This window comes from Simochromis diagramma, unplaced genomic scaffold (assembly GCF_900408965.1).
Source record: "Simochromis diagramma unplaced genomic scaffold, fSimDia1.1 OVJJ01000361.1, whole genome shotgun sequence".
NCBI lineage: Eukaryota > Metazoa > Chordata > Actinopteri > Cichliformes > Cichlidae > Simochromis > Simochromis diagramma.
Window position 1 is genome coordinate 8,201,433 of NW_024386860.1, and position 51,135 is coordinate 8,252,567.

At 39.9% G+C, this 51,135-nt stretch overlaps 1 long non-coding RNA gene across 1 annotated transcript; it reads left to right on the forward strand.

Annotated features, from left to right (window-relative positions):
- The first annotated feature begins 24,138 nt into the window (after positions 1-24,138).
- LOC120732594 lies at positions 24,139-41,192 on the forward strand. Its single transcript, XR_005695612.1, has 4 exons — positions 24,139-24,257; positions 34,255-34,261; positions 34,679-34,686; positions 41,183-41,192. It is a non-coding gene; the product is annotated as an uncharacterized LOC120732594 (long non-coding RNA).
- The last annotated feature ends 9,943 nt before the right edge of the window (positions 41,193-51,135 follow it).

Consider the following 51,135-nt stretch of genomic DNA (forward strand, 5'->3'; position numbering starts at 1 on the left):
AAATATTTGATTGTACATACTCAAAGCACATGCAAACGTTTATTAAAAAAATTGCACCACTTTATTTGCAGATACAAATGCCTTTGATAGCTGTAATCAGAAGAAATTTCAGAGGTAATCTTCCCTTATTTTGTTCCACAATAAATACAACAAATCTGTACATGAACAATTTCAAAACAACCCATTGTGTCTATTAGAATCTAAATTATCATATTAGTCTTTGCTCTTTTCTTTTTGAAGCCGTGTCAGTTTTTGGTCTGTTCAGAATGTCTTACTTTTGCTCTTTTCATTTTATCGCACTAATTGAATTTGGCTCTCAAATTTGGCAACGAGTCTTTAGATTTCCAAACATGTTGCCTGTAGGTGTACACTAGCCAATGGCATGGCTCCACCACCGTGGTCTGTTTCTGCACATACAGACAGTACAGCAAGGATCTTTTCCCACTGTGCCTCCTTGTCACTTTCGGCACTGGCACGCTCCAACAAAGTCGCCCCTCTCACACACAGACACACACAAACATACGCGCGCGCACACCGAGACACGTACGCATAGCGAGAGTCACATTGCGTGTGTTCCTTCCCATCCGTGCCTCAGAGGACTCTGCACTTTTTCCACAGACGAGGACATGCATGCGCACACACTCACAGAGTCCTGATACACATTTCCCAACTCTGCTGGCATCCTGGGAGGGAAATGCAAGAGAGAGAGAGAGCGAGCAAGAGCATATGTTGGATAGACGTTTGTTGAGGGGGGATATTTCTCTTTGGATGTTGTCTTACAAGCTCTGACGGCATGGCGCAGAAAGAAGGCATTTTTTCGTCCAATTTATTAATCCTTTTAGGCAATGTTCTCTGTTCAGAAATGCAAATTGAATCAATCTGAGGCTGACTTTAAGACTTTTCAAGTGGGATTTAATTAGAAGCCAGGGCCTGCAGTTTTTAATGAGAGAGGGGGTGGAGAGATGGAGAAAGAGAGAGAGAGACAGAAAGAGAAAGAGAGAGGCATGGGGAGGGAGAGTGGGTTGCGGTTTTGATCTGGGGGTCCTGCTGGAGAAAGGATGCACAAACACTCATAACATACAGGCACAAACACTAATAAACACACATGCAGAAATACGCACACACGCACCCTGTAGAGCTAAGTATGAGGCGGATGCCCGCTGTTTGGTTTTTCTCACTTCCCTCGCTGAGAGTTCAACCAGAGATGTTGTTACTTTAGTATACATCTAAAACACTCACACAAACCTAGCCTATATGAGCTCTAACGGAGATAAGCCTCATTTTCAGGGCTCACCGTAAAACACCTAAGCTAATACCAGACAGTTTCCAGGTGTTAGAGCATGGATGCAGCACAAATGTGAAGTTGGTTAGTGTAGAGGAAAAGCACGCCTACCTCCTGGAATGAGCAAAGCTGGAAAAACAAGTAGGAAAAGAAGATGTAACATCTTACCAAATAAAACGGAGACTGATCCTTATTTTGGGATCTGCTACGATAACATATTTTGTTCCTTCTTGCCCATTTAGCTGTAGGTGGATATACGTGTTTGCATTAATATGTACGCATTTGCATGAGCACAAAGCTGTGCCCACAAGTCCAAGTTAATTTCACTTGTGATAATTTGCAGATCTTGCAGTCACTCCCTCGTAAATGATTATAGCAGACAGAACTTCCCTCTAGAGTAAAACTTCCCTTGATTTATCAGAGATTTCACTGCCATTTGGCTTTCACATGCTGTCCCGTGCTGATACATTTTGGGGAAATATAGTGCTGTTAAAAAGGGTGAAGTCGGCCTGTGGTGTCGGGATGTGGTTTTGAAAGCTCACGCTCTCCGTCGTCGTTCCCTCTCTCCTCACCGTTTCCTGTCACCCATTTAAATTGGTGTTTTTCAGGGACAGTGACTAGTCTTCCACTAGGTCTGATTTTTCTCTTTCCGTATTTTCACTTTTGTGTTAGCGTTCGTCGAGAGGGGGAGGGTATGTTTTGTTAGCCGAACTTGACCATTTTCACTTTCAGAGTTTTCTCTGTGCTGCTGTCTGTCATAAAAGCAGTGTTTTGTCTGTGGACTGGAGAGGCAGCAAACAATAAATGTCAAGAAGATTATGTCTAGCTGGTGAATCTTAATATAGGTAGAAATAAACATGAAATGATATGCACAAAAACAACAATTTCAGATGCCAGTGGAGTTGATGTACAGTATTGAAAAGGCTTTGGAAGGAGGGAAAAAATGTGAAGAGATGACTTTTAGGCTGCCACAGTGAGACATGAATTTACCCATTAAGGCCACAGCTCTTGTGTGTGTCTCGCAAAATGCTTGACAACTAGTTGATACTGTCAATGTTTAAATAATACTAATTAATCTCCATTATTGAAACATGTAATTAATCTCTTTCTCACCCTCTCTGGCTGTCTCTCTGTCTCCTACTTGCTCACATTTAATGGAACATGAAAGGGAAACCCAAAGAGCGAGTGCTGTGTTGTGGTCCTTGCGGGAAGCTCATTGAGGGACTCACATCAGAAGAGATAACAGGCAAAGAGACAGACGGGTGGACATGTTTTGACAAACAGACAGTTGGTCCAAAACTCCTCCCTGTCTTTCTGCTCTGCGCCCGCTCTCACTCTCTCTTGTGCGCTCTCTCACTGTGTGTGTCTTTGAACTTGGGCCTTCATTAACAATCTGCTGATTAACAGGCTTGGGAACACGGGGGGTAGATGGATCAGAAGTAGAGAGAGAGAGCAGCGAAATGAGAGAGCGGGAAAGAAAAAGGGAAGATCCGAGTTAGAATATGGCCACAGTAAGACTATGTTCAAACCGAAATAGAAATGTGTAAAAAATCGGCAGCTCCTCATTTCATTGAGATAAATGTGCTATCACAGTGGGTGCAGAGGGCAAAAGCTGTAATCCACGGCTCTGTGCACTTCAAAGCAGTCCCTAATACTGCAAGGATGGTTATTACAACTGGAAATACAATGCAAAGGCCATAATTTTACAATAATCAATAAACACTAGAGGAGTTGATCATGATTCCACCTCACAAATAAAAACACTACCTAATACAGGCTATTGTGCGTTGTTTAAATGGTTGTGGGTCTGTTTTGTGAGAAATACAAATGTAGCATGGACATTCTCCAAAGCTGCTTAAAATCTAAAATCTCCAGACTCAAGTTATTGCTTTTGGGAAACAAATCCAGTCTGCATGCTAATGCCGTATAGGTACAACTTCACAGAAAAGGCTAAACAAAATTTTTAGCTTTAGTTTCTAGAAACTGATAATTTTTGACATTCCATGATACTGCTTTGAATATTTTTTTCATTTTAACACAACATATACACACATCCTCTTAAAAGTATTGTGGGTTTTGTAAAAATCAAAATGAGAAAATCTTGGTTTGTAACAGTAAACTTTGGGAAAAAAACTTCCTCTTTCCCTCTAGTAGTGATTCCACTTTATTTTCAGCAGAGCCACACACAAATAATAATAACGATGAGGAAATATTATAATTTATGATGCATATAAAAATAAGAAAACAACTGAATACTGAGTTCAGTTATATTATGTAATGCAAAAAGTAGGAATAGAAACAGGACTGTGTCTGACACACATTTTATCAGGTGGCGAGGGATGTGTGGTCATGTGAGATCTTTCTGAAGATGACCTGAAAACAATGGTGTGGAGCTGCAAACGCATTGATTTCATAATTAGTCTGCTCAGTGTGGCTAGAGTGTGCAAAATAAGGAGAAAGCATTTCTGGGAAACTGAAAAAAAAGAAAGCGAGAGGGAGAGAGGCACGGGCCAAGAATGGGTGAGTCTGGAAAATATAGAGAGGGAAAGACAGACTGACACAGAGGGAGAGACGGTGGCAGAAAGTCGGACTGATGGGCTGAGACAGAGAGCGAGAGCCCGTCTGATGGACAGAGAGAAAGAGACAGTCTGACAGAGGAATAGAAGGAGGGATGGGCCTGTTCTGAATTAATGACTGCTCTCATCACAAGATGAATGTTCTCCCGCTCTCCCTTCGGAACAGAGCTTGCAAATAAAAAAGAAAGTCAGTCCAACGAATAATGAATACGCAGATAAATAAATAAGCCAATAAATAAATGAATAAACGTGAAAGACAGACTGTGATCGATGCACACAAGGTAGTGTGCAATTTGTGGATGTGCATGAATTTTTCTAAATAAATTTTTACATTTGGGGATCCACGCTGCGTGGTACTTTGTGTGTGACAGTTTGGGGAGTTAAGCGTGCCTTTTTTTTTTAATACTAGCAAGCACGTCTACCCCTATGCTGGCGTTCGTGTCTCCGTGCATGTTGTGTGTGAGTTTGTGGCGGCGAGTTTTTGTTTGTGTGCATGTGCTGGTATTTACTTGCATGTGGGTTTGTCGATGTGGCTTTGTGATGGTGTGTGCATGTATCTACTTTTATTAGTTTGAGTTTGTGTGTGAGTGTATATGTGTGTGTGTGTTAGTTGTTTGGGGGGGGGGGTCTCTCTGGTGAGTCTCCTTAACATCAAACAGCTGGAAGTAATAAAATATTTAGGAAGCGCTGGGAGTCTGTGAATATTAATACTGCCTTTTCCTTCTGTCTCTCAAATCTCCCTCTCTTTTCCCTTCTTTCTGTGTCTCTTTTTTTCCCTTCCAGTTTCTCCCCCCGCCCCTCTCCCTATACTCACATAATCCCTGTATCTCTACCTGTATGTGGTTATCGTTATCCTCTCACCTTTAGCTTCTGTGGTCCATACTCATGCATGATCTCTCCCCCCCCTCCCTGTTTCCAGTTCATTTGACCGTGTTTATGAAGGAGTCACAGTCACTTAACTGGGGGTCCACTCTGCCTGCTGGAACTCAGTGTGATGGAGGGGGATGAGAGGAGTTGACCTATACTATCCTGTCATGTTATGCACCGCGTGGGGACGAGCAGTGTCACAAGTCCTTTGAGCCAGCAGGCAACAGAGTTTACCACACTGCCTCCTGCCATGTCAAACATACAAGTGGACCAACAGACCGACAGGCTTCTGAACAAGTAGGACCTTTCGGCCTGACCAGGTCCTACTTGGATAATCGGATAATTTTTTTTTCCAGGGTGGAAAAAAAGAGAGAGAGAGAATTAAAAGGCTTTCCTACAGTAACACTATGACATGGTGGAAATCAAGCAAACCAGCTGTGCATATAGTAAATTAACAATATTTCTATAAACACTTTTCCAGTGTTACCGTTCAGTGTCAACTGAGCAACCAACGCTGAAGGTCAAAACTGAACCATTGAAAAATGAAACCAAGTAGATAATTGTTCGCCACAGTTTTACTTTAAATATATCCCTTTTTAGCTCAGACAGCTCTTACTGCTGAATATCTAATCCTGTACCAAGTAGTTATCAATGAGTTAATTAAATCTGCATTAATTCATGAATTATACAAAGCTAGAGTACAATAATATTAATAATAAAAACAATTTTTCTGATTAATATTTCAGTTCTCTTAATTCTGCTGTTAAATGTTGAATTGCTGTGTATTTTTCAAATGCAGTGGGAAAGTTTAAAGGTACTTGATTTACTGTCAGCATCCAGCTTAACTATATGTCTGACTCATCGACCTCAAAATGTTTCTTATGCTTTACAGTAAACACTGAACTTACAAAATTGTATGAACTAACAATGTTGTGGTTTGTTTTTCTTTTGTTCCAGCAGTTTTAACTAAAACATATATCCAAATTTTCACCCAGTATGACATCATGTTTTGTGGATTTGGTTGATTACTTATTGACTCCCAGTGCTATTTTGAATCTGTAATTTAAAAACTCTAGTTTTGTAAAAGGTAGAAAGAGATTGTGATCAGCCAGCCACTGAGTTATGACCACCACATGTAACTGCTGCCACTGCAAATTTTGTAATGCAATGCTAACGCGTGTTGCAGTACAGCAATATACAAGGCATGATGCACTATTTTTTTTATCTTTGTTTTAACCATTTAGTCTTGTATTGTTTAATTTCTATTCTGATTTTTTTCATCAATCTTCCATCAATAAATAGACAGAAATCATGCACATCATCTGTATGCATTTTCCATATAGATTTTCCTATCAATATTTTGCTCTGACTGATTAGCCCCAAAGGGAGCCTTGAAGGTAGACGCTGTACAAAAGGAACGTTTACGGTCCATAAGGCCACTGATTTACTGAGCATCCAGTACATTCATACAAAGTAAGACAGGGGAAGCAAACACTGAGACCAGACAGGACGCCTGACTTCACGAGAAGGTTCTGAGTCACACCACAATTATTTTGTTCTCAGCTGCCATTTCAAGGCTTTTTCCTCTTCACCGAAAGATATTCCCACACTCAAAGAAATGAAAGCGACATAAACAATTAAGAACATTTTTTTTTATTTCGTTGCATTTAAAATAAAAATAGGTGTGAGAAAATGCTGTAAGTCTGGCTGACAGTCAAGCAGACAAAAGACAGGTAGAGGCAGCAGAAGAACCCTGAAAAGCAGAGTGAGATGCAGTCCAACTGAAAAGGAGACAGGCTTCAGGCAAGAGACAAAAAAAGATATAGTCATAGTGAAGGACAGGAAGATAGGAGGGCTGGCTGTTGTCAGCATCAGTGACAACAACAGCAATGTAATTATAGGCTCTCTGATTAAAATCAATCTTATGTCTGCTATTCACAACTCATTTTGCTTGCTGAAAAGATCCGAGCCACTCTGACACCTCAGCTGGTGAGAGAAAAGGGAGGAAGTCAAGGTGTACAAATGGGCTGGAGCAGAAAAGTGTAGCAGTCCTCTGTGGTGAAGTTGTTTTTCTGTATTGTTTTGCAGGGCACTTATTTAATATAATTTCTTCAGAGTTTCCACAGTGTTGTTTCTTGCACCCCTTTATGGCCTCAGTTAGGTGCTGCTTAAGAATAAGAATAAGAATACCTTTATTGATCCCAGAGAGCTTAGTTCTCTATATTGATTGTATTTAGATCTAATGACTCCAGTTCTGAAAGATTCACATTTTGGATATTTCATTTAGACATTGCTTCATTACTTTTTATGGCTTGGAGCTTGTGCATCCAGGCTTATGTCTCCTGCACTCTCTCCAGTATATCCAGTTGTTAAAGCATGGAGAAACAATACATATAAAGACTGATTATGATACATGTAGCATGTTAGACACCTGTGCACAAACAAAAGTATTAATAAAACTGTAAAAAGGGTTCAAATCGCTCGAAATGTTAAATATTTTAAGCACACTGCTCTGTTGTTGCCGTTGTGTAGGGTTTCCAACTGAGATACCAATGGAGTATAATGGGCCCATTTTTTTCTTGTTCCTTCCTGAATTAATCCATGAACTCGTGCTCAGAAACCTAGAGGGTTGCAAGTTGTTCATATGATAGACTTGTGGTTTTTGAATATTTCACAAGTGAAAACTCCCTTTTCCCAGCTATGGAGACAAAGCCAGACAAAGTAGGGGATTGAGACAAAACAGAAAGGCACAGTGGAGAAAAGAGAAAAGACAGTGATAGAGAGAGTGAGAGAGACTGAGAGACAGAGGGGAAAGGCGTCAGTGTGGAGAGGATTTATGAGTGGGGCCTGTCTCTTGGCTACGAGTCTGGTCCCTCTGTGGTCCACTTCTCTGTAATATTCACCGCTCCTCAGGCTCCCATGTGTCTGCCTGTGGGAGCAATGTACACACATGCACAGCCTTGCATGCATACGTATGCTGTACAAACATGCATACTGCACAAAACACAGTTTGCATGCATATGTGCCATATATGTGCTCCAGAAGAATCCAGTCACTACAATTACACATCTGGTATGTCAATGGGCAGTTATTATCTGCGTCTTCCTTTGTTTTTACCTTTTTTCTAACCTTGGACTGTCTGTCTGACCTGACATTTGGACATGTCACCTGACATTCAGATTTCAGTGGAAAGATACCACAAACCACAAAGCCTGTGGTGCACAGTCTCTTAAAATAAGGTAAAATAGGTTATTTTGAGGTAGTGGTCAGTAAGCGTGCCAAACAAAATGTAAGAGAGCCATTTTAAGGGATAGAAAGCCCTTACCCCTTAATCCCCAAAAAAGAAATGAGACGACAACTCTAGGCAGCATGCAAAACAGACCTGTAGGGCCAAAAGGAGAATTAGGATTGTGCTATTTTTTGATGAAGTAGAAAAAGCTTTAAATCTGCAAATATTATGCCAGTAGAACACAAACGGTTAACATGCGTACACAGAACTTTACTAAATATGCAGTTACCAAAAGCTAAAGAATTGAGGGAAACACTGAGGAGAGAGCTGCAAAAACTTTCAGTGTCATATGAATTCAACCAGGTGGTACCAAAACAACTCACAACTGGATCACTGGTTGTGTTTCTTTTTCCCAGTCACAAACATCAATATATTTCTAAAGAGTGAATTATTACTTCACCAAAGACATGCCTATAGGTTCACCTTTAATGGTATTAAATTTGACTGTAGGTTACATGGCATTCAAATGGCAAAAAAGTGCTGCGTGGGCCCGTGTGTCAAGTCAGCTGACTGGTTGATCTATTTATTGATTAAATTATTTATTGATTAGAGCTAGAAAGCCAAGTTGGGAGAATGCTTGAGCGTTAAAGCTGGGATACACTGTGCGATTTTTTTCAGTCGCGCGATTCTGCTCCTGCTCAAACTGTAGAGAGGTTAGAAGTTCGTAGGTCACGATGCAGGGTCTCACACTATACGGCCCGATGCTCTGATGCGGCCTGAGTGCTCACACTGTGCGTCCATGAAAATGAAGGTTATAACAGAAAATCTGTCGCTCACTCTCCCTCTCTTTCACTCACACAGACACGGACACCACCACCATCAACTTTGCTAAATTGCTAATGAAAAACACTGATCAGGCAGCTGTGATTGAGCAGCAATGTCCATTCAACTATTTTCCCGGTTGTTGTGGTCGTGATCATTTTGTGAGGCCACATCGAAGGCTCGGATGAGCTTTCCAAAGTTCTACAAGTGCCTACATCGCTTGTGTCCAGATCACATGCTGCACTGCCGTGCTACTCCGTCTTTTTCGCCGACATTTATGTGTTTGCTCGTGCGCAGTGTGACAAGCTGCGGTGACACCCTCTGTTTGAGGATTTCAAACAGGTTTGAAATCCTCCCGACCAAGCGATTGATGATCGGGAGCTGGTCGTGAGGTGTTAATCGCTTCTTGTTACCCCACGTATACTACACCATGCACGACGCACGATGAAGGCCAAACTCGGGCCAATCACCAAAACGGTCGCACGACTGAAAAATCTGCTCAAAATGGGCCAAAAATCGCACAGTGTATGCCCAGCTTAAGTGGATGAAGATACAAAGCAGAGCTAAAAATTTAAGTAGCATCTGTATGTTTGAGGTTCATTTGCACTGTTAAATTCTAACACTGGATAAATGCCTGTCCTGAAAACATCTTTGAATGAAATTAAAATTTAATTCAGGTCCACAGACAATGAGAATATTTTATTTGTGTAAATGCAAGATATCACACCATCCCCAAAAAGATTGGTTTGAATCTGTAATTCCATGCATGTACATGCACGCCCAATCAAAAGAAAACAAATGCACCCTGTTAAAAAGAAATTTACACACAGGCACATACTTCACCTTGAACATCTTTCCTTTTTCTCGTAATTATGGATGGCAAATCAAGTGATGTTTTCATTGTCAGTAATTGAGCCAGTGTGCTAGACTTGCCTATGTTGCACTGAGAGGGAGAGGGTTGAATGGGAATTCCTCTGTTGTGACCCTGGTCAATAAGCCCACAGCAGGGCTGCCTGCCCAGCAAACACAGAGGCCAGCAGGATCAAAGACACTAAGGGATGAGTTAGCTTAGCAGGAGGGAAAGACATGAGGGACAAATGGGCAGAGGACGATGTAAGGAAGGGAATCAGGAAGAATGAAAGTAAGTTGAACCATATAGAGAGAAACAGGTGCATCCAAGTGTTTTTTTATACATATGTTTGAGGGTAGATAGAAAGAAGTTGAGCTTACAGAGGACAAAGAATGAGGAAAAAAGCGGATCTAACAAATGGAAAGAAGCTGGGACAGCTGACAAATCTCATGATTTTCATTATTTTAATAAATAAAGTTTTACATTTCACAGAGGGAAACGTTAACACCAAGGGTAAAAAAAAAAAGAAAAGGAAATAAGTAATAATAATCATAATCATAATAAAGAGATTTAAATGTTATACTTCATGACTCTAAGTAATGTTTAGGCTGACAAGTATGAGATTTATGTATACCTCAGATAATAAATCTATGAGAAGTAAGATGCAGTTCTGAAAAGTCAGATCCATAGGACTGATAAGCTCAAGTTTCATCTGACCAATTCTAATGCGTTTTTCTCACAGGTTCACATTGCAAATCCGTAATAATAAATTCATAGCAGAGGATTTTGTACACGAGTTACATTTTTGTATACTTTGTTTAGACTCAGAGATTTAAAAAAAAGAAGAAAAAAACAATTGTATTGTTGCTGCATAACAGCATTTTTTTCACACTGAAAATTGATCAAAAATTTATAAAGGAAGTGATCAATTCTGTAAATAGAATCTATATAGGTAATGGGTCTTGGTATCTTAACACAGCACCATTACATTTCTGTCATGTCCTGGTTGATGGATTGATATCTTGCTATCCTGCAGGCCAGTGTGAAATTATTACATACAGATACATTTTAACCCTGCACAGTAAATCAGTAAATACTTTAAAATTAATTTGCAGGAGAATGGTTACATTTTTAGACTAAATATTGGCATGAGTAACGCAGCAGTGCACATATTTATATAACAGATACACCTGAACAGAGATGCTATAAATGTGTGTGCCATTCACAATCAGTTTAGTCTATGAATGGAGTTTTGTACAGGTGAGTCAACAAGCATGTGTCACATGCAGTTCACAGTTCCCTTAAGGTAAGTATTTTGCAATGAAATCTCGGTTTAAGGTTGTAGAGTTACATTTAGGTTTATGTAAGTATTAGCTGCCTCAAGAACATGAACACGAGCCAATAATGTCCTCTGAAGTAATGAAAACTCTACTGTGTGAGTGTACATATGCGTGTGATGCAGGGTTCACTTATGTAACAACCACAAGACATAGTCAGTGGGAGGTTGAATTCGAATTACAAATTGAGGAAGAGAGCAAGAATAAAGCAGAGAAAATGAGACAGAAAGGAACCACAGACGGAGCATTTTATACAGCATAAGTAAGACAGGGCTTTAAAACTGCTCAAGTTTTTAAACGAAAAAAAATCATATGCATGTTTATTTTAAGTAAAAAAGAAAACATCTTATACATAACTGAATTACCAGAGGTATCACTCCACACACAGAGAAAGCCAGTGAGACAGACAGAAAAACCCTTGCAGAGTCAGTGCTCAGAAGTGGCCTTCTGTGATCCCTGCCACTTCCAAACAGCATCAGGAAAGAGTGTTGCTCTGGCCGCCAGCCGGGCTGTCGCCATAGGGACCCAATTCAAAGAACCCCCAGCCAAACCATTTGAAAGATGTGGAAGGGGGTGGGGGGCTTGAAGATGCTAAGACCCAGCAGTGTGGAATCAGTGCTTAAAGAGTGCATATACTGCTAGCATCCAGCCCACTAATCAAAGCTCCTAGTTTCTCTTTACATGGTCTGTGCTTTCGTCACTGTCTCTATTTCTATTATCTCCCTTTCTTTCCGTCTGTTACTGACTTTGAAGTTGTTTAAAGTGAGATGAGAATCCCAAATTTCCTCAGTGGGTTGACGTCTGTCTTTGGCTCTCTCTCTGCCTGTGTCTTGTTTCCCCCCTTAGCTCAGAGAGAAGAATTCAAAGTGTACTCTTAATGGCTTACATGTGTTTCGATTAAGAAGCTGGCATGCACTTCCCATTTTAATGGGCTTTCTGTGCTCTTATTTCACTGCTGGCTTCGACTATGTGGTGGGGATTTGGAGGTAACAGCTTTTAATTGCCAGGCTATGGCAGGAATGTGGTTAGTCAGATGGCAGGAATGTGCCATGACACACATATACTTTTTTGGACTCTCTGATTCATATGTGGGCACAGATGTTCCAACAATATGGACGGCGCGTACACATGCTTAAAGAAAATGCATGTGGTACGAGGTCAAGTTAGGTAAGAGAGGAGGCATGCAAACTGTGCCGTAGCGAGACTTGTGTGACGAGGTTTGATGTGATTAAACACACCATCTTTAAAAAAATTTGTCCTTCGTCTATTCAAGAGAAGGATTTTGAATTAGCAGGATGAGCAACCCTGTTCTTGTTATGCTGGCAGGGTTTTGGAAACAGCCTTGAGAATGAGTAGAGGCATCTTGAGAGAGGAAATCAGTCCTTGTAAGCATCAATGACACCTGTACAGCCACTGTGGAGTGTTCAGCGTACAAATCACACACTATATTTATGAGACTCTTAAGTTTACTTTGGAGGAAATATAAAAATCTTCCTGTTTAAATAAAGCCACTAAAACATACTCGGGTTTGACGTCTGAAATGAATAATGTGAAGTAAGCTTAACACACGCTGTCTCAGTTTGTATGAAATAAATGATAAGACCTAAATTACACCCTTAAAATGAGAGGATATTTTAAACTCCCAGTCAATTTACCATTTACACGCACTCTCTGTAGCAACATGAAACAAACAAAAATATGGATGTAATTTTTGGGTGATTCATGTATGTTTAAAAATTAATTGCCATCCGTGCGAACACATATAATCCCACGAAAAGGGTATAAAAACTGACAGTCAAAAGGATTTTTAATTTTACAGTATATACACAAGGCCCTCCTGCTTACTGTCACTCTGTTTTTCACTCGCTTCTCTCCCTCTGTAAAATACTTTGCAGGCCCAAACCACCCTGCGGTTAACAAAAAAAGAAAAAACGCACTGGGTGTAAAATGATCCCAGCCCTGTAAAATTAGAAAAAGGGGAAGAAGAAAAATGAGCGCGCCCAATGTGGCATGTGAACTAATGATGGGTTGGTGAGGTGCTGGTTTCGGTGGAAGAGCAAGGAGACCAGCGATGCATGTGACGCGATGTTCACCTTTCGTCCGGCGTACTGTTAAAGAGGGATGTGCCCGGGTCGTTAGCAGCATGCCAACGGGGTCACTCCAGGACATGTGTGTAGGGTGCTTGGTGCTTGAAACAGCACTGGGAAGAAACAGGGTGGAGAAAACTTAGAGGGCTGATAGAGTAGAGAAGAAGGACGAAGACGGAAGGATTTAATAAGATAAGTATAAGATCAGGTGAGAACAGGACTGCAGAGCAGACAACAATGGACAAATGTATTTGTCAGGGCAAAAGAAAGAAGGACAGAATATGCACATAAACATGTACGCCCAGTCACACACACATGCACGCACGCACGCATGCTCACATACTCGCAACCACTCCAAGTCACCCTATTATTATCATTATGCAAGTGTGACTGCAAATGGTCCCCCTGAGCAACAACAGGACTGAGCAATGAGCCTATAAACAGATATGCGTAGCAGCGTTGGCATTTTTGATGAGGCAGCAGCCATGAACACACACAAACACACAACCACACTCACACACACTTGTTCACATACACTCCTATTTCCCTTCGACCTCTGCTCTCTAAGGGAGGGCACTGCGAGCACACAGCCTGCCGTAGGGACTGAGCGACAGTGTGCCCAGCTGCATGCCAACTGCGCCTGCGGGCTGCCCTAACCCATGCACCCAAGGGACCAAGCAGCCTCTGCTACTCTCTATATCACCCTCCCTTCCGTTCCTTCTCTTGCTCCCCCCACTTCCCCCCACCCCCCGAGCTCCTCACTGCCCTTCTCTTTCTCCCAATTGTTAGTCTCTCTCTTTTCTTCCTTTTCCTTGCTTTCTTTTTCTCTCTCCAATCCATCTTTCTTTCCCTCTTACGCTTAGTTCCAAGCCCAGAGAGTGAGTGACAGGCTGTGAATTGCTCTGAGGCTATACCCAGATAAAAGGAGATGCACAAGCATATGCAGGCAGATACACACACACACACACACACACACACACACACACACACACACACACACACACACACACAGAGAGACATTTCATTGGGAATCATATCCACTGTCACATAGACAGACACAAGTCCTGCCATTCCGGTGCCGGTAAGAGCAATACACACTCCACACACTTGAATGTGGAGTGACAATCTCTTTGTCCAGTCTTCCCCCATGTCTGTGTGCTTGGTCAGTCCCTGTAATGGTACCCAGCATCCATCTGTGTTTGTGTGTGAGTGCAAGAGCAAGACAGTGAGGAGAAAGAGGGAGAGAAAGCGTGGGTGTGAGACTGAGACAGACAGAGACGGGGAGAAGGAGAGACAGATTGAAAAAGAGAGCATGTGTGCATGAAGGCTACATATGTGTGTGTCTGTGAGAGCGAGAGAGCACTATTGCATCTCGCAGTGTGCGGTGTCAGGTCTGGCTGTGTGAGCTGACACTGATTATAGTTTTCACAGCTCACTCTCATCACAGGCAACTATAGCCACGGCCAAAGCCCTATATTTCAAAAAGTTGCAACACTGTGCAGGATCCAGAATTGCTTTGAAACCTACAGCTTGGCCTAAAAATAGAGCATTCAGCCCCAATGGGACCTGTATGAACTAATATACCGTATTGATACTACTGTGCATGGCTTAATATTGCGATTTCAAGATTGAGGATTACCCTGTTCTAAAGCAAATTTAAACGTTGAAGTGTAGTCTAATTTTTGAGGAGATGATTGTGAAAGCCTTACAGATCTATCACCTAAGGCTGGATACTGCAGTTTAGTGCACGCTACAAAAGATGCTTAACAGGACTAGGACTAGTCTATTTTTAACTTTGATTGATTAGAGTCTTTAAATTTGGGAAGCTTCCTACTGTAAATAAATATGTACAACTGGGTGGTATTTCTGATTGTTTTTAAATTTTCAAAAAAGTATTATAATAAATATTTATGTGATTTAGTGTAGTCTAGTGTATTATATTTTATACAGGAGTTTTTGTGAGTTTTTGAGATTTCATTCATCATTGCATCATTGCAATTTCAAAAAAAAAATCAAGATGCAGAGAATATGATAGACATTAAAACTGTAATATTTAATTTTTGTTTTTTTAATGTGAGGAGGTTCAATAAAAACTCTTATTTTGTAAAACGTCTTTTTTACCTTATGCTATTAATTTTATCTTTAACTTGTGGGTGATATTAGTTGTTATTTATAACTTTGTGGAGAAAACTCTATTTATTATTGGTATAATAATCGTATATAGTTGGAGCACCACCAACGAAAATCATCCACACAAACAGTTTTCTATGTAAAACAGTTCTGGCCTGGTCCTGTTGAGACACATGCTCCTGTCTTTTGTGCCCGATGATAGGCCGAACAGCAGAGTGTATAATTATTGTAACAAGCCTTCTGTCTTACCCTGTATACACCAATGACGAGGAGGCATTCAGAAAAAACAAACAGTGACACTGATGACTGATGACTACTCTTAGTTACTCACATTTAAAGGCTACCAAACTATGAGACTCCTTTCTCTGTGTGGACTTTTATTTTCCTTTTCATGTGCTCTCTCTTTTCAGTGTCATTGACTGCTTTATGCCAGATATAAAAAGCGATGCATGACCAACGAAGCGCATAATGGGCAGATTTGACTAACGTGTCGGTGCAGAGGAGTGAAAAAGAGGAGGGAGCGAGGGAGGGGGAGAGGAAGCAGAAGGGAGAAGAGGGAGGAAGGTGAAAGGAAGTGGGAGATAGGAAGACTGAGGGAAAGGTAAAAGATTTATTTTTTTGTTAAAGGGGGGTGGTGGGGGGAGACAGAGCCAGAGGGTGGTGACCTGTGCCCTACCCTACAACAGAGGTGGCAGCCCTGGCATCTGCAGGCACAGCAGGCATCAGATGACATGCAACACGATTCACGGCCTGTGACTGAAGTAGATTGGACCGGCACATTCATGCTGAGTTGTGGTGGAGAGACGCTGCTGTCATATAAAGTGACTCTCTGTCAAATGAAAACAGATGATAAAGTGAGTGGACGTCCAGTCTGAATCAGTGTGAATCATGGCAGAAGCAACTATAAGCCAAATCCAGACAGGCGTGGTGGTAAATTGGGACCAGCTCGACTCAAAACTCGTGCTGGCTCAATGAGAGATCGAACAGAACAAGCATTGACAGTCCAGCCATGCATCACCCTCTCAACCTGACTCACCCAGATTCGATTGAAGCTGACGTGACCGAAGCTTCAGACCACATAGAGAATCTTTGCTCTGAGCTTAACTCTCCGCTCTGTCATGTGAATCACGTACACCATGAGCATAGTTGACTCCAGCTGATGTGTGCTGACATGTAAGTGCCCATAGTGTGAATGTTAAATCCAGCACTGTGCTTCTGTCATCCATGTGTAAGCTGTATGCTGTGTATCTGTACTTTGCATTAATCCCTGCTGGAGATGATGTAACGGGAAACTAACACAGGTCAAATATTGTCCAGAGCCAACTACAATCCTCTGCATACTGCAGTAGGGTGTGGTGTTGGTACATCACAGAGTCAGAGTCTCTAGAAATGTCTTCGAAGCGTCAACATGATGTTTACACTGCAAGATATACAGAAGCTCCCATAATAAAACTCGCAACCTTCACGAAACCTTGATAAAATTTTTTGAAAGGTCCTAGTTCCAAAAGTGAAACCACTGAATCAAAACACGCATTATACCAAAAATAGAATCAAAAAGTAGTATCGAGGGAATAGAAAACAAGCCAGAATTAGTCAGGGAATAAATAAAAGATCAATGTACAACGTGCAGAATATAAAATATTGAATTTACAGGTAACACAGAGGTATCTCTATCTCCTATTATGTCTTTAATTTCAAATTGAAGAGTGCATTTTAAAGCAAAACAAGGAAAGTGTTGGATTATATCAGTCACAGCTGTTGCTCAGAACTTTTCATTTCATTTCTTTGAAAGTGCAACGCCTTCATTGCTGCCAACCGAAATATAAGCTTGGAGCTCAGTCTGTTTTCACACCCTTCCACACCTGGCCAATTACTCTCAAAAGGTGACTGTCAATTTTTCTGTTTTTGAAAGTCAAACTAGAATCACATCCCCACAGTTATATCCTTCTGCCAACCAGCCCAGTTGCAGTTTATATCCATGTAATAAATGCAGTTAAGCCTTTGAAGGATTTTTAAAAAGTATTAAGTGTAAGCTTGGCAAATTAAGTTAATTTATGATGGCAGACAAGGCTTGAAATGTAGATGCTCCTGCCACAAATTTTAAAAGGTGGATGTTTCACACACACATCTCCTGCCTGGTAACATAGAAGATCTATACAGTCAGAACAGGCTCAAGATGACAACTCAAAAGCAGCAGCACCAAATTAGTATCAGACTCTTCTCTCCCCCTGTCACACCACCCCTCTGCATGTCCTCCTTCGCTACCGCCATGAACCTTTTCTGTGGTCTTCGTCTTTTCTTCCTGCCTGGCAGCTCCTTATTCAGTATTGTTTGTCCAGTGTATCCATCTTGTTCAGAGTCGCCAAATTTAAAGCTCCTGCTCACCTCAAAATTCCTGCATTTACTTCTCTCGTTCTCTCTCTTAACATGCCTTCCAACTTTCCTCTTCCTTTGTCTTTGGCTAACATTAGCACAATTTCCACCCTGTTGAACAACAGCACTGACCCAGTATGGAAATCTCTTTCTCGATTACCCACATTTTTGATTTAGCAAAGATTGTACAGTGGCTGCCTTTCCTTCCACAGTCAGCACTAGGTCCAGTGTGAAATATGCTTTTCTCTGTTCCTGTGGTATGGCATTGATAGGCCATCATAATCTCCCAGTGAAGCTGACCTTTGGCAGTTTGGATTTATTACATTTTATTCTATTAGACATATTTGACAAAGGATGTTGAATATGAAACTGCCAGACAGGGCGAAAAGAAGAAGGCAACATAGGAGATTCAGATTGGATATAGTGAAGGATATGCAGAGGGTTCCTGTGACAAAGGAGTATGATAGGGATAGGGGGAGATGGAGGCAGCTGATCCTCTGTGACGAGCCCTAAAGGGAGCAGCTGAAAGAAGAAGACATTCATTGAAGTTTTTAGATAACTAGCATTTTAATTTTAAAATTATGGCCAAAATCTGTTGTGTGGGGTATAACAGCCTTGACTTGGCCACCAATTTCTAATCACGTTATGCTTCAGTCTCTGTGGAGGTTTGTGCCAAATTTGAAGAAATGCCTTCAGGGTGTCCCAGCGATATCAATGCACATACAGAGAGACGGACAAACAGCTTGAAGGCATAGTGCCTCATGTCATGACTGTCATTGATACAGTTACATAAAATCTGGGCAAATGAAAACCCATTATCAAATCTTCGAAATTACGACCTTTTTCTTCAGTATTTGAGGTCAGAGGCATGTTAGTCTCAGAAAAGGAATCAAGTGGAGATTTAATTATAATATCTTTTTTTAAAAATGGTGACATCATTATAAAGTCATAGAAGACTAGCATGCTACTGTGGAGACATCTTGGCAACTTGGCATCTGCTTAGCTGTGATTCATACTCCACTACATGTGCTGCAGATAGTTCTGACAGTGTGATAAACAACAGTGTCACTCTACTGGACAAACTCTGCTATAACAAGATTTCTAACTTAGCTGAGCAACTTTTGCTGCACAATATTGGCCAGTATGACTGGCCGACCAAAGTATTAGTCAGGGTCTAATCAATACTGATGAAAATTGACATTTCTCTTTTAATTTCTACTATTAAATGGCTTGTTATGCCATCATCACTGATTGGCCTTTGCCATCAAAATAATGCACCCTAATTTCTAAACTGGAATTCCCCTCTCGCTCCTGATGAACTGTTGTGGTTTTGATTGGCTCCAGATGTCTGCCTTGTTGTTGTTTCCATGGGTGGCCAGTGAACACCACGCACACATAGTGGAAGGAATACTGGTTTGTGGGCAGACAAGCATGCAAGGAGCAGGTGTATGGTATAGTGGTGCCGTTCTAGTCCCCACCCCCGGGTCCTCCACTTTTTAATGACTATGGTACTACCCTCAACTGTGGCTTTGCCCCACCCCTCCTGCCCCTCTGAGCGCTTGAAATGTGCCAGCCAGATGTTCGGGGCTTACACCTGTAGGAGACAGTCTTTGACATGATCTCTGTGGATGCGTGATGAGCACCCAGACATGTATATGAGCGCATATGCACGGCTATGGACCTGAATCCAGATGTAAATACATCCATGTGACCAGCAGAAGTACATTCTCACAGTCATGCCAACAGATGGATCTGCAGACATGAGCCAACATGTAGACACACAGCAGACAGACTCAGTCACACACAAACTGCTCCATCTTTAACCCCTCATTTATCACAGCTCACTCACCTACAACTTGACTCCGTGAATTTCATGGCGCTGTTGAGCTGGCGAGGCATTCAGCACATGCCACCCTGGTGCTATACACCTCTCTCCCACAACTCACTCTCCCTCTGTCTCCTTTTCTCTTTCGATATTGTGTGCCATTAAGCTTCAGCATTTTGTAACTGGAGACTGACTGTCTGGCTAGTATAAGCTAATGGAGAAGAGCGAGTGTATAGAGAGACTATAGGAGAGACAGTCTTGCCTCCTTGCATGCTGCTGTCAGAAAGCATACGGCCCTGATTAACGACAACAGCCACAATAGCTCTTTATGCATTCTCTCCCCACTGCTGGCCCGCTGCCAACTCACCCTCAGGGAAGGAAAGGTATACACACTGTGAGAAGTGCGTGCGCACATGTGTGTGTATGTGTGCACGCAACAGAGACAGAGCGGGGAAGGTGAGGTATGTTTAATGTTCTGATTTTGTGTGAGTATGAGAGATATAGGTGCAAAAGGGACCATTCAAAAAGTCCTAAAGAGAATAATCCGACCCTGCAAATCTGCTTCACAACTCTTTTGTCTCCCGTCCTCGCTGCGAAATAACATAAAAAATAAAGAGCTACTTGCTGCAGCATATTATATCTAATGTCTATCAACAACTCTCAAAACAACCTTAATGTAACCCTTGTTCTAAGCAGTAAAACGAGAAGGGACTGTTGTACCAAATATAATTGGGAGTCGGATGAAAATAGCCCTAAAACTTTACATCTCTTTTAGGTTGTGGTTTGGGTCTCAAGTCTACACAAATGCTGAATACTTGTGGGTGCGTGTGTTCACTTGTGCATGTGTAAATGTATGTGTGGCTAGCTAGCAGCTATCTCCCCTCGCTCCTAACACAGAAAGGTTGAGAAGAGCCATCTTTCATCTCCTCTGCATCATCACAGCGTCTGCATTATTAATGGCCCTGATTACTGTAATCAAAAATTCTTATTTATTTGGAGGAGTCGGAGGAGGGGGAGGAGGCAGCGAGGCCTGGGCTTCTCTCTCCAGACAAAAAACCTTTGGTCTCTAGCTTTAATTTTTCAGAAATAGGAGATGCTGCAGTGCCCTATCTTCCCCAAGTTCAGAGCTAAGCTAGTTAGGCGCACATAAACATGCAAATACGGAGGCACAGACATTCAAACTTTTCTCTCTCAGTCTTTGAGCATCATGTACATTTAGACACACAAACATGCAGCCACGCTGAGACGCATATATGCGCACACACAGGGAAGTAACTGTCAATAATAGTGTCTTAACGAAGACAATCATCTAGACCTCTAGACAGCCACCACGATAAAAAGAAGAATGCACTCATCCCTGCCTTTCATGTGGTTTCTCTCCTTCAGTAGAGTCTGCCTGTCTCCTTGCTTTCTTCATTCTCCTCCTCCTCCTCCTCCCTTGCTTCCTCCACCATTCACTCCACCCTGTCTAATCTTTCCAGGCACTGCCATTTGCATGCAAATAGTCCATTACCCAGTGGCAGGGAGACACAGCCAGGAGCTCACTACGAGGTAATCAAGGACAAAAGAAGTGCAGGGGAGATGCAGGAAAAAAGGGGGGAAAGAGAGAAAGACAGCGCGGAGAGAGCAGTGAAAGATCACAGGTGAATTAACATTAAGAAAGAAAGGCATTGAGAATGAGGGAAAGAAAGAAAGGAAAGAGTGGTGAGGCAAGGAGAGAAAAAAATACAGTGAAACCAGCAGAGAGGTGATATGTTTGAAGAGGCGATTGGAGGCGAGGATCTTTGTAATGTAAAAGTTACAAGTTGATGACTAAAATGAGTGCAGCAGCAGAAGGATCAAAGAACACTTTATTGCAGCTTGTCAGCCTGTCAATCTTTTGCAGGTTTATGAAAAAACAGTCTGTTACCCTGAAGTAAGCATCCAGAGGAAAGGTTTCTCCGTACATGTTTTGTCTGCTTTTTAAAAGCAACTTCCAACAAACAGTTTGTCACTTTGGCAGTGCCCATAAAAGGGCAAATTTGTAACGTTTGAAAAAGGTACATTGGAAAGCAATTAAAGTCATACCTTGACATTTTGAATATGTTTGGTTATTTTTGTCAGCAGATATTTTTCACATTGAGGAACCACACTGCAGTTTCTGAAGATGGTGTTCACACTGTTAACATTCATACAATCTTTTTACCAGTTTTTTTTTTTTTTTTTTTTTTTTTTAGCAGACTCAATTCGTGATGATGCTCAAGGACAAACGCAGAGACATTTATTCATGTTGGGCCAACTGTTGCTGAAAACGTCTGTCTAAAATGTCAATGTCAAATAATGTCAACCCATCCCTTTAAAGTACAAATTTGTCCCTTTAGGTTAAGTATCTCTAATGACATTCCAGTATTATGGATACAATATGTGCTCCAGGTTGATGAATGGTTTAAACCCAAAGATACTTAGATTATTATCATTTAATCTCAGGAAAAGCACAAATACTCTCAGAAGCAAATGTTTGCATTTTTGCTAAAAACAATTATAACTAGAAAAATTTGCATTTCCTGCGAAAATGCTGTGTGGATGCTTTAAAGCTGAAGCTGTATGCAAAAACTAGCTGAAAAGTTGCAGAAATTGTAAAAACTTTGCAGAAGCAAAGGAACTTTGCTAAAATGTAATAACTTAGCAGAACTGCAATATCTTAGAGGAAACATAATACTTAGCAGAAATATTGTAACTTACCAGAAACATGATAACTTCTCAAAAATACAAGAATTTAGGAGAAATAGTATAAGATAACAGAAAGAATATATTTAGCCAAAAATACTTAAGCATTACAGAAACACTATGATTTAGAAAAATAGTACAACAGAGCAGAAATACTGTGATTTACCAGAGACACTGTGATGAACTATGAATATTGTAATTTTAAATCAATACTATGTTTTAGCACAAATACTATAATTTGACAGAAATACTGTGTTTCAGCACAAATACTCTGGTTTAGCACAAATATTATAACATAGCAGAAATACAATTATATAGCAGAAATGCTATATTTAGAAAGAAAAATATAATATAGTAGAAATAGTATGATTTAGCAGAAATACTACAATATAGCATAATAACAATGATTTAGAACAAATACTATGATTGAGCAGAATAGTAATAACTTAAGTGAAAATACTGGAAAAGTAAGATGACAAGCTGAAAAAAAACGGAACATGGTTAAGTTCCCTCAAAACTAATTGTTGTTCACCTGTGAAAAAAAAAAAAGAAATAAAAATAAATTTAAAAAACAAGAAGGAACAGCCAACAGATACATACAAAATCAAATATGTATACACAAATGCACAGAGAGAGAGACACACGGAGGGTCTATGCCAGTCAACCAGTCTGAATATATTATATTTTTTGCCAACAATGAGATGCTGCCCTAAAGAGAGGGTCTCTCTCTCTCTCTCTCTCTCTCATGCACACACACACACACACACACACACACACACACACAGGGAGAGAGAAGCATGTTTTCAGTCAAGCAGCCTGGGAGCTGCTAAATTTGAATCCACAGAGGCTGTGTACTTTTTCCCGCCAAAACAGGTGCACACACGCAGCACAGAGAGACACAGGATTTTTGTAGTTTATTTCTCATAGTGAGGATTCCCCTCAAACAAATGGCCATAATTTCCTAACTGTATTGGCCAGAACGGTCATTCTTACACCGTTTTGTTCAGAAGAGATGGGGGAATCGTCAAGTGTTGACAATTTATCATTAAAATATGAATTATTAAAGATATTTGACTTCTAATGCACCATAACTGAGTAGAGCAAAGAAAAAACTGCCTTGACTTGCCCTCAAACAACGCTTTCTAACTCTAAATCTATTTGGAGTATCAATATCATTCTTTCACCGTAAGAGACAGCAGGCTTTGGTGAACAATCATGGAAATTTTCAGGTCTCTGTGGAAATCCATTAAAAAGATATGACGAGAGAAAAAAGTGGTTCATTTCCAGAGTTTGAAATCTGAAGAAATCTGAGCGAAGGACAAATTTCCTACCCTCAAACAAGTCTAACTCATTTCAGAACGGTAATAGGTGAGAAAATAATTCTTGAATTGTGAGCGTCAGGAGTGTCTGAAGATATACTGGGACAAGCCTTATGTCTTAACTTTGCTTCGTTAAGGAGATATGAAGATTCGAATATGCCTCTCATTACAGAAATCAAGCGGTGATTTTGAACAAGCTCTCCATTGACTTCCTATGGAGAGTTTTGCGACTTTGTGTTGGTCTGAGGAGATTTGCCAAAATTCTATAAATCCCACAACAATGATAGTGACATTTTCGGAAAGCCAGCAAAAATACCTACGTTTTGATGTATAATTTGTGGAAGTTGAGTGAAAATTGAGCAAGTAGCAAGAAGTTGTTCGGACATGAAGAGAAGACTGCAAAACCTTCAGTGGCACACTGGAAGCCAAGAGCATAGCAACCATAACAACGCATGTATTTTGTGAAAAATCACAATTTTGCAACTCAAAGCTTTAAGAGGCATAAAAGTAAAACGGTAAAAGATTTGAAAAAGCTGAATTATACCTGAATAGCCCAATAATTTGAGAACATTTTAAAGTTTGAATGGTTGTTCTACGTGAAAATATGAGGAAGTAGTTAAGTTTCAAAAACAAGCAAATTTTAGCAGAATTGCAGAAGTTTCCCATTCATTTCAATGGGACAAATTAAGCTTAATATTTTAAAAAGTATAATAGTGAAAAATACCAAAAGACATAGCACACATTAGCAGAAACAGCAGAATAGTTTAAAATTTGAACGGTGAAAATCGGCTGAAAATTGTGGAAGTAGTTAAGTGCCAAAAAGTGTACGGAAGTCCCAAGAGGAACTCAATAGTGTGGATGCTTAAAGCATCCACACAATTATAAGTGATAAAAGCATAACATGAAACTAAAAACCTGTTTTATTTATAAGGCTAAGGACTGGATTTACCAAGGGTTAAAATTGGAGTAATATTGCAATTCCAAAAATCCAGGGTTTTTGGGATGATCCACTGACAATAGGTTAATTCATAAACACAGAAGCAAGTTCATTTTTTTTATCATGACCAATGCAATCTATCATGATCAGTGTAAATTAGCAGTTCAAAAGCAAGCAGACCAGATTAGATGACTAATAAGCTAACAAAAATACAGTGTAAGTTTTATGCATGTGTTTCTCTCTGAAATCAGCGTGGCATTTCAACTCAACGGGAGGCAAATCATGGAGTATTAATATTTTCTGATACAAGGGCAAACCCCTCTTAAAAATTTCTGGGGATTGTTTGGGGTCTTGAATAGGTACCCTATGGATAAACCTAACATTGAAGACAGATCGCAAGATTTATCCAGAGGAAGGCTGCCTTATTACAGACCTAAAATCTATGTACAACAGCTATCCTATGGGATGTGCAATAGACATTTACCATCAGATACCAACCCAAATGCATGTTAAAAAAAATGTACCTTTACTGTGCAATGTGTTTAAATGTGCTCATAGCTCTTGTTCTTTTTTCTGCAAGTTGTATAAAGTCAACTTTTAATATTGCAACATTCAGAAATTGATATTCCACACTTCAGATGTCTGTTCATTTGATAGCTGTAATAATATGTAATATTTTTAATATTACAGACAAAAAATATCTATAAGTCTTTTTGTGATGTGTCAATTTGTGCAGAGCTCTGTGTGAATGTGTGTTGATGAGGAAAAGTTGCACAGATGCTTTTGCGCTCTCATTCCTTTTCTTTCTGCACTAGTATCTGTGTGCAAACCTTAGTAAATCACATATGTATAATTTATTCAAATACCCTCCTCCCCAAAATTTGCCCTGTGAAAGGGCAACTCCAGGTTTCTAGGGAAACTAGAAATATTTATACAATGACACCAACCACAAAAGGACTGTGCATTTGACTAGTGCCTCTTACCGACAGCAGTTTTGTTTTTGTTTTTGTAACAGAAGACCTGGCACACGACCTTTAGTAAGCCTGACTCTAAAACTGTATCATTAAACTAGCATCTTTGGGTTAGCACTTTGCTAACCTTAACAGGTGAATATAATCACAATGACAACTGTAGCCTTTTGATTTATAAAAGGTGTAATACTTAACTTGTTATTTTTGCCTGTTAGACTTAATTTTAAGACATTTCAGGATGAATCAGAATAACACGGCCAATCCTAGAGCTATGCAGTGTGTACAGGTTCCAGGATTTGCTATATTTCTCTATTTTATGCTATCTCCCTGACTGTTTAATCTCTTCTATGTCTGACAAACTTCTGCACAGTGTGCACTCACATGTACATGCACAAAACTGGAAGATATTTAGGGTTCAGTGTTTTACCCAAGGACTGTTCAGCACATAGATGGAACTGCCAAACCTGGACAAACAGCTCTAGCCTTCCCACTGTGCCACAGGTATTGGAGTTCTGCTGTTTTTCCTTCTTGCTTTTCACACATTTTAATTGGTAAAATAATAAAACTTATTAGGAGATCCAGATATGCGACCGTGTTTTCACGTTTTTCCTAAGTGTATAAATTTTTTCTTCTTGTCACTGAATTTGAAACTATTCCAAAATAGCACAAGAAGCTTTCCCACCAGAACAGCTCCACTTGCAGGGTCGCTGCAACAAAAGCTGCTTGAATCCAAAACCAAAATCACTCTAGCTTGTCACTTGCACGGAAAATAAGATTGCCTTCTAATTATGAAAATGCTGCAAAGAGATGATGACATCTCAGGGAAATATCTTAAAAAGTTGAGGATTTCAGTCTGCTGCCCCGCATGGTCCGTACTTCCGTCCTTCTAATTTACCGGCAATCACAACCTATGTAGCCCCTCCAGGCTTTTGTTTCGTTTGTGTATATCTTTATAACCCAATACCTTGTCTGGCATTCAGTGCTTCTTTTTCTCTCAATAGATGCTTAAAGTACCTAAACTTCTTCTTATGAGTGAAGAAGAAGTGCATGAACGTCAAAGGAAATGAGCCCCCACTGCCGGCACCACCTCGGAGCCCCTCCTGCCTCCCCATTCCTCCTCCTCACTGCGAAGCGGTTGATTGCGGCCCGTTTGATGTCCTAAACGCAGCGTGCTAAGATTTGCTCTCTGTTCCTCGCCGAGCCCGTTTGAAGCTCTGCATGAGCGACACACATTTTCAACGTTACACTCTGCTAAAACGGGCAATTATTTTTTTCCCCCTTTTTTTATGTTCGGCTTTGGAATCGCAGCGCATAAGGAGGTGGTAGAGGAGAGAGACAGGGAGCGATGACTTGCACCCACACATTCCTCTAACTAAGACGTAAATATGCATGGTGCAAAGACCTTTCTTCTAAGACAGGCACTTCACCGTTTTCTAAACTTTTTTGCTTTTTTCTGTTACAAGTATTACTGAAATTACACCTCCTGCAGATTTCACCAGCATGCACCTATTAAGACCCATATATTACTGTCAGTAGTGCTTGGTTGAACCTGCCTCAACCACTTCTCAGCATCTCTGCGCTCTTTCATAAGCTTCCTGTGTCAGTCGTGGGAATATAAAAGATTTCTCCGTGATACAAGTTGTTGTAAAGGGGTTTATTCAATGTACGAAGCTCTGCTGAAGCCGCCCCAGGCTCGGTTCTTTCTACACCCACTACAGCAGCTCCAAGACAGTGGCTTGGAAAAAAAAAAGCTCTAGCCTTGGACCTGCTCCTCACCCACCCACTCATCTCTATGTGAAGCAAGGTTAACATTTATGTATCTTTATCAATTTACAGACTTGCATTTAACACATAGTTGATCCACAGCGCTTTCAGACTGTGATATCACCTTGGTTGGAAATTCAGCTTGACATATTGTGGCACACTGGTAACATATGCCAACACACACACGCTCATGCGCACGCACCCAAGAATGCGTACACTGAGACACACAATTCTCTCAGCGCTTGGCCATTGCCCAGCATTGCACTCCCCTTTTATGACCTTGCTTTATGGTTTAGTTAAAAAGTAACAGTCCCTTTATAGGTCATTAAAGACAAAATAAAAGACAGCAGACGGCTTGCAGTGGATAGCGGAATGAGCAGACGCCAGTCGGATTGGCTTGAAACACACTCACACACATAAACACACAAAAACAAGTGTATACAAGGGTGCATCCAAGGCCGAGGGTTGTGACCCTCTTGGTGAGAGTGAAAGGCTGAACATTACTACTTTGCACATCTAATATTGTGTCATGTCTAATATTGTGTCATGATATAGGGCAGGGATGAACAGTACAAACACACATGCAGAATTACATATATCACCAACACTCTTTTTTAAATGGATAAGTGCAGCAAATAATATACAAGAGGCTGCTAACAGCAGACATCGTGGCTGGCACTCACAATTCACATGCAGTTTCATCCTTTTAGGTTGTATCTCTCTTATTCTCCCTCTCTTGCCCCCTTCTCATTCACACACACTTTGACCTGTACGTGATGGCAAAATGGGCATGATTAACTGTACAGAAATGTCAGCTGAGAATAATGGCTGAAATGTAATTACTGAGTGAATACGGTCCGTGGAGAGATGAGTAAGACGCAGAGGAAAGCAGAGACATTGAGCGAGAGAAATACAGAGGGAAAAAAATAATGCAATTGCATTCATTGAGTATATTAGGTCTGTGAGTGAGTCTCTTTGTTAGAACAAAGTTATTAATACATGGTTAAACCCAATTTTGTGATCATTTTTGCTTCATTCAAGGTTTATGTGCTAGGAAATACATATATTAATGTATTCATACATAAAATCTGTAACATTTATTTATACTCACGCATTCTGCTGCTTTGTGCATTTCCAAACAAGCATATGCACTTGTTTGAATGAGTTACAGAGATCTGTTTGAACTGCTCCCTATATCCAATCAGCTACATCATTGAGGGTGACTCAGCAGTGTCATTAGAACAACTTAAGTTTCTTTCTGCCATTGTTAATTATAATGCATATGCTCAGTGATGTACACATATATTAAAGTGATTCGCCACTTATAAAGGATTATAAAGCACAGCGCACTTTTGACAGTAAGTAGGGAAAATAATTGTGCTGGTTTGTATGGAAAACGTTAGTTCTGCCTCAGATATCTTTGTGACTATATATAAATCTCTGTCTCATTAAGTGTAATGTAGTGAGATTGATGTGTGAAGAATGGTGGTGTGTATACATGCGTATCTGCCTGAGACAAACACGTGCAAACCTTTTTGTATGCTTTCACATTGTAAGTTTGTACAATAGTGCACCGTTTAATGTCCAGTATTGTATGTGTGACAGTGATAAGAAAGAAAGAAAGAAAGAAAGAAAGAAAGAAAGAAAGAAAGAAAGAAAGGCTTAATTACAGAGGTGATTATAAAAAAATCATCTATACATGAGAAACTGCATAATTCAATCAATCTCCTTTTAAGACATTTTTAGAGTGACAGTGTGAAGTGAAGCTTTGCTATTGGTGTTTAACGGTTGACATTAGTGTGTGTTGTATCAACATGTATCAACATGCACATGTGGACCTTTTTTTTTTTTTTTTTCTTAATCGTTTGCATTCAGGTGCAGAGCTCTCTCCGGCTCTCTCCCTCTTCCGCTCTCTCCTTCTCGCGCACTCTCACTCTCTATGATCACCTCTCTCTCATTTAACCGACCATTGAGAGATGGGGGCGGGGGTTGGTGGTGGGTGGAAGCAGGGAGCAAGGCCATAGTCTTATTAGTGATAATGAGAGAGAGCCACTCTGCCAATTTACATCCGTAATCTGATATTAGCTGCTGCCACCCGCACTAAGGGAGCACATACACACATAAGCACACAGATGTACACAGGCGTGCACACATTTGTAGGCAGACACAGAGGCGCACATTCTCACACATTTAGAATTAGTTATTCATATTTATGAAAAGAAAAGAGTGGAATAGCTTTTAAGTGAACACTACAGTGCAGAGGACAAAGGAAATATGCTCCAACTTCTGAAATACACCAAAACCACACACACACACACACAACACACACACACACACACACACACACACACACACACACACACACACGCACACACACACACACACACACACACACACATATATATATATGTATATATATATGTGATTATGATATGGTTTTCCTTTTCAGTTATGATGCCAGCAAGGTTAAAATCATTGCTTTCCACAACAGGTTCTCTATTGCCATTTCAATAGAGATTTCATCATCCAGTCATGCCTAGCTGTCTGCTTTAAGTGCCATATGGATCTACAAATGGCAATGCACAGCGTTATCCTGTAACAGCACATCTTGCTCTGATATAATCTACTTAGTTCCTCGGCACATCTTTCTTAATGCAAATGAAGAGGAATGATGACTGTCATGTAACTGTGCAGGTTTCAGTTTATTTTATTGAACAGACTGTCACCTGTTTGCAGTTCTTCAAAAAAGTGCAAATGAAGTGACAAATATACAATTCTAATATGATTTTGTTTATATTTGATCATTCCTACTGAATAAAGAAACTGTGACAACACTTAAACGATGATAGCAAGCAATTAACAGCAAGGATGTCTAATGTGCACAAAAGCGGCCTGCCTTTTGTACTTGGTACGCATATCTTATTGATGTTGTGCATCTGTGCATTGAAATCTAAATTTAGTGTAGTTATTTTGGCATGGAAAGCATAAATGCCTGGTCTGGTTATTAAAATGTTGATATTGATCTGGAGTCTGTATTGAAAGGAGGAGATCTTACTTTTTGAAATGTGTAAATTAAACGTGGTTTTATTTATACATGTGTAAACTATGCCTAGTATAACCAATAAATATGTGTTCCTCTGAGATACAGACTAATTCCCCGTTTAGTTATACCTGCCTTTTATGTGTGATGAAGAGTTGATTGAACAGAATTTTTTCTGATTTCTGCTGTAATAATCAAGAAGTGTTAAAAATGCTTTGGCTTAAAAATACAGTAGGAGAAGTCTTGTAGGAATCAGGTAGGAATCCACATAATTTATTTAACTTCTGTCAGAGTGTTACAGTAATATGCAAAGGTCTTAGAAAATTATACAAAAACTGCACTGACAGTCAGTGGCAACAGGCTAGGATTGAACTTTTTTTGATTGTTAATATGTGTGGAGGAGATTAGGAGAGATACAACAAAGAGTGCTACAGCCGTCTTCAAAAAGACATGACAAGAGCTCAGGACAAGCGTTCAGGCTGTGTTGAAGAATAAAGGTGTTTTACACACACACACACACACACACACACACACACACACACACACACACACACACACGTGTGTATATATATATATATATATATATATATATATATTTAAATATATATGAGGTGTACTGTATTTTTTTAATTAATTAATTAACTATTAAGTACAAATGATAACCCGAGTTTTCTTTATATGTGTAACTAGTAGGTTGCGGTTAGAGAAAATAAGCAATATGAGGAAATTTGAGCTATAACAGGCTCTTAATTGTGCCATAGTTTTGTAAAATTTTATAGATCAACATGCTTGGTATGTCTTTAAAACAAAACAAAACAAAAAAGAAAACAACAAAACAATTTCCTTAATATCTTTTTTTTTTTTGTGCTAATGTATTGGTAAGTTTAACCAGATCAATTTTTCCCTCGGTAATTTCATAAAGAAAAACCATTATTTTTTATTTCAGTGATGATGTTATATCTAATGGAAAAACCTTTTGATCCAAAAGAGCATGCTTCTTGGAGGCTTTCCAGTCTCCTGTCAGCTTTCATCTCACTGCATTTATTTTGGACCATATGTAAATGTGGATAAAGATGTCTAGTCTTCTGTCAGGGTGCTGAGTCAGAATCTGGCTCCAAATTGGGAAATCTATCATGTAAGAGAGAAAAACACATTAATTGGATTTAAAACAAATATGGTACAATGTGAAGGATTGTAAATAACTTAAAGGCTCTTTCCTGAGCAAAAGACAACAACCAGCTAAACTTTAATTGCATTCCAGCTATTCAGGCAGTATTTTTTTCCCTCTAATATAGGGACCACATTTTGGAATAATCCCTGGGACATTTAAGCCATTTAGTTTTCCTTCTATCGCCTCAGAATTTGTCTTAATCTAACAGTATCTTTTTTACATTTTCCTTTTAGCACCGACTCTGGCTGCATTAACATTACTTAGTGGCTAAACCCTCTTACCTTTGAGTGTGGCGAAAAATACAGCCAGTCTGAGCATTGTGGCTGTTTGTGCGCTGCATTTTCTATTTGACTAAGAGTGACTTCTACTTCTCCTTTTCAATATTGTGTGTATCGCCTCCCCTGCACACTGTCAATGTACTGTACTCTTTCTCACCAATTACCTGTCTGTATCTCACAGTCTGCGGCGTGTGATTGAGAGAGGGTGTGAGGTGAGGAGTAAGTGAGAATGTGTGTGTGCGTACCTGCATAAGAGAGTGAATTCACGTGCATGTGTGTGCGCTAATGTGTAAGAATGTGTGTCCACGTCTCATTCTTCTGCCTCTGTTTCCCCTCCGGATCTCATGTATAATTTATGGAACCTCTCATGAATATGCTAATTAGCCGACGTGCAGAGAGAGGTGAGAGGGCTTCCCCTGTTCTATTCTTACATTCCTCTGATGAGAGAGGGGGAAAAAAGAGGGATGGAAAAGATGGAGCGGGAGATAGAAATGGGGGAGAAGCTAAGAAAGAGCGTGTTGCATCTATAGAGAAAGGGAAATAAGTGAAAGAGGGGAAAAGACAAAGGGCAAAGGAGGAAAATGCTGGGAGGAGAGAGTGTGGAAATACATTTATGAAATCCTCAGCATTCAACAAATAAGTATTGTGACAATATGGACTGCGGCGAGCCCATGTTGTGCTATATTGTGTTGGAGACAAATGAATCACCCATGCTGAGGGGACGTGGAGAGGCGAGATTGGAAGAAGTAGTGAGAGAAACGGGGAGATGAGAAGGGGGGAGAAAAAAGGGAGAAATAGTTGTCATTGTTCCATCAGCATTTCAGTCGTGTTTTTGAAAGGCTAGACAGGCGGGCAAATAGCAGCGTTATTCCAGTTTCAATTGCTTCTCCCATAAATAGATGATAGGTGCCAAGTTTCTGAAGAGACACTGAAAAACACCCTTCCGAGTATCATTCTAGACAAAGGCAAAAAGAGGGTGACGCAAGCTCCGAGCGCTAATCAGATAAATTGCAGGGAAAGAGAGGTAGATGGTAGAGAGATTAATCCAATAGCTAACAAACTAGCAAACTAAACATCAAACGCTTCATCTTCAAAGTTGCATAACATGAAAAGCCCTTTAAACCACATCTAAACCTTCACAGACAGCTGAGGGAAGATCTCACTCTTCTTTCTTCTCTCTCCTTTTCTCTTGAACTCTCTGTCAGTCTATCTGTAAGCCTGTCTTTCTTTTTGTGTCACTCTCAACCTCTCTCACACTTCATCACTCTCTCTCTCTCGTCCCTCTATTTCACTTCGTTTCACTCTCTCTCTCTTTTACATCTTCCCTCTGGAGTTGGGGACTGACTCCCATGTAAAATAGTGCATGACACACAGTATGTGTGTGTGTGTGTGTGTGTTGTACATGCATGCCATTATGTGCACAGTTTTTGCATGAATGCGCACAGATAGCCAAGTGTATGTATGTGCATTTTTCAGTAGCGTGTGTGTGTGTGTCTGCGTGCGTGCATGAGTGCATGTGTGCATGTGCGTTGACTTTCCTCCTGGCACCCTCTGGGTAGAGAAAGCATTCCAGCGGGCAGCTGATGATTCAGCATCTGTCGCCCTGCTTATGTAAGAGAGCAGACACGGCCAGGATGGCTGACTAGCCAAGTTAGCTGACTGACTGGATGAATGGCTAAGTTATTGACTGATTGACCAACTGACTCAGTAATAAGCTGTCTGATTTACTGACTTATAAAAACTCCCTGACTCAAGTGACTGACTACCTGTCTGATTTCAGATGGTTATAAATGTCAAGATTTAACTTTGAGATATCAATTTCCATGAACAAGCACATAGTTTTAAAGCGTTACAGTTAGTAGGCAAAACATATTAAGAATACAAAAGTACAGATAATAACACAAGATAGATTTATTATGTGTTTAGACAGAACTTCAGGCTTATTTTACCAGCTTGGCAGCACCATTACATTAGACACTAATGCACTCAGAACAGTGTTAAAGTGAAGTAAAAATGTTTTATCTTGACTGCAAAATTGGTTATTTTTCCAATGCTAAAAGGAGACTTTAGACAGAAATAACAGAAATACATCAGTAATGATAAAGAGCTAGTGTACACTGGTTTAATGGAGTATCTAAACATGAGCAATTCTTTACTTTCTGTGCCTTCCTGCAATAAAACTAAAAACTAAGTGCACCTTTAATGCTTCATAGGAACTGAGAGTAAGCCAGGTGCTCCTAATCATATGTATTTGATTAATTGATCATCAGCAAGTGTGGGCACCTCTATAATAGCCAAAGTGTCAGAAGTCAAAATCATTCCAAGAGGCGATGTACCAGCAAATTCAAGCCAAGATCAGAGAAACTGCAAAAAACCAAAGAGCTACTCAGCCTCTACAGGCCTCAGCTAGCATGTTAAATGTTAAACTTTGTACCAGGAAAATAAGAAAAAGACCAAACAAGTATAGTTTGTTGGCCAGGCAGAAGTCTCTTGTCTCTGAAAGAACATGGCAGCACAGTTTAGGTTTGCAAAGTTGCATCTGAGCAAATTCCACTACAAATGTGGAGACATTTGGTCATAACGCAAAGAAAACCAAACACAGCTTATCAGCACAGACACCTCATACCAACTGTTAATCACAATGGTGCAGAGGTGATGATTTGAGGTCACAGGACGTGGGCACCTTGTAGTCACTAAGTTAAACATGAACTTCTTTGTGTAACAAAGTATTCTAGAGTCATCTGTCTGACAGCTAAAGCTCAGCTGGGTGGTGCAACTTGACAATGATCCCATGCACAGAAGTAAATCTACAATAAAATGACTGAAAGAGAAAAGAATCTAATGTAATGTTCTAAGTTCTAATGTCCCAGTCAAAGTCCAGAATCATGAGGTCCATTTAGTTTTTCATAAGACTGCTTAGAATCCTGGTAAAACCTTTTTTTTTCACATGACTGTATAGCTTGTCTGTCTTTGTACTGCATTAGCTTAGGTACACAGAAGATTCATAACCTGTTCACTGTTTTATCTGTAAAATGTCAGAAAACAGTGAAAATGCATGTTTTTCTGATAATGCTCAGTATTCAGTTCAGTCCCATCAGAAACACAAAGAAAAAGAAAAATTAGTAAAGAACATTTACCAAACTGCTGCTGCTGATTAATGTGATCACTTAATAATCATTCTTATTAGTCAACTAATTGTTGGTGCTTAAGACGTAAACTCAATGTTTGTTTTCATTCCAGTGCAGACCAATCCTGTATTTTATTCCTCTATTTTTTCTGCTGCTTGTTTATTGTAAAAATCATCAGTTCTCAACTAAAAATGAAGAGAATGTAAGGAAAAAAGTTACAGGCAAAATTCTGTAACTTGTGATTCAGTAAAAAAAGTAAATAAATAAAAAATGGACATTTCTGAAAAAAAAGTTTTTGCCCAACTTTATGCTAATGTTTGCGAGAGGTGGTAAGAAAATTAAGGTAAACTCTGCAGAGAGACTCACCTGGGAGAGGACTTTATAAAACAGCACAGATGAAGTGATGGCTATGTAGTGAAATCCTTACCTGATTATAAAATAATACATTTTCCCCTGTGAAAAGTAACATTTTTTTACTGTTTCCAATTGGGATTTCCCCCCCACTGCTATTCCAATTCCAGTACTTACATTTGAATGTGTAAAATGTATTCACTAAGTAGTATTAAAGATGCTTCTTTTCAAACACCATACACTGCAGTATTTATTTTCCCCACAGTCAACACCAAGTCCAAGGCTTAATCTATAACTGAATGAACAATTACAGCCATCTACTGAATTAATCAGCTTGGTATTTCTGACCAAATATCTACCCTTACTCCTGGCATGATAGTTGGCCAACTGACACTGCACAGTGGTTGCATGGGTGTCTGATTAAATGACTGATTGGCTGGTTGCCTGGTGCTTGGAGTCAGGCGATGAGTAAGAGAGAGGCGGAAGAGAAGAAGGGGGAGCACAGAGGCAAACCTGAGTTCATTACAGTAAACTTGGAGAGGCAGCGGTGACAGGCTGAGAGAGAGTGCAGAGACGGGAAGAAATTGAGAGTGACATGAATACTCTGAGCCCCCATGCAAATAGATGCAGTTACCTAGATGGCCTGCTCCTTATACAGCAGAAGAATCACAAACATGCACACACAATGGAAAGCAGCTGGCAAACAAACACATGGAGGAAAACATCTACGGTGCAGGGGCATGTGTGAGGCTTGATTCTTAGGTTGGAGGTTTCTTCTTTTTTTTGGTGGCCAGAGGTGGAGGGCATGGCACTGTGTGTGTTTAAAGATGATAAAAAAGAAAGATCAACAAGAAGCAGAGAAAAGGGAAAGAACATGAACAGAGGAGATGCTGTTCAGCAATGTGACCTTCAGTGTTGGGCTGTGGGGAGGATCAACCTCTGGGAGACATGGGCTGCTTGGCAAAGTCACTCCCACACAGGGCTAACTGGCAGACGGGGTCAGGACAAACAAACATGCAGTACACATAATCTCACAGAACAACCTGACACCCAGATACAGCTTGTAGCAGACACCTGGCCAATAGATATGAGGTGCAATAACACCCAATGTGAGTGGGCTCCTCTCATTGCCTTAAAAATAAAAAGAAAGAAAGAAAGAAAGGAGAAAAAAACACACACACCTCCAACAACACATCCACACATGTACGCTTTGCAGTTTTCAACTCACACATCTCACTTTAGTGGCCACAGACAGAGGGAGAAGGGGGACTAAAAGTAGAGGATGAGGAGGAGGGGTGACAGCGGGAGTGAGAGAGGAAGAGAGAGAGAGGGAGAAAGCAGGAGAGGTGTCGCCTCTCCTCACTGATCCCTTATGCTAAGAGGGATTTGCATACATTTTTAATCAAAGCAAATTAGATCATAACCAAATTAAATCACGCTTTCCAGCCGCCCCCTTCTCTGTCTGCCTCCTGTTCCATCCACCCACCTATTCCTCATCACTTAATTATAGTCACTAATAGGTATGGTTAGACAAAAAGGAGAAAAAAAAATACCCACACATATAGAGCTAATCAACTATATATATATACATATATGTGAAATGTGTCTCTGTGGCCTTTAAGTGAATAACATCAGAACTTTCCACACTCAGTGGGCAAAACTCATTTCACATTGACTGCAGGTTTACGTTTGTCTTGGCAACAGGCTTTGCTACTGTAACTGTCAAATGTGTAACAACAAATTCATAGCAATAAATCAAATGAAAACACACAAAGCGACCACGCACGTTGGCTAACAAAACTGTCACCCACAATAGAAACTAGACACCTCCTCCTACATTCCACTCCACACCCTATGTTGCTGAACAGATTGATATCAGCCCCCAGTGCTAGCCCATTACACAATGGCTGCTGTTAAATACACATTTTTTTTCATGATTTTTATGATCTAAATCAGTCTAGTTAGATATTTAGGGTCAACATGGGGTGAGATTTTAGCATTTTTGCTTGTGCCAAGATATTTAATTCAGCATTTAGTTTGATATCCATTTATCTCTTTGGCAAGTGTTTGGTAATCTCAGTGAAGGTGGGTATCTATTGTCTGTTTAGTTGTATAGTTGCCATCATTCTGGCATTTTAAATTGAAAAATTAAAAAAATGGCAGAATGCAACCTGTTGAAATTTCAGTCAATCTGCGCTCTGTTTATTCTGATTAAGGCATTTATTGGGGGCAGTGTTATTCTCTTTGGACTTTAAAACCAATTATAATTGGAAAAACAGGCTTCATGTAAACGTAGCCAGAGACTTTCCCACAGGAAATCATGTGGTCCAACTCTTCATTCCACCAAACATACCATGTCACAAATCTATCATGATGTCATAATCATTTTATGATATGTGATGAAATTAGTTCTTCCACCTACACTAAATGAACAGTAACTGGTTATCTACACATACGCCTACAGGAGCTGCTGCTGGAAACCATGCCACGAGGCTCCCGGTGAACGGTTTTTGTGCTGATGTTAATGTCAGAGGGGGTTATTGAGTTACCACAGCATTTGTGTCCTTTAAGTGCTCAACACACAGCAACCCTGCCCTGTAACTTAATGTGGTCTCACACAGACACGCACAAAGGTACCTATTTCTGCACCAAAAATTCAATAAGCTCTTTAAAACAACTGATTCTTTCACAAATGTTTGTAAAGACAGCTGTACGGGTAGGTGCTTGAGTTACATCTGTCACAGTGGGATCAAAAACACCTGATTTCAAAGATTAAGAAGTGTGGCCCAATCCTTTTTTCCATTTTGTGTATGTGTAAATGCACATGTAGCAGTGCATACACGCTGACCTTCTCTCATTAACACATAAAAGTTGTGTTTAAGTGCATTCGGCAGACTGAGGCAACACGATGAAGCAGTCATCACAGCAAGAAGGTTCCTGGTTTGAATCTCACTGCGTCTTCACCTGTCTGTGTGTAGTTTGCATGTTCTCCTTGTGGGTTTTCTCGGGGTTCTCTAGCCCTACATTCCAAAGACATGGATGTTATTTTAACTGCTGATTTTAAATTATCAGTGAATGTGAGAGCAAACATTTATCTGTCCCGCTGTGATAGCCCTGCTATAGATTGGTGACCTGTCCATGGTGTACCCCACTGTTCACCCTATGACAGATGGGATAGGCTACAGCGACCCTTAATTGGATAAGTGGTTAAAAAATGGATGGATGGGTGTTTTCAACATTGTGATCTATGGTTCTTGCCTAGCTTTAGTACTGCCAGTGACAGAATTTTAATGCCGATAACCAGACATGATCAAAATGCACCACAGGAATCCTTGTTCGACTTTTAATTGTGTTGTTTAGAAATTTAAAGATAAAAGTCCAAGATGTCTAAAAGGTTTTTGCTTAGTCCAAACTTCAGTGATATTCAGTTCAGTTTGCTGTCGCGTGTGATAAAAGCAGCACATTGTCACACGTTAGAAGCAGAAAACAATTACATGTTAATAATAGTTCAAAAATTTACTCTGACAGATGATTAAAATGTTTATTGATCAGACAACAAAGTGATTACATGCATTTCAGCCATGGTTTAAACTCACCTCAACTATATGGTTGTAACATCACTCACTGGATTAGCTGGATAAAAAAAAAAACACTGTGTCAAGGACACGCTAAGTAACTTTGGCCTTACAGTATACATAACCATCTTATTTTTACAATGAAGATGGATCGATTCCCCAGCATGATATATCACAAAGGCAAAGCTGCAAAAAATAAATAAACCCAAAAAAAGAACAGAAATTCTAGCAGAAATATATTTACGGTCTTTGAAATGGCAGATTTAACCATTAAAAAGCAAAATTGCCCGATAATGTACGGCAAAATAGTTACATTCAAGAGAGTAAAGTAAAAACTAGTAACAGTATAATATCAAAGAGAAACATTTATGAGTCAAGCCTCAGAACAAAGCAAGAACTCACTTTGTGTACTTTACCATTAGGATCGTCATTAGCAGGTGAAACTCACCTGGAGTCGTCACCTGCTGCCTTAAGCCATCTGGATTCCATTAAGATGAAGCTCAGTTCTGGACTCATTTCAGTTCTGACCCGAGGGATCAATATGAGACAGAAATCCGTAGGGCATAAACTGTGATTTTCACATCATATTTAAAGCAGTACAAGCACTCAGAAGACCTGGTAGATATTTTTTAATGCTCACATCAAGGCACTTTAAATGTATGTAACTCCTGGATCCAATGGTGATAATCATAAATTTTTTTTCCTATTAGTATCTAGCAGGTGTGGTAACTGACAAAGATGACTAGAAGCTTTATCTATGGATGTACACTCACCTGTCACTTTATTAGGTACATCATTCCAGTAATGGGTTGGACCAATTTTTTTTTACATTCATAGTTACCTTAATTCTTTATGGCATTGATTAAATAAAGTGCAGCAAACAATTCTCAGAAGTGTTGGCACATATTAACATGATAGCATCACACAGTTGCTGCAGATTTGTCAGCTGCTCATCCATAAGGGGCTACCACATGCCAAAAGTGCTCTATTGGATTCAGATTTGGTGACTGTAGAGGCCGTTTGGGTACAGTGAACTCACTGTCATGTTCAAGAAACCAGTCTGAGATTATCTTAGCTTTGTGAGATGGTGCATTACCTTGCTGGAGCAGCTATCAGAAGCTGGGTTCACTGTGGTCATGGACAGCATGTCCATCCCTAAGGTAGACTTGATGTGTTGTGCACTGAGCTCTTATGCATACCTTGGTTATAATAAGTTGTTATTTGAATTACTGTTCCCTTCGTCTTTCTATCAGTCTGGCCTTTCTGCTCTGATCTCTCACATCAGCAAGGCATTTTTGCCCAGAGAACTGTGGCTTTCTGGATATTTTCTCTTTTTCAGACCATTCTCTGTAAACCCTGGAGATTATTGTGTGGGAAAATCCCAGCAGATCAGCAATTTATGAAATACTCAACAACTATGCTACGCTCAAAGTCACTAAAAACACATTTCTTCCCCATTCGGATGTTGCTCAGTTGGAACTTCAGCAGGTTGTCTTGACCATGCTTGCATGCCTAAATTCACTGGGTTGCTGCCATGTGTTTGGCTGATATTTGAGCAGTTGAGCAGGAATATATGCAGTCAGTTTTTTGTTGTTGTTTTTTTAAAACCCTGCAGCTTCTCAGCCTTTTTTGTTTTAAATGATCTTGAGCTGAATTCTTGACAAGGAATTTCAAGATGTCATAGAATAATAAAGTAACCAACAGACAAAATGATCAACAAATTCATTAATTGGAAAATGTATTTTTTTTCCCACCCATTCCTCAAACAGTGTTTCCTGGCAATCAGCAGCAGCACAAACTCCCTACCAATCCGTTGCATCATGACTACTTTCCTCACAGAGGCAGTAATTATTACTTTGTACAACTTTAACCCTGTGACTGGAAGAACTATGTAACCTGAGAAGGTTTGTATGTAATATACACCTCCCAGATATACACCCTACTTCAGGAAAACAATCATTTAAATATAATAATGTGCTGGCAACCAAGTTATTTTTAGCTGTAAAAGATGTGCTCCTAAATTTAGCTCTGGTTTCATCTTTAATTTCTGCGTGTACTGAGTATTAGAAGAAAAGAGAAAAGTCTCCTTCAAATATAATTACCAACCAAATGCTTCATGATTTTGCTGAAGCGGTCACTAGTTGTCTTCTGTGGTAACAATAGTTAATCAGCTTTTGGTCATAGGTGAATATCTTTTAAAGAACAGCAAAGGTGTGCAGCTAGATTTCAACAATGATCTAATCTGAAAAAAGCCTAAACGACTCACGAATCTATGAAATGCTTTAATGTATATATATGAGTATATAGATTTATAAATGGGTTGCTTTTAAATTTCAGTTATTTACATCCTGTCTTTTTGTCAAATGTAAATTTACTCAGACTGTAGTAAATCTTTTATATCCAGCTCTTTGTGATTTCTGCAGTTTGTTGAAATCGCAAAACTGATTTCACAAAACTGCAGAGGTCTTTTTCAGAGGTCGTGAAGCTGTCAAGAGGAAATATATTGTTTAGCTATAATAATATAGTGTCCACTGCAGGCAAGTTGTGAAAATAATATTTAAAAGACATTTCCTGGTTTGCTGTTGCTGGAGGAACTGACTCTTGAGGTAATATATCAAGCACCCAGTGAAACACTGTCTGATTTTGCATGTTTCATTATCCTGTAATAAGGTTTGTATTATATGAGTTCTGCTCTGAAATCCTTTTGGTTGCTTTTATGAAATGACTTCTTTGCTCTTTCACATGTGTGGTGTTTACTGAACCATCATTTGTTTATTCCAGCTATAAATCAGGACAATATAAGGATATAGGGCAAGTATTTGGCAAAGTGCAACATGTCCGAGATCAGCTTTTATATGTAACAGTTACAGGATCTTGCAGCAAATATCTGAGAGTTTTCACAATGAGTTTGTGAGAAGAAGTGAAGGGGTTCCATTGGGAGATATGTGTACTCTTTGCTGAGGTGAGTGTGTGTGTATGTGTAGAGGAGAGAAGTGTGTTGAGTGTCGGAGAGAGAGCAGAGAGTTGGCTGATGGGCAAAGGCACGCTGCCTGCAGGTTCAATCTGCCCGCGAGTCAGGCATCAAACTTTCACATCCACACATCAATTATTCAGCGCCCTGCATTGTCAGAGTGTTAGCATGCCACAGTGGCAGACGACAAACCTGGATGAGGGGAGAGAGAGAAAAGGAAATTGGAGAACTGGGATCGGAGAGAAAAAGAAAGGGGGATCGGTGAAGGAAGAAACTGACAATCTCAGTGATGCAGGGTTAAACTGTGAACCATCTGAATGAAGGCATTACAGAAAAGTATAGAAGAATGGCTGTTTATTGTATACATTTACATTTTGGATGAGAACATATACCCTATTCTACAACATAAGACAGAGTTTAATTAGTTTAGAATTGAAAGACTGAGTTAAAGAAAATATTCGTAGCATGATTTAACACAAAAAGGGTAAAATACACTAAAGTTTGCTGTGAAGTTAGCCAAAATATAAACTGTCCAATCTACTAGCTCAGCACCAGGACTTGGATGTGCAAAATATCCAATATTTCTAGTGAAAATAGCAGCAAAGGGTGTGAATCTGTCAGAAGGGCAGAATGAGCAGGTGAAAAGTTATAATAAAGCTTATTATGCTTTGACAAGTCAGAGTGACCATTTAGCAAGAAAACATGGGGACAACTCCAAAGAGCCTGCAAAACACTTTAATAGTGCATTGTAAAAAAAAAAAAATAACAACAAAAAACATATATATCAAGAAAACTAAAAAACACATTTCTCCTGTTTACTCAAGAAAACAAGAGAAATATCGTTAGGTTTAAGGGTTATTCGGAATATGGCAAGTGCAAAGTATGTGCTAAATTCATGTATGGTAACTTAACAGATCTAGCCATTTACAGGGTAATTAGCTAATTTAATATATATGGTCTAATCATAGTCCCTTCAACTGTTTGTGACTTAATTAGATCTTGGATTGTGTTGTTGTTATTTGAAAACGGGTTTTCATTTGCCTCTGCTTCTTTCTTCTTTTTACACATATACACAGTGTTGGGAAGGTTACTTTTAAAGAGTATTCCACCACAGATTACAGAATACATGCCCTACTCTCATTGAGTAACGTAACGTATTCTCAATACTTTGGATTATATAATATATTATCATGCTTTTTTACAACTACATGAATGTACTATTGCTGTGTGATTTATTACTATTACTGAAGGTTACTCGCCATACCATTACTAACTAGGGATTTAAATCTTAATATAAAATGAGTAACAGTAGGGTGTATATAAAACAGGTCCGCGGCTCCGAACCGTAAAGGCGTAAAACCGTAAAACCGTAAAGGGACCTCTGGCTAATACACCAAGTTCCGTGTCGGGCTCGTACTAGCTTTACTTTGTTGTCTGGGTCAACTTTGCTAGCAAGAGACAGAGAGAGGCGTTGAAAGGCTGCTCCAACGCAACTTAATGTTTCAAAGGAAAACACGAAAATGTGTACAGTCGAGTCTTAATAGCTTACTTACAACTGGGCTCGTCAGACACTCTTTTTGGCTGCAGTGGTTATTATTATATTTACATGCTTCCATCTCCCGTTTCTGCTCGCCCATGAGGCTACATTCTTTAGGGCGATGCCTGTGACACTGTCTTATTGCCTTCATATTAAATAATTTTAAAAAATATTTCTTCACGTCATTATGAGACGTGAGATTGAGACACAGGCATTTGAGCCCCTTAATGCGTGTTTTGTTTGGGTTTCCACCGGCGTGGAATTACCAAAAATAGAGAGGGGATAGCCTAACATGTCAAACAGGAAAAGACCGCCATGTAATCCACTTATTTCAACAAAGTAACTGTATTCTGAATACCCCGTTTTTAAACGGTAACTGTAACGGAATACAGTTACTCATATTTTGTATTTTAAATACGTAATGGCGGTACATTTATTCCGTTACTCCCCAACACTGCATATACACTGTTATCATCCCCAATGGTTCATAGTTTTATTTCACATGAAGTATTTCCCAGCACAGATCCACCCAGCTTTGACCTAACTAGAGGTCTAATCAGCAGGGTAATTGAAAACACTTGTGTGGTAGTGCATGGCCTTTAAAACAGATGTAGTTTAATTTCTACACTCTGTTCTCTGGGTATTTTCCACCCTAAGTATGTTGAGATCCTAAATAAATGAGGAAAAGAGGATAATGATATAGTGGCTTGCATAAGATTTATTATATTTGTTTTCATTATTGCAGTAGAGCGTTACAGCATATGGAAACATATGCAGCAAAGAGACGATAAAATATATATTTTTTAAAAAGCAAAAGAGGATCAAAGTACAAAGGATGGGAATATTTCATTTTAATGTACAGTAGTCCATATGAAGCTTCCACACAGTATACAGAAAAACTGATAATACAAAAAAAAAAATAGATGAAGGAAGAAGTTATTGGACAGTGACACCAAGCACTCACTACTGTCCATCTGTTTCCTTTCGGCCATAGCCCGACTCTCTCCAGGAGCTCACTACATTAATTTTCTCACACTTACCTGTAAAGAAAAGTATGACTGATCTGGATTCTTACAAATTATAATGTGACATTTGGTGGAAAATGCACTGCAGATTCCGATGAGGGAGATAATGAGATTTAAAGGGGCTTAACACTGCTGGAGTGGGCCAGAATGGCTTTCCACAGCTCCACAATTGACTGCATGGCTGGCCTCAGTGTCAGCTTATGTCACTTATCATCTGTAAAAGGGCAAAATTGAGCATGGGTATTCCATCTAAAGTAAGATCTCTTATTCCCAGACAGAGTGAGCTCTTTCACCGAGCTACACACAGAATTGTTCCATTGTACCGGTTCCACAATGATGCTCAGCTTTTTCAGCTGATCATGCACAAACACACATGTGCTCCAACAGTCAAGTACATCTGCACATGAGAGCTGCGAAACACACACTTGTGCACACAATAGCACACAGGCATGATTTCCCACTTGCGTGTGAGCCCGCCATCGGAGCGAGCAGGGAGACGACTGACAGCCAAGGCAAAGTGCTGATGGTAAGCAACATTTGCCAGGAATGCTCGAAAGCTGGGACAGTAGGTTATGTGTATGCACTGGAGATACCCACTTTAGGACAGCTTTACAAGTCTGATGCGTAATCGTACTTTTTGAAAAGATATTTTTTTACATATGGAATCTATCAGAATCACTTGATTTAAAATGAAGTAAAGGAAATTCTTTGAAAATTTGATTATTTGAGAAAGACAGATGGATTAAAAGAGCAGAGGAAAGGACAGAAGAGTTAAGATTGTATTGCAATTGCCCAGTAAATGTGATGTAGGCATGTTTTGTGTGGAGTTCAAGGTGGAAGCTGTCCTCCATCCGTATCCTAACACTGGCCTTAAAGCAGCTCTTTTGTAGGTTAGTGAACTCTTCATCCTTCTGTGTCCTCAGACAAGCACATACATAAAAACACCTTTACAGACTAACTTCCACTCATAACACAGCAAACTCAGCTGTAGGGCCTTGAACTACAAAACTCACCCCACACAAGCATTCTGAATCCACACATAGGCATTGAATCCAGTGAATCCACAGAGTCATGACTTGTTACCAACGTTTGTGTACGGGCTCTCTTGTGCTTCTGACAATGTCCGTTTGATGTGATTTCCACCAAATATGATTTAAATTTTGCACTAAATGTCACAAGAGAAATTTGTCTGACAAAAATATTAATAATAATAATAATCAACATTCACTGGACACCTGTCCTAAAGCTGACTGTAGAGCACAGTTACAGCTAAAAGCAGATTAGCTTGACAAAGGACAAAGGCTGAAAGCAGGGAAAATATCTCGGCCGGCTCTGAACAAAATAAAGGTAACATCTGCCTTCCAGCACTTTGAAACTCACTTATTAACACCTTATATTAAATTTGTTTCATAAGTGAAGTGTAAAATTGGCCCGGTGGAGTCATACGCACTCCTTAGCAGCGCAATATGCCAGTTTTGAGCTGTTTGTGCTAATATAACTGGCTGCTGCTCTCATAAAGATTTCAAGAAACCAAATAAGCAAGTAATATCTTCAAAATGTTACACTATTAGTTAAAGTCTGAAAGAGAAGTTGGAAATGCTACATGCCCATCCACTAAACTCAACTTTTTATCTGCTTGGCTAAATAACTCTGTGCCAGCAGTAAAATTAACAATTGCATATTCATTCAACATCAAAATCATTCTTGGTATACTGCGGCACTCTGTGCATCCAAAATCCATTCACTACCAAAACGACGTGGTGTATTTGACCTCGACTGAGACTGCCAGCTTCTCAACAATTTCCCACAGCCTTCTTTGCCACCCACTAGTACAGTGGGTGGCAAGTGCAGTGTCACCCAAATTTGTCAACAACACTATGAGAATTTGGGTGCGCATCCTTTTGGGTCATATGTTTCCAGTTTACTACATTTCATCCCATCACGTTCTTGCCCACGATAACATCTTGGTGGTAAAGATGCTCCTTCTGATGTGGACAGTCAGAATAAATAAATACATTTAAAAAAAAAAAAACCCACACACACAACCTTAACTTAGATCTAAAATTGTATGCAAAGAAATTTTGACCAAGTAGGAACACACAAGCAGATATCCTTAGATACTTAAAAAAATATTCTCTCCTTTCCTCAAGTCCCATATTACTGTCTACTGCAGTCATGCAAGACTACTTTCTTCCTTTCTGTCCATTTCTTTGTCTCACACACTGACCATCTAGCCTGGCTGATCATGCCCATTGGACCATCCCTGATATACCTAGTGTGAAGCGAGGCATGCACATGCCAACACGGCGTCTGCATGCAATCTTGATCTCGAGTCACTCAAGCGGGCAGACGGAGGACATGAGGAACACTGGAACAGAGATAGAGAGGGAGACCGATGGGTTGCCACTGTAGAGATGATCTATATTTCATGGACCTCTCAATTAGTGTCAGTGTTCATGGGTGAGAGGTTAGGGAGCAGTCCCTGTCTACTCGGCCCGCTTGTCTGCTCACCCTTAGCCTGTACTGTGGAACCCCTTACCTTTTCCCTCCCCCAGCCCCCCTGTACACAATAGGATTTCTGATTTTAGTTCACCTCGGGGCTTTTCAAATCTTAATGAATGAGATGCCACTGTAGACCGCTGACAGCACTTTGAGGCAATAAAATTTCTTATACAGTAGGTTATAATGGTGTTATTATAAATGTGAGAACAAGAAGAATAAGTAAAGATGTAGTGGGATGCCTCATTCCGCACAGATGGCACTGAAGACTTAGATACATGGACAATAACAGTACCAGATTAGCCCTTTTGTGTGAATTCAGCTACTGTTTCAAACTGAATCATCTTAACACATAAGTGGTGTGCAAATGTATATCTCAAGGTATAAAAAGCAGCGTATTTTTGGTTATCTGTATCAACATGCCTCTTCTTAACCTTTAACGTATACCCATAGACATCATGTCATCACATGTACAAGATACATAGTTTCTCCAACTTAGCCAGCAGAGTGATCGACTCATTCATTGGTTCAGTCCTGCACAATTTGTTCATACCGTATGACTAACATATTCTATTATTTCTTCCAATTATTAGATTTTTACTGAAGAACTGTTATATAGTGCAAATGACAGCTTTAGGCTACACTGAAATGCAGGGATGTGCTATCATGCTGAAGTTAATAGCTTTTTGTGATTTCAAATATAACCATGCCCACATGTGTTTCAAATTAAAGTAGTAATTGGAAGCTAATAAGATGACATATGACTTTAAGAAATCGTATCTGGGAATTTGTCTTCAGCTTAATTTCCATCAGGTTAGGAGACACAACAAGAACTATGAGAAAGTCTGTTCACATGTATTAGGTATGCCTTTGGTGTGGTTCAGGGACCTGTCTCATGCAACTGCTTTGTAAGCAGTGCAATCAAAAGGAGTATTTTTGACACATGTGCACAATTTGTGCAAAATAATAGACAGAGTAAATCCCTGGATATGGTCCTTGCTTGTCATGTGGTCACACCCTGATGGGAATAGAAGTGATTTTTTAAGTTTCCAGGGAACCGGTGAACAAGCAGAACGAAGTACATATAACAGAAAAGGCCGCAATGAGTATTTACTGTAGGTTCCAGGAAGGCGAATTAATAAGTCTATTATTTGTTTCTCTGTATACCTTACTATTTTATAATCCCTGTTAATGCGTGCGGTCAGTGAAGAAGTATTTTCTACACAAGACAAACAGACTGTAGCTTTAAGGTTTATTAGTACTGATGCATCTAATCCCACTGATGGGTTTAGTTTCTTTTTTCCCAGTAAAGGATGCAACAAGTGAGACCTTGCTTATCCTTTGTATTTCCAGTGTAAGGCTCTACTTTTGCCTCAGCATGTTATTACTATTACAAGATTCTGTCTAATTCTGTCTGGATTCTGACTAATCTGTTTTTTCAGACAGGTACCAGACACCTAGATAATGTGTTTCCTCTCCACAGCATTGTGGTTCATATCAGAGTACTACAGCTCATATATTAGGGTGTTCTAAAACTGTGAAAGACTGGTATAGAAAACTGGAAAACATGGTCTATGGCATACTACGAAATGTGTACAAACTCAACAAACATATTTGACTTTAAAGATAAGGATCTTTTCTTGTGAGCCCTTCTTTGCACAATCTATACAATTACAAGGTATGGTTTCTCTCTTTCTCCTTCTAACCCAGCTGGAAGCTCCATCTGCTAGGTTAAGGCTTGTCTGATGCTCCCCTGTGGCTCATTTAACCAGGGAAGGAAGCAGAGGATAGAGCAGAGGAGAGGAGAAATGGATATAGAGGCTGAAGTAATAGACAAATAATTAAAGGGAGGTTGTATAAGGTTCTGTTAAAAAATAAAAAAACAACCACCAATCAAAACACAATTGTCTAAAGCAAGCTGGATAGGACAAGATCTGGTCAAATGGAGAGAATGAGCACACTTACATGCACAAAGGAAACCCAATTATAGAGCAAAATCTGGTTATTGTGTGCATGGATGTGAATGTTACAAACGGTTTACTGTTAAGCAGTGGAAAGAGACGTATATAAACTTTTCACTTTTACTCAGTCTTTGAATTGAAGAACACATTACCTTGATTAATGATCCTTCCTTTCCTACAAACAGAGCTGCTAGATTGTATTCTTTGTGTCTGAGGTTTTTGTCTAAATCCAGTCCAATATAGACAAAACCACAGTCTAGAAATTTGTGTTAAAAACACGCTAACTATCTTTGTCTTCACTGCTCATTCCACCTTAGCAGTGCAGGTTTCTCGTAACGTGGCATTTAAGATAATCAGGTTACTGCTCAAAGCCGAGAATATCCATGCAAATCAAATGCACTCACTGGGATAGATAGGCCAGGTGGTCTCTAAGGGGAGCGATAAACATTGTGAGTGTGAATACCTTATAGGATTTACTACGTGGCCCACTTGGTGGTCACAGGGGTTAAAGGTGAAACCTAAAGGCCAATAGTGATTAGTTCCCCAAGGAAGGATGTAATACACGGATGGCCTTGAGCTCATCCAAGCATTTTTCCTCCTCTGTCTCCCTTTTACACACATTGTAGAGCGACCTTGAGAATGCCTGCTGAATTTCTTGCTTTTTTTTTTTTGCTTTCTTTGGCCCTACCAAGCTTCCTCAAACTCACTGAACAATTACTGCTATAGGAAGCACAGAAATGAAGGAATCTCTTTATCTCTATTTCTGCTGTGGGAAGAGACCTGGTGCTCAGGGGTACAAGATAGACTGTGTGTGAGAGAGAGTGTGGGTGGATGATGGTAAACCTTGGGTCAGGGCCCGTTCTCTCTTCTTAATGCTTAAGGAAGCTAGCAGGAATAGCTTCAGTGAGCACTTAAGGGTATGCCCTGGGCTAGGATTACCATGGGCTGGGAATTAGGGAGAAAGGCAAAGGTCGGAGGGCTATGTGTGTATGGGTGTGTGTGTGTGTGTGTGTGTGTGTGTGTGTGTGTGTGTGTGTGTGTGTGTGTGTGTGTGTGTGTGTGTGCTCGTGTTTGTGTTTAGATGCTGATGTAAGGAAAGATTAAGTGTATTTTGTCATTAGAGTGCAATGGGTTCAAGGTGTAATTCATTTTATTACAACCTGGTTGTTACTGCAGTAGTTTTATATTATTCCATTTTGTATTGACTGTGAAACCATGATAAAGTCTGCTGCTAAAACTGGGAAAACAGCGACACTGGAAAAAGACACAAACATATGATTGGACAGGCTGCGCACAAACCAGCAGTTTACTTAGATTATCTATACCACGTCATTTAGAGGGAAAAAACAGTAAATGAGCACATCCAAACAACATCCACATCCAAATTACACATAAAAACTGAATGTGTGCATAATTAGTACACCATACACAGTCAATGTTGATTATTGGAGTCAGTCTGTAAGATGTGGTAGAAGTACACTAGCGAATTCTAATCATGGGGTTTATGCACTTAAAGATAAAAGGGATGATAAAGCAAAATGCACGTGGATTACACTTCTCAACCTTAGCAGGAGAAAGTGCCGTATAATTTGTCTTTCATTCATACACAGCTGTAGCTCAGGTGCTGCCTGGATGTCATTGTCTCATTTAAAAACAAAATTCTTTGTTATGAAATACCTGACACTTTCATCTCTTCATATAAAATCTAGAAACTTGAATGAGAGAGCTGCAAGGGATCATTAATGTATACGATGAATGGTGTGGGCTATATTTTAAAGTATGTCCATCTGAGTGCTCATTTCAATGTTGTTCAGTAAAATCTTGATTTTAACTTAAAAGAAGGATTTCCCAGTTATAATTAAGCAGTATAATCCTTTAATATCCACCAACATTCAGTTGCTTTCGTTTCTAAGTGAGGTAGTTTCAGAGGCATTTTGTAAAAGTTTGTTTCTTGTGGAATTAGTTTGGATTTCTTTGCATCAGGTCAGGCACACAGATTAGGTGGATGGCACTGGTTCAGACCTGGAAAACAATCTGATTTGAGTTCAGGTCATTTGAATGTGCCACACTAAACAGAACGTCAGCTGACCTCCGTAAAGCCACAGTGCCAGATCTAACAGTAATTTATGCAACTGAAACTGATCTAAGTGTAGATCTATACCTCGTGGCAATGTCACAGAGTGGGTCTACCTTCAGCAATAATTTGAGGCCCAACAAAGTATAAGCAGAGATGAGCTGCTGTAGCTCCAAGGCAATGGAAGTGCTGATCTGAGAGCAGTCTCGGAGGCCGGCTGAGGAGAGCTACAGCTTTGGGCTCTGGTGAGTAGTGAGAAATTAATTAAGAGTGAAACAGCAGCAGGAGGGAAGATAGGAGGGAGGGTAGCAGAGGGATTGAAGGAGAGAAAGAGCATGAGACAGAAAGAGAAGGAGAGAGAGAGAGAAAAGGAGCCTCTGGGAGTGGGCTTCCTGGAGGATCAAGACTATTATTGCTATTATCATTGTCTAATTTCCCCTCCTTTGCTCC